Genomic DNA, 72089 nt, shown 5'->3' on the forward strand with positions numbered 1-72089 from the left:
ACGGGTGCTCTACACCAAAAGCAGGGTCAAGCTGAGTTGGAAAGAGATGCCTTAGAATAGAGTAAAGGTGCATTGTCAAGATCAGGCAGATGAAGATAGAATGGTGTTTTGTAACAGAGCCACAAAGATGGGGTCTAGTTTATTCGTCTTATTTATGAAGTGTTATTTCCGAAGTGAGGCCATTTTTGGGATGCAGATCACTGTCGGCCTCCTCAAACCTGGTAAGAAAAAACTTAGAAGCCTCTGGAGGATGTTGCTCGGCAGACGCTGTTTCTCGGATAGACGGCTGGATGGAGCAATTTTCGTCTTCCTTTGGTTGATTCACCTGAAGATATGGGTTGGTGCGAGAGGCCATAATCCTGGCTTTTTCGACATACTCAAAACCCCAGTTTTTCTTTCTGTGGTGGCAATACCACTCGCCGGGTGGTTTCTAGTTGATCGCAGGCCCTTCAAGCTGATAGTGGTTTTTCGGACTTGGGAGCAATTCTACTCACAAAGCAACACATGGCCAAGGGATGGGAAGTAATACCACCCTCATCGCGAGGTAATTCATGGTCCTTTTGGCTGGTGCGACATGTTCCATAGCCATTGGATCAAGCACGATGAATCTATGGTCAAGAATGAGTGAGATGTTGGTGGGTTCAGGGTGTTTATCGTGTGATAATTCTCTGTGCTTTTAGATATTGCGACTTTTTCCTCCACCCTTGGATCTGGCAAGGAGATTCAATCATCAAGGAAAAGTATGTAGGTTCGGGTGAGCGTTATCTTCCGTGCTTCTTGCACTGCATGGTGGGAATTGGTGGATTTCTGCGGGACTACATGGTCGAGGGTTATCCCCCCATTCAGACCCGAAATCCTTTTAGAATGGTCCCTATTTCCTCATCGGGTCCGATTCTAATTTTCATGTGGATGCATGTTCTCACCCCGATTTGAGCCTCATCCATCAGATCTCTGAGGGGGGATCGAACAGTCACGGGCTTTTGTTAGAAAATTATATAATATAGGGCAATGGAACACATAAAATATTGCAGAAATATAAACACAGACAACGCATAAAACAAGAGAGACACAGATATATGTGGTTCACCCAGTTTCGGCTACGTCCACAGAGAAACAACCAGTCCTTCCTTTTATATTATCCAGCAAACTGAAGAGATACAACCTATAGTAGATTCGCTGTAAGACATTCTTCGCTCTCAATCTCCTCTCTCTTCCTCACTCAGAATATAGATATATATAGATGCAATACAATTCCCTTATATATAGTGAGGGGTTTCCTTCTAGGGCAAGAAACCCTAAACTAAACGAAAATTCTAACGTCAGATCATCCGCCTAATGAACGACCCAGATTGACTAGAAATTACTAGACTTTTAGAAGGAAATTTTACATCTATTTTTAGCTTTAGGGGCACTGGCCCTTAGAGACCCCAGCTGGGGGGATCGGCCCCCCAAACTACCGTGGGGGGAACAAGTTCCCCCTCACACCCCCCCCGCGTGAATGGTGTACAATCTTCCTGGGGTATGCATCCAACTGAAACCTTTGAATATAGAAGATAATTACGTTGCACACGCAACAATCCGGGTGAGCGTTATCTTCCATGCTTGTTGCGCTGTATGGTGGGAATTGGTGGATTTTGGACGGACTACATGGTCGAGGGTTATCCCTCCATTCAGACTCGAAATCCTTTTCGAATGGTCCCTATTTCCTCATCGGTTCCGATTCTAATTTTAAAGTGGATGCATGTTCTCGCCCCGATTTGACCCTCATCTGTCTGATCTCTGAGGGGGGATCAAACGATCTTGGATTTTGTTTGTATTTCGAGGGTTTTGTAATTTTGGTTGGGGGTCCTTGGCTTGGATTTTAAGCCTTTAGCTCGATGACCTACGCTTTAAGCGGTTTGAAATTTCTTTGGCCTATAGTTCCTTTGGGACTGTTTTATTTTATGTAATATGTTTTCTGATTTAATGAAATAGAAGGTACGACTCTTGCTTTAGCAAAAAAAAGATTATATTTCGGTAGGGGATTTTGTTTACGCTGATATTGTTTTGTCTCTTTGGTTTCTATCAGGTAAAAATGCTTAATAATGAATGTGTTCTTCAGCAACAAACACACATCTTATTCTACTATCGACATGCATATCCATGGTTTTCAAGCATGGCAACAAAAACACAGATATCAATGTGATCTCCAAAGTCCGTGTTGGATGAATTTAATACTAGTGATGATTTTCATTCCTTGTCAGATAAAGAACGTCACAAGTCAAATTCTAATAAACAAAAGCAGCTCACGAATGAAGGTGAAGCTATTGCTTTCTTTCCAAGTCAATTTCTTTTATTTGTTGGTTGTGGTCATGTTTTGAGTGCGGACTTGTGAAATTCCAAATTGCATGTTGGTTTATGTAAAGGAGATATATATATATATATATATATATATATATATATATATATATATATATATATATATGTCGTTCATGGTTTTCGGAGATCGTGTTACATTTGCACATAAGTTTAGATATCATTCAAATATCTAAACACGAAACAAAAACAACATTGAGATTTTTATTTCCCTCAACCTATAACATGTTTCACCTATCTTCATCAATGTTCTTCTTCCTTATGCTATACACTTATGACATTTCCTTTGCAATATTTGGTGCATTTTACAGTTATGGGTCATTTATAGATTATAAATGTCTTCGGTGTTTCACTTCTAATTAAGTATTCAACTAAACATATTGATTCTCTTATACCTAATTAATTTTCCCTCCACCCACTTTTCGTAACTTCCATAACCATTAGGTAGGGACCTGTAGCTTCGATGTTTCTTTGTTTTTTTACTAAAATATTGCCAAGACATTATTTTATTGAAAGTTGTAGTATTTACAATTTATGAAGTTTCAAGGTCTAATTTTTTAAAGTATAATTCTTTAAACGTTGCTAGTTCAATGGAAGAGCACCTACTTTATAATTAGGAGGTTGGTGGTTTGATTCCATCATGCCCTGACATCCATATGGAATGACGTCGATCAATTTTTGGTGAAGGATTCTCTTTTGACAATCACCAATGATCTTTGGTGACATTTTTTGACCCTCGCCAAAATATGAAATTATGATTGTCAATGAACGCCACCATATATACGCATCAATAGTGATGACCCTCAAGGGTATGTAACCATAGACCATTGTTTTTTATATGAAATGGTGGTGGTCGTTGTCTGTCATTATAGTCACTGTTTGTGACAGACCTTGAATGTCACCACAACACCTATACTTCTGTCAATGTGGCTTTTGGTGATGGTCAACGAACATCACCATATATATGCGACAACAATGACAACCATGAAAGATCCATCACAATAAATCGTTATTGTTCATATGAAATGGTGACAGTCACTATTTGTCATTATAATCAATATTTGTGACAAACGTTGAATGTCACCATAACACCTATAATTTTTTCGAAGCCACCCTTGGTGACGTTTAATTTTTGGTGACGGAGGCTATGGTCTGTCACCATTTCTTATATGAAATGGTGACAGTCGCTATCAGTCATTGTAAATCATCATTGGTTACAGACTTTGAATGTCACTACAACAACTATACTTTTGGCGACGCCACCTTTGGTGATGTTCATTTTTTTTTTACGGAGGCTATGTTCTATCACCATTGCTCATATGAAAAGGTGATGGTCGCTATCCATCACCATAAATCATTATTGGTGATGGACTTTGAATGTCACTACAACACCTATACTTTTGGCAACGCCATCTTTGGTGACATTCTATTTTTGGTGATGAAGGCTCTTTTGACTATCACCAATGAGCTTATGGTGACATTTTTCACCCCTCAGTAATGTCCTTTTTTCTTGTAGTGGTGTGTCGAGGAGTGTCAATGATAGCTAGTTGTCATGCCAAGGAGGGAGTGACAAGGTATGCTAAGCATGGGTAAGGCATGTCAGGGCATATCAAGGAATGTCAAGAAGTGCTAGAGTGTGCTAGGTAGTTCCGGGGTGTGCTAAATAGTGCCAAGTCATGCCAGGTGCTAAGACATGTTAGGATGTGTATCCCAATATGCATCAAGGAGTTTGAAGGAAACAAAAGGAATAACCAAGCTAAAATTCAAGGAAATAAACACATTATAGGGTTAATAAGTTAGGACTTTATATTTTTCGAAAGGGGCATGCTAGGCACACTAATAATATGTTCCAATACATGCCAAGTGAAAATGTGTACCAAGTACAAATATGTTTCAAGTACAAAGATGTTCCAGGTACAAATATGTTACAAAGCATGCGAGCTGCCAAAGAATGTCAGTGTACTATTCCAAAGCATGTTAAGGTATGCCATGAGTGTTGAGGAGTGCTAGGTCTCTCTCACTAATAGAATTGACAGAGCTTGATTATGTATTAAATAATATAGTTCTTACACACACTAGTGGAACTTTATTTAAAGGAAATTTGCCAGATAATGAACCTAATAGAGATGAATCATGTGTTGACTCAATGGAAAACTATATTCTTATGAGTTGAGGGAAATGATACACACTAATTACTTCTTAACAAATTGACTGACTACTATAACCACTATGACCTTGGACACATAATGAAAAATACTCCACAACAATGGTCTTAAATCATTATATTTTAATAAAAAATATAGTAACGTGTACATAGAGTCATCATAAACTCATTGGAATGATCAATGATGATGAACATTTTTTGACCATCACCAACAGTAACCAGAAAGAGCATTGGTGAGGGTCAATAAAAGATCATCACTAGAAGTGTCACAAAAGAGAGAATTAGTGATAGGCCTTTAAACGACCCTCCCCAAAAGTGTCACCAAAGAGAGAATTAGTGACGGGCATTTAATGACCCTCACCAAAAGTGTCATTGAAAATGGATTTGGTGACAACCCTTAAAGGACCATCACTATATACACTTTCAACAATAGTTTTTTAAAGACTGTCACCATATGTGACATTGGTGATGAACCCTAAAGGTCTGTCATAGGCATGAAGCATCATAAAAAACTCATTGTAATGATCAATGATGATGAACATTTATTGACCATCACTAAAACTAACAAAAAATATCATTGGTGACGATCAATAAAAGATCGTTAGTAGAAGTGTCACCAAAGAGATAATTAGTGATGGGCCTTTAATGACCCTCACCGAAAGTGTCACCAAAGAGAGAATTAGTGATGGGCCCTTAACGACCCTCACCAAAAGTGTCATTAACAATGTAAACTTTGAAACGGGAACTATAAACTCAAAATGGGAACTCTGGCCAAAAAATGCCAAAAAATATCAAAAACAGTGCTAGAAATGAAAAGTGTGTATACTGGAACGATGGCTTTTTTTTTAGGGACAATTTTGAACATGTTTTAAAAATGGTAGTGGAAACAAAATTTTCGTGCAAAATACAATTTGAAAACAAAAAAGTGGTTATACTAGAATGATGATTTTTTTTTAGGGTCAATCTTCAAAATTTTAAAAAAATGCTAGTAAAATGATCCAACAACATAAAAATGACTCATAACTTCTCATTTAACACCATATGGAAATCAAAAATTTTATTTCAAGATACGATGCATAAATCAGTTAGATAAATTGTCTTAAACAATTATTCAAAATCACTCATATTTCTTGCACACCATCAGAATTCACATCTTCAGATGAGTGACTAGATGCTGACGAAGATGTTCCATATTGTTCTTTTTCATCAACTAGTGCCCCATCTGAGTCGACATGCATGCCCATCATTTCAGGTTTCAAAATTCTTCTAGATCTATGACTGGTTTCAGCAGACTCCCATCTCAACATTGTTCCTTCTGGTAACAACCTTTTCAGAATCTCTATCATCTTGAAGCAAAGAGTTCCTCTCCTTGTTAAATTGAAGTCATAAACAAGTATGTAAACATCCTCCAATTTTAATATGTCTGTGCAGCGACAATTTATATTCCTACGCATTCTTTTTCTCTTTTCGCCTTTTCTTTTTTCAACTACCATCTCTGGCTTATACACACCATTGAATGGGTGTGTATTTGTGGCATACCAATGTACTTCAACACTTGTAACATCCTCATTTTCCGTAAAGACCTTTATAACTTTAGCAACCTAGAATGGATAGCCATTGGGATCTCCATCTGCTAGCATTGCAATCATGCAAGCCTCCTTATTATCCTGTACTGAACCCTTGTAAAGGTCTTCCATGGCTTCACGTTGTGCACGAGATATTCTGGAACCAATATACATCTCTCTTTCCTCTGCCTATGAAGAATTAATAATACCTTGAGATTGTTGCTGTTCAAGAATGTTTATTTCCTCATGTGCATTCGACACATTTTGTGGCCAAATAAATGGATTTTTCAAAGGTATATCTTCATTTCTTGTTGTTGAAATGATATCACTTTGATTATTGAAAAATGACTCCCACCAAACTAAATCAACAATTGCAAAGTACTCATATGTATATATAATACATTTTTTAATTTCTTCTAGGCAATCAAAATAATTTATATCTCTATTTTGTCTGCGTGCATTATGAACTTCGCCAACTGATTGTAATAACAATATTTTTTATGAAAATATTGAATGATCTGGAATGAACTTTAAAAATTGCAAACCTGATGACGATGCCCATTCTGCAGTAGCTGAATACTTCTTACCCCGTATTAGTGCTTTCCCATCAATTTTTTTGATACAAAATTGATGTTGGAAGCTAATGTCATTAAGTTGTTCAATGCATTTCCCCTCAACATATGATCCCATAATAAACCTTCGCATGTCAACAGTTTCTTCCAACACATCAAAAGTAGGCTCTGGCATGTATGATTTCTTAATACATTCAATTAATGATGGCAAGCTCCCAACTTCCTTCCTCCTCAATGTGACTGGAAAATGACTAAACATCTGATCAATATGGTCATGAGTGTGCCCAACCAGAAGGAAACCAACCTTTACCTTCTGAAAAATTCTCAATTCAACAAGCATGTTTAGATATTCAAAACCAACCTAATTTTTCTTTTCATGGTAAGTGTTGTTCAATTGTTGATAAATCTAGTAAGGGTAGACAAGTTACTTTGGAGGATGATGAAGTTGAAACTGATAGTGAAGAAGATGTTGACGTTACTGAAGATGACATTGGAACTGAGAAGAGCCGTAAAAGACCAAAAGTGACAATTCCCAAGAATAAATATGTTGAGAATGTTATGATGAAGAAAATTAAAGTTGAAGATTTTGAAGTAGTCATTACCAACAGTCAAGAACCTAGTGAAACGTCAAAAGAAAGCAGAGAAATCATTACACCAGGAGCTAATTTAGAGGATGGCATTATCAAAAAAAAAAATGCCATTCGATAGAATTTGGCAAAGAGAAACTTAATTGATGGTGGTCCTACATTTCATCTTAATGTCAGACAAACCTATAAGGCAAGTGAAGGACAATGTCAATATCAAGTCAGAAAGCCTCACTATCTGCATGTTCACAACTTGAAGACATTGATGAGGTACAATCCATATGCTCATGTGGTCAATTATGTGCTTCTTCTTGATCCAATTCAAGTTCCCAACAAAGAATAATTTGATAAGTCAAAATGTTTTGAATACAATTATTATGTGCTTGGGGGGAACCATTCTGTAGAATCTCAAAGAAAATTGGTGGAGGAATATGCCAATAACCCACATTTTGAAACAATGAAATGTATCATCTATGTTGGTTTATCAGATACAGAAGCAATGTTTGTGGCATGGGATCATAACTCAAATAATGACTATAGGATGTCTATGACTTTCATCGAAAGGGTTAGATTTATTCATAGTGAATTTCAAGAAAAATGTGGTGGGGATAGGATAAATGTTACTGAAGATTTTTGAAGGGAATGTTGTATGGAAATAGGCTATCAAATTGAAGAGAAAAGAAATTATAAAGGTAGAAAAAGCAAAACTGTTAGTGATTTACTCAGAGGTGTTGATAACATTTTCCAATTGGAATTTAGAACTGGAGATGTTTGGAAGTTGATTGATGAGATTTTTAGCATATGGGAAAACATTGGCATTAAAAACTAGAAGGTCAAAAAGTCTAAGCCATTGATATGTAGCAACAGTAAATCAACTCCTGAAATGTAGCAGCTTCCAGAAGATATGACTATAACACCTTGGAGAGCAATGCAAGCAGTGAAAGTTGAAAAAAATTGTCAAAACAATATTATCTCGTGTGAGGTCAGGGGAATTATCATTGGAGAAAACATCTAAGGAATTTCAAAAGTAAGTTTGTTGAAATATTTTTATTTATTTCTAGATTATAACTTTCTTTTAAATAAAACATGTTTTTCTTGGTAGTATTTGTTATACATATCATTATGTTAACTTTTTGTTACTTTATCTATGCAGTCACAAAGTTTACATGAAAATTGAAGAACAAATGGTTAAATTGTTGAATGAAGATAGTTCGGATGATGTTGTATGCAACTATCCAGATTCAAGTTCTACATCAACAATTAAAGCTTTTTATCTTGCATTTAAAAACGTATCTTGATTTACACATTCATTTTTATTCATCTGTGTACTATTTTTAATTTATAACTTACACATATATTTGTTTATTTTATAAAATATGAAGAAGGATGATAATGGAGCACTAGATAGTGTCAGAACCTTTATTGAAAAAATAAAGATCGAAAGACTGAGGAAGCAATGTATTAAGAATGTTGAACTTGATCCAACTCTTACTCATTGCATTTGAAATGGTCTAGACACTATTAAATATCAACTAATACAAGGTGATTGTGAAGACATTGCTAAACCCATACCTAAAAGGGACTATGCCCTAGTTATTGCAGATATTCCCCATGGCTTCAATATTCCAAACATTGACTATGATAGTGACCCTTATACTTATCAAGTTGTTAGCAAAGTGGTTTCGGGATTTGTAGAATTCACGTCATCACCATTATGGAGATTTGTGACATTTCATTCAGACACACAATTGGCAATGATATTGTCAAGCGACAAGGTGAAAACAAATTCAAGGATGCAACTTACATGGTAAGACGTTTAAAATGTATATTTGATTAATGTTGAAAAATTCATTTATGACAAGTTGATTGAACTTTTATTATTTCATGTTACAAGAAAAAGTCAAATCTTTTTAATCGTGAAGATCAACTATTTATAAATGATTGTGAGTTCATTCATATCAATAGCTGGGCAAAAGATGACAACTATATGTCTATGATTTTTAATTTGGTAGACAGAAAGAGTCATAGCCAAATACTGAATTATGATGTTGTTGTAAGAAAACTAACATATGAAGACAAACAAGCAAAACGAGAGATAGTTAACATTTATCAAAAACCACAATTATTGATTAACTATCTTATAGAAATATGTTCAAATGAAGGAGATTGGGTTCTGGATTTATTTTCTGGCTCAAGTAAGGTTTATTATATGAAATTGAATTTCAATATGTTATTTTTTAATTAATATGGCATTCTACTAATTTACTTCATTATTTGTTTTGTGCTTCATAATTAGGTACAACACTAGCATGTTGCCTTCAAAAATGAAGAAATTGCATTGCAATTGAAAAAGATCCATTACAGTGCAATTTCATTCCGCAAAGAATTAATGCTCTTCAATTTCTTCTAGATGCAATGCAAGAAGTTGGGTTGAAGAAAGGGGACTTTAGTGAATCATGTGTGGCAAAAAAGGGAATGGAACCCCAACCACGATTACATGGGATGTTTGGAAAGACATACATGGGGAGATTTGCAGACATCAAAGATCCATTAGAAGATGAAAATGAGCAAAAGGAAGCAGAAAATATTGTGGAAGAAGACAATGATAAAACTCTAGAGGACAAAGAGTTTGGATTACATGACATTGTTGATTAAATTTAAGTTATGCTTGGCAATCAAGCTCAATTTTTGTAACTATTAAGTAGTTATACTTGTAATGTTTTTATTTTGACATTTTATGAGAAGAATATAGACCGAATTAAGGTTGTTATGCATTCAATATTTGTACTATGTGATTTTCACATTATTTTTTAGGTTAATCATTATTTTTTTGAAAAAAAGTGATTATTATTATTTTTTTATATGAAATTCATAAAAAATATATTATTTAACCATTTCTAATGAAAATTTTCATATAAAAATTGTGATTTTTGCATGTCAATTGTAGCAAAAAAAATTTCAAAACGTGTAGTTTTTTAGTTATATTTATGTTAAAAATGACTATTTTTATGTCCATTGTTAAAAAATATTGTTTTCTAGAAACAATTACTTCTTGTGGATTGAAAATTAATTAACGTTGTATAAATATGTAGAATATCGAAAATTCAAAATATCGACCTTCTTTTTTAAATATGCAAAATAATAAAAACCTCGCCACAAAAAAATTAAAATTAAAATTAAAACAAGAAAATATGAAGAGAAAGACCACTTCAAAAATGATTAAATTTACAAAATAATTATTTACATTTCATACATTAGAAAATTAAAAAAAAAAAAAAAAACCTTTTAAAAAAAGGGCCTGGTGTAGAACTAACACGTTTTTAAATCAGCATAAAAAACACTACCATTCTAAAATGCAATGTACATAAAAAAAAATTTAGTGCAAAAAACTATGCTCTAAAAAACACGTGTATTTTGCATCACCCCTTTTCGAAATCGGGTCACTTCTTTGCTATCTCTACAAAAGAGGTAACAATATGAGCTCCCGTTTCAAAGTTTACATTGTTCATTGAAAATGGCTTTGGTGACAAACCTTAAAGGACCATCACTATGTACACTTACACCAATACCTTTTTAAAGACAATCACCATATGCGACATTGCTCATGGACCTTAAAGGTCCGTCACAGCCATGACCCTCACCAATGACCTTTTTTCTTGTAGTGATCAAGAGAAAGCAAGAGGAAGCAGAGAGCCTTAGCCATTTTCTACCCTAGATGCACAAGGAGGCACCCTAGGAATGAATGTCGATTGAATTTGATTAAAGTCTACTCGATTTGCCAGGAAAACCACTCCACAGATAAGTATCAGGGAACTAAAGGGGTTACTAAACAGCTCTACTTTGACTAAAAGCTGTGTATCAGGGAACTGAAGGGGTTACTATACAACTCTACTACATTAATCAAAAGAGATCTCATGGGCTTCAGCCATACCAAAAGGGCATGCAAGCGTCATCCCATGCATATTACAACCCTAACCAAACAACATTCATTCCCTCTTAAGGCCCCCTACTCATCCCTCCTAGTCTACACCTCCTCCTTGGTCTTTTGCACCTCAGTACCATTCCCAACTGACCAGGTAGTCAATTCAGCCATATGCTCCACCCCAGCCTCACTAGAATGACCACCCCAAGGGTGGAGGCCCCCATATAACAATGTCATAGCTTTATTTCCTTCACCACCTACTCAACCACAACCTTTACACCCTGCTCCACCTAAACAACCTCAGATGCCTTCCCAGCCAAATCCAAAGCTGAACAACAAATAAGCACAACAAGTTTATAGTGGAGAGACATGCTATCCTGCTTATGCTGTGGAGATTCAGGAAATCAACTTGAGATCCAGGAGAGTACTCCTAGACAACCAACCTCCACCTCCACCCAGGGAGAGTGGTGAGGAAAGAGGGGAAAGCATTCCCAGAGTAAATCCACCACCCTTTCCTGAGAGATTAAGTCATCCAGTCTAGCCTACCCCAGAAGAGAATAAACTTCTGGGCGAATTGAAAAATTTATGGGTCAAAATTATACTTCTCCAAACCATAAAGGATGTACCTATTTACAACAAGTTGATTAAGGAGAAGTGCTTCAAATATCCAAGGAGACGAAAAAGAGACACCCCTATCATTAATGTCATTTGACAATTGTCTAATTTTATGCTGGGGCGGGTAATTTTCCCGAAATATTTTGACCCTGAAAGCCCTGTAATAGATGTGAACATCAATGGAACCATTGTCCCACACACTTTGATTGATCTTGGGGCTGTCATTAATGTAATGACTACAGACACCATGCTCAAGCTCAATCTCTAGTGTTCATTAAGAAAGACCACAACAGTCTTGCAACTTTCAAACCATTCCATAGTGACCCCTGAGGGGATTTTGGAGGATGTGATGGTCTCCATTGACTCTTGGGAGTACCCATCAGACTTCCTAGTTCTCCAGCCTAAGGTCAAGCTTACTAGTTATCCTCTTATCCTTGGGAGGCCCTGATTAGCCACTTCTAATGCTTACATCAACTGCAAGGATGGAAATATGACTATCAAAATGGGCACATGTCCAAGAAGTCAGTCTTGTACCCTCCTGCTCAGCCATCTCTAGAAGATGACTTACCATTACAGCTAGAAGAGGATGAAGAATATGAACTCTACTCAACCCAACTCTGTACCTTAGAAACAGCCATGGGAGGAGGACAACCAGATGAAGATGATTTGATTGAACACATACTCCAACGTATAACTCCCAACACCTTGTCCATAAAGAAACTAGTAAAGGAAACCCAGAACAACCATCGGATTGATCTATGCTTAGTAGATTCAAACCCTACTCGTGTCAAAACCATAGAATTCTGCCCCAAGAGAAGTTTGAAAATGAGCCCATCTCTTTCTATACACCAAGAATAAATGTTGTGCAACATGCTAAAATAACATCTCGATGCTTTTGCTTGGAGTTACAAGGAAATGAAGGGAGTGCAACCCTTGGTGTGTACTCACCACATTTGTATCAAAGAAGGTTGCAAACCAGCCTAACAACCCCAAAGGAGAATGAATCCAACTATCAAGGATATAGTCAAGTAAGAACTACAAAAGTTGTTAGATGCAGGATCCATTTACCGTATCTCGAATAGTGGGTGGGTCTCTACTTTGGTGATGGTTGCAAATAAAAATGGGAAGTGGAGGATTTGTGTCGATTAAAAAGAGTTAAAAAAAGCAACAAAGAAGGACCATTTACCTCTACCTTTCATTGACCAAGTGCTAGATGGCCTGGCAGGGAAAAAGTTTTTCTATTTACTAGATGGGTTCAGTCGGTACAATCAAATCCAGAACAACCCAGAATACTAGGATAAAACCACCTTCACTTTTCCTTGGGGTACGTTCACCTATATGGTCCTTCCTTTTAGCCTATGCAATGCCCCTTCCACTTTCTAGAGAGCAGTCCTAGGTATCTTTGTTGAGCTAGTCCATAATGCAGTAGAAATTTATATGGATAATTTTACACCCTATGGGTGTGATTTAGAGGAGGCTCTATCCAACTTAGGTAGGGTGCCGAACAAATGCATTGCAATGAACCTATCTCTTAGTGCTAAAAAATGTGAGTTCTTGATGACTGCACAGACTGTTCTAGGTCATTCAATATCCCAGAAAGGACTGCAGGTGGACCCAAATAGGATAGCCATCATCCAAAGGGTCCCACCTCCGCAAAACGAGAGAGATGTCAAAAGTTTTCTAGGTTTAGCTGGATACTATCGGAGGTTTATAAAAGACCTCAGAAACTTAGCTTCTCCATTGTTTGGGTAATTGGCCAAAGACTTTGAATTTTTATGGTCAAAAATATGTGAAGAGGCCTTGGACACCCTGAAGGACAAGTTGAATACTACACCTATTCTCGGAGGCCCAAATTGGGCCCTTCCTTTTTATATTCATGTTGATTCCTCTCACAAAGCCATAGGAGTAGCTCTAGGCCAGATAGAAGACAAGTTAACTTATGCCATTTACTTCATCAGTAAGAATTTGTCAAAGGCTGAAATTAACTATGCAGTAACTAAGAAGGAGCTCCTAGACGTTGTGGACTCATTGAACAAATTTAGGCTTTACATTACAGGTTACCAAACATTTGTACATACTGGCCATGCTGAAATTAAATATTTGATGAATAAACCTGATGTATATGCCCGGATTATTAGATAGTTACTTTTATTACAACATATTTATCTAACTATTATTGATAGGCCTGTCAAGGAGAATGTTGTTGCAGATTTTTTATCAAGATTAACTTTGTTGGCATGGCAAGAAGGAATCGTTGGTGATCAGTTACCAGATGAACACTTATTCGCCATTTCCGTTCACTCTCCATGATTTTCTGACATAGAAAACTACTTGGTTTCTGCACAGTTCCCACCGAATTTGTCCACCAAAGAGAAAAGAAAGTTTTTGAGGAAGAGTTTCCCATTCACTTGGATTGGGGGAAACCTCTTCAAACTAGGCCTGGATCAAATTCTGAGAAGATGTGTTAGGAAGGAGAAAGTCTTTGACCTCCTTCTGACTTGTCATGATGGGCCTTGTAGACGTCACTTTGCAGCCAAGAGGATAACATTCAAGGTGCTACAAGCTAGGTATTATTGGCCCACTCTTCATCAAGATGTAAGAAGGTATACTAGTCAATGTGATCAGTGCCAAAGGATGGGAAATCCTACTCCGAGGGATGAAATGCCTCTACACCTCAAGTGACTTTCGAGCCATTTGACAAGCGGGTCATGGATTTCATTGGACCTATTGAACCTCCATATAGGAAAAAGTAGTACATCATTGTGTGCACTGACTATTTGACGGACTGGGCTGAAACCAAGGTAATCAAGGCAACAACAGAGGAGAAGGTTATTGATTCCTTAAGGGAAAATGTATTTTATAAGTTTGGGTACCCTAGATAACTGGTCTTTAATCAAGGCAACCAGTTTATGTCACACATGATTAAAATGTTTTTAAGGCAATACAAGATCAAACATAGAAAATCCACTCCTTACCACCCACAAGCTAATGGGAAAGTGGAGGTGACCAACAGAGCATTGGAGGGTATTCCTACCAATGTGATTAGTAGCAACAAAAAATATTTGGCAAATATATTAATTGAGGCCACTTGGGCCTACAATACCATCTGGAAGACCAGCACTAGATTCACTCCCTATGAGGTGGCCTATGGGAAGAGGGCCCTATTGTGAATTGAATTTGTGTACAACACATTAAGAATGGCCGAAAAACTAGATCTAGATCTCACCAGTGCACAACAAGAGAGATTTCTCCAGGTGAATGGGTTAGATGAGTTTAGAATGCAGGCCCTTCTGCACACAGAGGTGACTCAAGTTCAAAGGAAGATCTGGCATGACAAGAACATAAAGGACAAACAATTTCAAGAAGGTTATTTGGGTTTGTTGTATGATTCCAAATAGAAATATTTTGAAGGAAAGTTAAGGACTAGGTGGTTAGGGCCTTAGGTCATAAAGAAATGTCATGATAATGGTTCAGTGTAGATAAGAACCATTGATGCAAATTCTATTCCTTTACTTGTCAATGTGCAAACATTGAAGGTTTAAAAGAAGCCCTTGTCAAAGAAAGAATTCATTGATGGCATCAACAAGACAGTGATGGTGGTGGAGCAAGTCTCAGCTTCCACCCCATCAAGTCACTGAAAAAGAGAAATAAAAAAAGAAAAAGGAAAAGAAAAAAAAATAAGGAGACTCGGGTGAAAAACTCCATAAGCCACCCGAGTCCCATTGTTGGGTTGAAAACCTCTTGAGGGGGCCCAATGGTGTCAGAACAAAGAAAAAAAGAGATAAAAAATATATTTGGGTGAAAAACCCCTTCTGAGGCACCAAGGGCAAGTAGCTAGGATGAAAACCTCTTGGAAGCAGACTAGTTGTTAAGAAAAAAAGAAGAGAGAGAAAATAAAACTTTCAAACTTCAACATTCCATCATTCCCTCCATTTTTTAACTAATCTAGCTCAGTCTGCAAGGGTTCTCCATTTTCTACAGGATTCCTAGTAAACCTACAAGATTCCCTTAAAACCTACATCATGATCCTATAGAAATTATAGTGGCTTCGGAATCCTAAGGAAAGTAACCCTAGAGAAAGGGGATGACCGGCTTATGTCAAAAAAATAATTTTCTAGTTCACCATGTCTCTCTCCACCATGATCACCCCTTCATTCATCCAATAAAGTCAGTTTCAAAAAAAAAAATTACAGTTGGCAGAGAAAATAAACAAACAAAAGAGGATAAAGATAGAGAACAAAGGGACAACACCTAAAGGATATAGCTCTCATTCACCAATCCATATACCCCTTCTATACACCTAAAAACCATCCTCGTGCTCTAGAAGTGAAGGAATGATAAAACAATTAAGGGAGAGGCAACTACAAGACATTCTATAAGAAATCTTGTAGGAGCTTATCCCACAAAACAAAAACTCATAGGTTGTAGTTAGCTTCAACATGGAGATCCAGAGGTCAAAAAAGCTCCTCTGGAGCTTAGCAGTAGTAGTAAGATCATCATCATCACCATCCAATACCTGCACATCAAAGAACGTCATCAAAGGAGGACAATAAAAAAAAGAAAGGAAAAACACATGTAGCAAATACATAGCAAGGAATTCACTCTCCAACAAGTGGCATCAAGGCATCACAGCACATGTATGTCTCTTGATTTAACTCTCTCGTTAAAATAATATGATCAAACATGTAAAGTTGTGAAAGAGATGGTTTTATAAGCAAAAGGTGGAAGTTAACATGGCCACCTTTGGTCAGTCAATGAGGAGAATACTGTTAGTTCATTACACATGTGGAAGCTGTCAAAGCAGGAGAAAGGAGAGATGAGGTCGAAAGTGGTTACGTTATGGATACCCGATGTGGGAGTTGATTACGAGGTAAGGATAATGATGATGTGGTAGTGGGACCAACAGTCCAAAACTGGATACTTGTACTTCAATTGACGACTCACCATCCCACTCAAATCACCCATATGAGGAAATAAAATGTTGATTCCCATCCATAGGAGGCATTTGCAATCTCGAGGCTACACCATAGAAAATTTTCTCTCAGTCCTTGAAGTAGTCTACAAGAAAGACAGTGAGCATTTTTTCTAGCGCAAGAGAACCTACAAGATCCTATATGAAAACCTACATGATACAAAATAGTCACCTAGAAGTTTTGCAAGGAGCATTTTCAAAGGGGAAATATGAAGGTTGGATTCATCAAGCAGTGACAAGGAGGTAGGAGATATAATTTCCCACATTTTCCTATGCTCTTACGAATGTTTGAAGGAATGAAGGGAGAGGAAGAAAGAAATTAGTGGGAGGAGATAGAGAGGAAGGCAGGATTCAATGCATAGGAAGAGGAAACTACAACAGAAGGATGGGATGTCAGGGAGGCCACTAGAAAAATGAAAGGCATGGATATAGATTGATTTTCTCAGAGGATGACAAACACTGTCAATAGGGGGGTGACGATGAGCCTCATCATTGGGTAACTATATGGACCTTCATACACCTCCTAGCTTATTCAAGTCAACTGTTCTCATAATTTCTTACATATTTTGACTATATTTTTATTAATGAGATGAGTAAAAGTGAGATATTATGCCTAGTGGAATAATGTGCATTGATTGTAGGTTTTTGAGAGAAAATCATGGAAATTTTGCCTAATTAAGGGCTAAAACTTGAATGAGACAAGGAGGATATGTTGAAGGAGATAGATCCTCCTCATTTACTCCTCACCCATTCGAATATTTCTCCATCAATCCCACTAGCTCGGAGTTACAAGTAGGAAAGTCATGAAGATCAAAAGGTAGTAGAGCCAGTGATAGTTAAAGAGCCAGTTCATCTTGAGTTTGGGAGCCGAGCCTCCCGAGATTTAAGGAAGTCATTTTAGACTTCAGTTGTATAAATAAGGAGGCCTAGAGCCTCATTAGGTTTTGAATTTTTGATGTAAAAACACTAGGCATTTTCGAGTTGAAGACTTGTGGAAGACATTGTTATGTAATTTTTTGATTTCACAATGAGAATGAGAATTTCCTTCATCCAACACTGAGTTGACCCAGAGGGATAAATATCTCAGGTTAGGGCTCAACCCTAGCAGCAAAGGCTCATCTTCTTGTATTTGTATGCTTAGTTGATTTTATAGTTTAATGGTTGAATTGTCTTTAACATCATTCCATTGCAAGTAGTCGTCGATTTGATTAGTTTGCTTCCATTTGTGCATTTCTTCAGAATTGGCTTAGGAATATAAAAGAATATCAAAAATACCTCCCTTCAAGGACCATGGTTTGAGGAACGAACTCCTATGCAGCCCCAAAAATAGAATTCTGATTTCTCATGGAATTTAAGATTTCCTTTTACTTAGGTCACCATTTTACTAGTCTTACATTAGACCTTATCAAGGTTTCATATTATTCTACATGTTTTCCCATGAATGAAATAGGCAGTTGGCTCATGAAATTATATTTTGCTTAGTTAATTGAAATCCTTCTTGTTTACATGATTTATGGATAAATGTCAATGATTTATGCAGTGCATGAGTTTCAGCAGTACAAAGAGATTTTATGATTAGGAACCCCATCCTAACCTCGTTCATCCATGGTTATCACTTTATTTCACTAAATCCCCCACTCAATTCATCATTCCATAATAATACTTCTCCAAGCTTGTTGATCAAATCAAACCATCTCACAACTCCGGTTTTGAGCTCTGAAGGAGTCTTAGGCACTCCCTTGCCTCATTTCACCCACCATTCACCTTCCCTAAGGCTTAAATCAACTTCCAAATCCCTCCTCTTGCTCTCAATTGTATCCTGTAGGAATACAAGGGATCCTGTAGGATCATTAGGATATCTTGTAGGACGCATTACGACATCCTGTAGGTTGACCTGTAGTGGCTTGTTTTGAGGCCGAATTGTGAGAAAATCATCTACAAAGCTAGAAAAGGATGCCTACTTGCCTCTCAAGCCATCTAACCATCCACCATCATCCCTAATCCACCTGCCACATCACCAATAGAAGTTAACATTCACACTTTCACACAAAAAAGACAAAAAGAAAAATATTATAGTAAAATGTTTGATGTTTCAATTTGCATGCCTAGGAAAGTAGGATTGCAGATATGATAACTTAGCATTCTCTTGAAGAAAAAATTCTTAGCAGTTAGATTAGATGAATGGTGTGTTTAATCATTTGAGTTCAGTATTTTCCTTACTACAGTAGAGAAGATTTCTGTTAGTGTAGATTTCCCTTTTCCTCATTGGTAATCAAGCTTCCTCTGAATCAATAGAAGTTTGGTTTGAAAATTATTACTGGTCTATTGCTAGCTTAGTAGTGACAAAGAGTGGACCCATCACATTTACTTGTGTATACAACACTGTCACCTCCAAGTTTGTACGAACCCCGAGTTGATAAAGTAAAGTTGGTAGCCCCAAGAGTTGCAGCATTCTTGCTACAATACTAGTGCTCATCATCAACAATGATTACCAATGGTCAACCATGTTTATTTTTGGGTTTATAACATTTATCTGATGTTTTATATTCCCTCTGTTTATAATATTAACATCTTGGGTTTAATATTATTCCATTGTATTTCTAATCGTTTGCAGTTTTAGTATTAATCCCTTGGGTTTATAATATCAATCCCATTGGTTTATTAATCTAAGGGTTCATATTCATAGGGCATAATATTATTCATAGCATTTATAATATGAATCATAGGATTTAAAATAAAGCCCTTGATTTTATAATCATGGTCAACCATGATCCAACATCGCATTGTGACAACATCGCATAGATTATCTCGATATGAAAATCACTCATTGTCAACCATGGTCCAACACCACTTTGTGAAAAATATTATTTCAATATTAAAATCAACCATGGTGAACCATCGTCAACCCTATTTATTTTACGATTTATAATATTTATCTTAGGGTTTATATAGCTTGGGTCTATAATATTATTTCTAGGGTTTAATATTATTACTTTGGGTGTATAATCCCTTGGGGTTTTAGCATTAATCTCTTGGTTTTATTATAGCCTTGGGTTTATAATATTGATCCCTTGGGTTTATTAATCTAAGGGTTCAATATTCATAGGGAATAATATTATTTATAGGAATTATAATATCAATCGTAGGGTTTAATATAAATCCCTCGGGTCTATACTGATGATCAACAATGGTTAAGTGTGGTCCAACATCACATTGTGGCAAAGATTTCCTGAATATGAAAATCACCCATGGTCAACCATTTTCAACCATCATCAACCATGGTCCAATGTCACATTGTGACAAATATTGTCTCAATATGAAAATCAATTATGGTCAAACATGGTCCAAAGTCGCATTCTGAGAAATATTGTGTCAATATACAAATCAATCATGGTCCAATTTGCAATGGGAAAAAATTCTACCAATATAAAAATCAACCCTCGAAAACCTTGCTTATTTTCAATTTTATAACATTTATCATAGGGTTTACATATATTGGTTTATAATATTGATGTTAGGGTTGACATTAGGGTCAATCATGGTTATCCACGGTTAACAATCGCCTAACATCACGTTGTGACATTGGACCATTAGTTAATCCTGGTCAACCATGGTCCAATGTTGCATTATGAGCAATATTATCTTGATATGAAAATAAACCATGCTCAACCATTTTCCTATGATTCATTATCACAAACTTGTCTTGATATGAAAATCAATCATGGTCAACCATTCTCTAACATTGTATTACGAAAAATATTTTCTCAATATGAAAATCAACCATGGTCAACCATGTTATTTTTAGTGTTTATAATATTTATGTTAGAGAATTTAGGCTTATGTGATCCATATCAATTTTGAGAAGAATCTTCGGCGAAAATCACATAGAAATATTTTTGTCAACGCGTTTCGAACCAGCCAGTGTGGTTCATCGTCAAGACAAGTTAAATGAGCAGATCTTGCTATGCATTATAAATAGATCGGGTAGAATGTCCAATGACCAAATTTCCAAATCAGGTAATGGTTAAAATGATAACAGCTAGATTGACCATGCAACGGCTTGTTAGACCATGAAGGGCATAGTTTATTTAATTAACAAAGTTCAATTATTAATTTCTAAATAAATGGACCATTTTTATAATTGCAAATATATGTTAGAATAAGCGAGTTAATATATTATAATTATAAAATAAATCAAGTCATAGAGAATAGTTGATTATATTTTAATTAAATATAAGTTAATTATATTTTATTTAAAATATAAGTTAAGGGACATTTAAATCTTAAATTAAGAAAATAAACGAATAAATTAATAAGTTATCCAAGATGTTTATAAATATTAGTTAGTTGAATAAGTTAAAAATAGAATAATCTAAAAATAGCTATTTCTATTTTAAAATAAAAGCTAAAGGACCTATATTTATGAATACATATTAAAATAAATAGATTAGTATCATATTTGAAGTCAAAGAGTATCCCTATAAGAATATTATAGAGATTACAATATAGATTATTAAGGGTAATAATAATAACAATAATAATAATAAAAATTAATTAATTAATTAATTAAAAAATAATAATTAATTAAAATCAAAATTATAATAATAATAATAATAAATAAAATCAAATAAATAAATCAAAACAAATCAAATCAAATAAAAATATTAATATTAGTTTAAAAGTCAAAGGGATTTAAAAATTAGAGAAATCAAGAATTCGAAGAAAAAAAAATTAATAATAATAATAATAATAAAGCGAGAAAGCGACTAGGAGGAGAGGGCTGGGACCCAACAACTATTGATCTTCCAGCCATCCTCTCTATTGAGATTGTTTGGCCTTTTTTCAATATACCTTAGGTTTATAATATTAATCCCTTGGGTTTGATATTAATCCCTTGCGTTTAAAATTATTCCCTTGTATTTATAATCCCTTGGGGTTTTAATATTCATCCCCTTAGTATATTATTCCCTTGGGTTTATAATCCCTTGGGTTTATAATCATGTTCAACCATGGTCCAACGTCACATGGTCCAAGATCACATTGTGACAACATCACATGGTCCGACGTCAAATTATTACAAATATTGTCTCGATATGAAAATCAATCATGGTCAAACATCATCAAACCTGGCCAAACATTGCATTGTGAAAAATATTGTTTCAATATGAAAATAAAACATGGTTAACCATGTTTATTTTAAGGTTTGTAATATTTACCTTAAGATTTATATACCTTTGGTTTATAATATTAATCCATTGGGTTTATTAATCCCTTGCTTTTGTAATATCAATCCCTTACGTTTATTAATCTAAGGGTTAATATTCCTAGGGTACAATATTATGCATAATGATCATAATATCAATATTAGGGTTTGATGTAAATCCCTTGGGTTTATAATCATGGTTAACCATGGTTTATCATAGTCAACCATGGTCAAATGTCACATTATTGCAAATATTGTCTCAAAATTAAAATAAACCATGGTCAACCATTGGTCTAGCATCACATTATGACAAAGATTGTCTCAATATGAAAATCGACCTTGGCAAACCATAGTCAACCCTGTTTATTTTAGATTTATAATATGTATCATAGGGTTTATGTACCTTGGGTTTGTAATATTAATCCCTTAGGTTTAATATTATTTGCTTGGGTCTATAATCCCTTAGGGTTTTTGTATTAATCCCTTGGGTTTATTATTCCCTTAGTTTTACAATATAAATCCATTGGGTTTATTATTCCCTTCGTTTTATAATATCAATCCCTTGAGTTTATAAACCTAAGGGTTCATATTCCTAGGGCATAATCTTATTCATAGGGTTTATAATATTAATTGTAGGGTTTAATATCCATTGGGTTTAAAATAATGGTGAATTTTGGGCAACCATGGTCAAGCATTTTCCACCAACTTCAGCCATGGTCAATCATGGTAAAAAATGGTTAACCGTGGTGTGTCAATTTGAAAATTAACCATGGTCAACCATGTTTATTTTAGGGTTTATAATATTTATATTAGGGTTTATATACCCTCGGTTTATAATATTAATCTCTTGTGTTTAATATTATTCCCTTAGGTTTATAATACCTTAGCTTTTTAGTATTAATCACTTGGGTTTATAATATCAATCGTTTGGGTTTATTAATCTAATGGTTCCTATAGGGTATAATCTTATTCACAAGTTTTAAAATGTTATTCCTTGGGTTTGGTATAAATCCCTTGGGTTTATAATTATGGTCAACCATTGTCACATCATGACAAAGATTTTCTCAATATGAAAATGACATGGTTCCACATTGCGTTTTGACAAAGATGATCTCGATATGAAATCATTCATGGTTAAACATGGTCCAACATCACATAGTGAAAAAGATTGTTTCAATATGAAAATCAACCATGATCAACAATGGTTGACCATGTTTATCTTAGTGCCTATCATATTTAATAATCACGATCATAATTAAAATATAATAATAATAATTTAATAATTATAAGTATAATAATAATACTAATATTTTTTTATAAAAAATATGTTTTTAGTATTATTGTTATTATTACTATATAATTATCAATATCAATATTAATACTAATATTAAATATGTATCAGTTTTTCAACTACATTTACTAATGTCATTGTGAATGTGATTAATATACGCTTATTAACATTTATCATCACATTTATTAATATAATTATGCTAATTTTATTTATATGCCTATTAAATTACCATAAATTCAAAATGACGAAATCATATAACCATTTCAACTCTGTGTTCAATATATTTTTTTTGTGCTTCTTTGTTAATTATTTTCACTCAAATATATTGCAACCATGAAGCCATTATCCAACTTTAATTTTCCAACGCTTTTGACATATTCTAATCGTCTAGGTAAGATATGTAATACAATCCATATTATAGACTATATAATGATACTTAAGGTAATAATAGACTCATGATAAAGAATCAGATAAAATTTTGTTTAAATTGCAATGATTAACTCATTATCCAATTTTAATTTTCCATTGCTTTAGGCATATTCTAATGGTCTAGGTAAGATATGTAATACAATCCATATTATAGAATATATTGATACGTAAGGTAATAATAGACTTATGATAAAGAATCATATAAAATTTTGTTTAAATAATTAATAAATAGTGATGTAAAATATTTACTAATTTATATCATGCATTTTATATTGATATTTATCCCATTTCGAATTTTTTTGACGTATTCCAATGTTTTAAATTATATCAAATTTCAGCTTTCTTATCTTATTTGAAGAGATGGGTTACAATCCACATCGTGTTGTTAAAGTAATAAAAAACCTCAAAATAAGGATTTATATTAAGTTTTATCTAAATAATTAATAAACAGTGATGTAGAAGATTTACCCTTTAAATCATGTATTTTATATTAATATTTATGCTATTTCGATTTTCCAATACTTTAAATAATTATCCAAATTGACTTTTGTTATTTTATTTGAAGAGATGTAATACAATCGATATCCTATTGTTAAAGTAATAAAAAAACTCAAGATAACGGATTATATTAAATTTTATTTAAATAATTAATAAATGATGTAAATAACTTAAGCAACTAGAGAAAAAATAGAAATATTATGCTTACTTTATAAAATTAATTATTCTATGTTAAAGTGATTGAAAAGTAGTCACTATGTTTCACCATTTTTATAAAAATTCTAATGACTATGTTATAGTATTTTTTATAGGATGACAAAGAAAAAATTGCAAATATTATAGTAGTAATTTCGGGTACATGTATTTCGTGCATCATGATATTAAAGCCTATAGATTACGTATAGTGAATTTTTTAAAAGACTTGGGGAGTCTCTATTGTGATCTATTATTGTTAAGTGAGGGGTTTTGTTTAGTTAGAAGAAAATATTGGTTGGCACTTTCATGTTAACGCATGACTTCCTTTAATTTATATGATAATAATAAACGTATTATTAAAATTTAGATTTATATCGATTGAATGCATGAGTATACAAAACATTATATTTATCTAAAGCAGTTTGGTTCCTGTAAGGGAAGTTGGAAAATATATGATAAATAGTACAAATTTAATATGACTTAGTATACAAGTGAACATAATATAATATGATTAAATATAATATTTTTTTTTTTCATTTATATAGGCCAGGAAAAATAATTGGTTATTTATTTTTGGTAATTTGAAGAAAATATGATTGATAATGGATATTATTTTGAACATTTATATATAGTGTATTGTATCATTGTAATCAATATATATGAACTTTGTTAAATTGTAGCAATAAAATACTTCATTTGAATTCGATTTTAGTCAAATGGAGAAATTCGAATTTCTACATTAGCATGATAACTTGACTCGCAGTTGGCAGGAGTGGCATGACAATGTCACTTAGTTCAGTTAGTCAGTTTGTGTTTGTGGGAAAGAAGTAGAGTTTTGAATGTGTTTATTGCTATGATCTATCAATCTAGTGGAATTATAGTTAGTGAAACTCTGTTGTCTGACCTCTAGTCATGAATAGAGTTACTAAGACTTCAGTTGAGTAGTTGTAACTTTTATTAGCTCACTCATCTCTTAGTTAACTAGTTGATTTACTAAAATAGCCTTAGTAATGCATGCAATTCAAATTCCCTAGTTGAGTGGAAGAAAAATACATCATTGTAATTATCAATGTATATTATTGAATGTATAGAACTTTCATTGGAGCAAGTGAGTGATTTCTCTTCGATTTTCACAAGGAAATAGGAGACTTCCCTATCTTTTAGGAACTATTTTCCTCAATAACTGTGCAAGGAAATAGGAGGAATTTGGAGGACTATTTGGCTAAGTGTTGGTCAGAGAAGGAATTATAGGGGATCAGTATTGTAGTGCACGTTGAGCTTCAAGCATTAAAGTTGTCATTATAATTGATCATTTTTTGATCTGATATCATATAAAAAAAAGCAGGGGTTTTTCCTAGTTGGGTTCCCTAGGAAAAATACTATGTTGATTTGTATGAATGATTCCATTTGTTTTTATTGTATGTTTTCCTTTCCACAGATTGAGTAGAAGAAATATGTGTCTATTGTTTTCAATCTGAATTCATTAGTTGATACAAAGTTTGATATATTTCTACATGTTATTAGAGCTATTGAAGACTACATAGAAACTAGTTTCAATATCTTCTCTCAAAAAAATTTTCGAATAGCAGAGTTTTTAGTGCATATTTTATTATGTGCGTGAACAACATATTTCAATGGATTGAGGCTTGAGTATGCATTAGAGGGCACCTCAAACTTTTTCTTCTTGGAAATAGATGATGGAATTTGTCCTCGATTACAATGTCATACTAGAGTGCACCAAAACAGATATTCCAAAACCACTAGATTCTTATGCACAACAACTTTCTCAATGGAAAAAAGCCATAGAAAAATGCAGGAGGATTACTTTGGAGGGTGTCATAGATCGCTTGGTTTTGAATTTGCATGGCATGGAGATTTTTTTTTTCAAAGTGGAAAACACATAGATTTATTCCAAACAAGAAGTGATGATAAGAAATTGACAATGAGAGATAATATTAGTTACATTTAAATTGGAAAAAATAAATTTTTTATTCAATACCTATCTAGATTCACTCAGGTTAGAGATGAACTTTGAGTACGAGAAAATGTACCATCATCTACACTTGTGAGATTATCACTCCTTGGCCTTCTCAAGTCCTAGTACAACTATCAAGATTCAATTAATGGAAGAAACAAGCTCCAAGATTGGGAGAGACTTTGATATAACTTGGTGGAGGAGGAAATGAGAAGAAACATTAGAGATGGTGTCACATCGAGAATTGATGAGGAAGAAAACCTTTACTTAATAGAAAAAGGAAAGAAGGCTACGGGAAATAAGGGTCGAGAAAATGTAGAATCTAGCCATAACCATGGCAAGAAGAAAGACCTTAGTAAAATCAGGTGTTTTAACTACCTTGAATATGGAATCTATGTGACTAAGTATTCACATAAGAAATCCACTCAGAAGCCTAGAGGAGCAGTAGGAGGACATGCTCTCACATCAAAAATTGAGCTGGATTTCACCATCATTGCATGCATGGAAAGTACAGTATGAGGCAGTGTATGGTAATTAGATTCTGGTGCTTCATTTCGTATGAAAATAAGTACGGAGCTCTTGAAGATGCTAGAGGGGAAGGACCTACAATTACACATAGAACTTGGAGATGATGGGATGTATAATACTAAAGGGATTGCAACTGTCAACTTTAAGACAAATTCAGGCTCCCATATTCACCTAAAAACTGTAATGTATGTATCTGATTTGAAGAAATATTTAATTTTTTGTAGTTGTACTTGAATACCATGGATATGATGTGGTGTTTAGTAAGGGTAAAGCTCATGTAAATCACGTTTCTATTAGAGTAAAACAAAGTGGTGTTCATGTTAAAAATATATGCAAGCTAGAGGTGGATGCATCCACTGCATTGAGAAATAAGGAAAAAAATGTCTAGGGATGATATGTCTGAGAGTTGTGGCATTGGTGCATGGGACACCTACACCATGGAGCTTTGAAAATAATGCAACATATCACCACTAGACTTCCAAGATCCTCCCTTCATCAACATGATGTGTGCATGGGATGCACTCTTGGAAAATATGTTAAATCCTCCTTGTAGGGCCAAGATAGTAGAGTTGAAGCCAACTTGGAGTGATTTTTCTCAGATGTGTGTGAACCATTCTCTACCGTCTCAGTTGCAAAGCACATGTATTATGTGATCTCTCTAGATGATTTTTTCCATAAATTTTGGATCTTTTCCATGAGGAATAAAGATGATGTTTATTCAAAGTTTGTTGAATATAAAGCCTTAGTTAAAAATGAGACTAGAAAGAAAATTAAATCCCTGAGAAGTGATGATAGAGGGGAGTATGTGTCTAATTCCTTCAAATAATTATGTGCCAAGGGGTGCATTAGAAGAGAGTTAACTGCACCCCATCACCCACAACAAAATGGGGCTCTAGAGAGTAATAATATAACCATTGTAGGAGTTGCTAGAGAAATGTTGCATAACCAAGCATTACCACTATACATGTGGGAATACACATGCAATACAACTATTCATTTGTAGAATAAGAGCCCTCACAAAATTCTCGTAATGATCACACATGAAGAGGATTTCTCTCGGAGGAAGCCATATGTCTCCCACTTTAACATTTTTGGATCCATGGTCTATTGTGATGTCTCCAAAGAAAATACAAAAAATTTGGAGCCTATCGCAGAGAGGGGTATATTTTTCGGATATAAAAAGATACCTACGAATGACCAGGTGTACATGCCCTCACTCGCTAATTATTGTTATGAGGAGGTATGAGATATTTTATGAGGAGAAAGCCATAAGGAGGTGTATAAAGTGAGGGTTATTCATACCACCAGAGGAGGAGCTTCTAGCTCTAAAGGAGCATCTTTAGTCCAATTCAAAATATTTTTTTGAGAATCCACATGTGGAGGAGCAAAGGAGGGAAAATTTTAAGCATGGGAAATTATCTTGAAGTTTAAAAACACCGACGAATATCACTAGTCCCTAATATGTAAAATATTAAATGTTTATTGATATATTTGTAAAATTATTCAAATTTATAATGATTTTATAAATAATCTCTATTTAGTGTTGGCGATTTTTAAGGTAAAATAATTTTATATTCTGAAATTTGGGCGAATCATTTTTAGGAAAAAAGGAAATTCGTGAATCTCTTTTTTGGAAAAATCATGGAAAATTAGCCCACCTGTGAATATTAACCCCTAAAATTTTCCATGGAGCGGAGAGGAGGTAGATTGGAGGCACCCAGTCACCCATAGCCTTCTAATTATGGGAGGAAGAGAACTAGGGTGGAAAACATATTGGTGCAAGAAGCTCAGGAGCAGGTTAGAGCCCCTAGCTCCTTCCCAAACAAACGATATCACTAGAAAAATACATCAGATATATGGTAGTTATATCAGAATTGATAGATTTTGAGCCATTTTCTATTGAAGAGGAAACTTCCCAGCATGTGTTGGTAGATAGCATGGTGGAGGAGTATGACTCCATCATGAAGAATGATGCTTGGAATTTTGTGCCTAGACTTGAGGAAAGATCAATTATCGGTTCCAGGTAGGTGTATAAGGTGAAACATGCAGCTAATAACATTGTTGAGAAGTACAAGGCCATATATGTGGCCAAAGGGTTCTCAGAGGTTGAGGGGATTGATTATGAGGATACATTTTCTCCTATGGAAATATACTTATCTATCACAACCATAATTACATTGGCTAGACAGATGCGGTGGAATATCCAACAAATGGATGCGAAGAGTGCCTTCCTTAATGGGGTGGTTAAGGAAGAGATCTAGATTGAGGAGCCTTAGGGGTTTGAGACATTTGACAGGGATACACATGTGTGTAGGATCAGCAGATCCCTCTATGGTCTCAAGAAGGCACCTCATGCTTGGTACACTAATCTAAATTGTTATTTGAGTGGATTGGACTTCAATAAGAGTGAAGAAGATGTTAATCTCTAATAAATTATGGTAGATGTTTTCTGCTCATCTTAGTCCTTTATGTATATTATTTGATCCTCATAGGAGAAGATAAATTGATCAAATCTTGCGCAGAGGACCTTGCAAGAGAGTTCGAGATGAAGGATATGGATTCGATGCGCTACTTCCTTTGTTTGGAGGTGTGGTAGGTAGACGGAGGGATATTTTTTGGTCAGTGGAAGTACACCTTTAAAATCCTTCAGAGATTCCATATGCAAGGTGGCAAGCCCATGGACACTGCTTTAGCTACTAACTAGAGGAGAGAGGATGTTTCGGCAGGAGGGGAAGTAGATGTCACTATCTATAGATAATTAGTGGGGTCCTTGATGTACTTGGTGAACACAAGGCTGATATTTTTTTTATGGTTAATCAACATAGATAGTTTATAGTGGAGCCTATTAAGCTTCAATGGAAAGCAAAAAAGCATGATTTTAAATATCTCAAAGGCACACCAAATTTTGATTGATGGTACAAGAAGAATGATGGAGTGAACTTCCAAGGCTTCATATATACAAATCGGGTAGAGAGTCCCTTAGATAGGAATAGCACATCAAGAGTAGTGTCGAGTGTTGGATGGAGTAATAATATCTTGGTATATTCAGAAAGAGATATTTGTAGTACTCAACTCATCAAAGGCTGATTATATGGCTTCTATTCAAGCATCATACAAGGGTATTTGGATAAGGAAGACCTTAGCTGGTCTCCTCAGTCAGGCGATGGATCCTACATTGATCCACTATGAAAATCAGAGTTCTATAAAACTCTCTAAAAATATAGTGTTTCCTGATATGTCCGAGCATATAGACATAAGGTACCATCACCTTAGAGATTGTGTGAAGAGGAGGATTGTTATGTTATAGTACATTCCTATAAGGGAGAACGATGTAAAGAGCTTGACAAAGGATTTCTCAAGAGGCAAGATTGAGTTCCATAGGAGCAGGATTGGGTTTGTTCAAAACCCTTTTCTTGCTAAGAGGGAGTGTTAAATTGTAACAAGAAAAGGCTTCATTTGACTTATGCTTCAATCAATTGGAGAAATTCAAGTTTCCACGTCAAAAAGGTGACTTGAGTTGCAATTAGTTGGAGTGAAATGGTCAAGTCACCTATTTAACATAGTCAATTCGAGTTTGTGGGAAATAAGTAAAGTTGTGCATGGGTTGATTACTAAGAACTAGCAATCTAGTGGATTTATAGTTAGTGATACTCAGTTATGTGATCTCTAGTCATGAATAGAGTCACTAGGAGTTCAATTGAGTAGTTGTAATTGTTTTTAACTCACCAATCTCTCAGTTAACTAGTTGATTTACTAAACTAACCCTAGGCATGCATGCAATTTGAATCGCCTAGTTGAGTGGAGGAAAAAGGCATCATTGTAATTATCAATGTATACTATTGAGTGTATAGGTTTTGGATTGAAGCACGTGAGAAATGTCTCTTGGATTTGCACAAGGAAATGGGAAATTTCCCTATCTTTTAGGAGCTAATTTCCTCAGGAATTGTGCAAGGAAACAAGAGGAAGTTGGAAGCCAATTTTTCCTAAGTCTTGGTCAGAGAAGGTATTGTAGGGGATCAATATTGTAGTGGAGGTTGAGCTTCAAGGATTGAAGCTTCCATCATAATTTATCATTGTCTCATATGATATAATACTAAACAGAAGAGGGGTTTTTCCGAGTTGAATTCCAAAAGAAAAATATTGCATTCATTTTGTTTGAATAATTTCATGTGTTTTTATTGCATGTTTTATTTTTTCAAAATTGAATAGAAAAAATTTATATCTATTGTTTTCAGTGTGAATTCATTAACCGTTGCAATGTTCGATCTATTTCTATAAACTTTTTTTAATTATGTTAATAAATATGTGAGAAAACATTATTTTCTATACTTAAAAGATAAAAAATTATTACTTTAATTATGAAAAACAAATATAAATATTAATAATTAATAATCCTTATATCAATAAATTAATTAACTATTAATTAATTAATTATAATATAATTCACTGATTTTATACAAAATGTTAATATCTATTTAATATAATCTATATAAAAACATATTTATTATTTTCATATTTAATAATAAATAAAATGAAAGTTTACTTATTTTAAACAACTTTACATATCTAATAAAAATTGTACATAACCATCTTAACATAGCACACTTTCTTATTTAACAAAAATTTGTACGTAACCATCTTAATATAGCATCTTTTATTAACCATCTTAACAGAGCATATGTTATTATTTAACAAAAAAATTTACGTAATCATCTTAATATTATCTCTTACTATTTATTATTATTTAGCAGATTTATTCTTAATGGAAAATCTCACACATATATGGAGATGAATGTTATATGAAATGAAGTGTTTGCTTCTTTGATGTTGAAGTCTTATAGGTTTAATTTATCAGTGGTTATTTTAGATCTATATCACCTAAGAAAATTTCAATCAGTAATTAATCCAATGGTATGCAATATTATAATGGTATGCAATATTATAAGTTTATATACGATTTATGTATTTAAGATAAGATAATATATGAATTGAGAAATATTAATATAATTTTTTATTTACTATAAGAAAATATCCCATAGGCATCCGAGTTCATTTTAATGATATTCTGTGCTATAGTATGTTATCCATCCATAATAATCCTACCATAGCCAAATATTTATATAGATTTGTGAAATTGAAACGATTACGCTTTGATGAAGTTTAAAATTGAATATAGATTTCAAACATTTAATGATGTTTTTATTAATCTCAAAAGATAATTACAGAGAGGTTATTTATCCATATATATGTGTATTGTTACAAATTTGCAATATAAAATTATAGGTGATAATTGCTCATAAATTCCTTTGTTCAACATTAATAGGTCTTTTTGACTATATTCTTAGATCTACAATTAAATTTTCCTTTGAATATTTTTTTTTACTTATCACTCTTTTACTTTTTCCTTGCATCTCCCTGGTTATCTCTTAATCCAAATTTAGAAAAAGAATTATATATGTATATAAATATAAATAAAAACTTGACTGAGGTTAATGGATGAAAAGTGTTGTTAATGTATATTTGTTGAATAAAAACAAATTAGTATAAATGGTGGTAGCTAATATGTGAGAAGAGATGTGATGATTACTTTTTGTCACTAATTTGTCTTTAAATAAGGCTCAGAGGCATTTTTATCATAAAGAAGTAATGAGAAACAGTAAACATCGAAAAACTTAACCCTAGGAGAGGAAGCACTAAAGGCTTGTGGGTCCCTATGAAGAAAGTTGGTGTATCAACTTTCTAGGGTTTTAAATTTGGGATACAATATTCATTTGGCATGCACGATAGCCCATTGAAAAGGTTTATTTGAAAAGTATATTTTCTAACTCGCAGTAATAGCCTACTAGCCTGTGTCCCTAAACAAATGTCTTTTAGAGACTCAAAATAGTTATGGAACTTCAAAACCTAAAAATTGTTGAAAAAACTATCGAAAAAAAAGCCATGTTGTAAGATAATGGAATATATTAGTTCCCATTTCCCACCAATATCCACCTACAGCATCTCTCTAATTCATAATTCATTTATTTTAATGAGATACCTCCCGAAAATATAATGATTCATATCCACATCCAACTTTCCCCAAAAAAAAAATTAAAATAAAAAAATAATTACATACATACTAAAAAAATAATATAAGATAAAACATCCACATCCTTATTCCAAATTTTCGTGAGGATATAATATCCACCACTGCTCTTCATATACAGAATTTTTGTCTAATAATATCCACCACTCCTCTTCACTAATAAGAAGATAGAAACACATGGCCTCCATTTCCCTCTCCATATTCATCATTCAATTATTGATGAAGGTTGATTGTTTCTCACGTATGTTACATTGTTTTGTTGCTACAGGAGTTACTCCTTGCCCTTGATGTTTTTTGGAAAATTATTCCTCGTCACCCTTGGACAAAGCGATATTCATTTTCTCTCTTACACAAAGTAGCTTCACTATCTCATATGTATGGCTTACCAAATATTATTTCAAATGCATCTATGAGTGCAAATTCACATTCTTATTTTCTAGCATAGCTACGATTAATTCTAAATTTATTTTACAATGCTAAGTCATTCTCATAATACTATTAGCATGTTTTTAGACCAAGTTTATCAAATGACTATTTAGAAACTAGAGTACATTTAGATTAATTATCAAATAGGGCATATACCTTCTATTTCTTTACTTAAACATTAATTTCAAACAATACACGTTTATCTCCACCCACCTTTGCCTACTAAATTAATATGGTGCAATATATGTCTTTAGCTAGATTAGAGTTACTTTTTATGATTTCTTCTTTCATTGGAATATTTTCGTTTACATTTGACTTCAAATTTAATACCTTTGCATAAAATTATGGAAGAAGATTCCATCATTTCTCTCGCATGTGCAAATCCACGTCATAATATTTGCAATTCCTTTGATGATTAATCCCTTCTCAGCCTTTAGACACCATCTTCTTATCTCTTCTCTCATTTCTTTCTTCTTGAATCACATGTTGGTAACCCCTTCTTAGAGTTAGCCTCAATAGAGAGATTTTTTGTTCACCTCACTTGTTATTCTCATATTAATAAGTTGTAGTGGTCTTTTCATATGACTAAAAATTCCTCTAGGGTACTTTACCTTCACTTCTACATTTTTTCAGTAAGAGGCACGCAGCTAAATGTCCCACATCCTAAACTCATTAGTGTATTCTTACATATATTATCCCTATTCTTTTTTAAAGCACCACCACTTCATTAGATGCCCCTCTTTGTATCGTATGGGATAAAATTTTGACTTCAATAACAATTTGATATATTCTCATTTCGTAATCATAGAATCACTTACCATCCTCAATACATTTACATATCTCTACCCCACAGTAGTGCATGTCCAATAATTTTCAATTGTGCCAAAAAAAATAATATGTTACTAGAACTCGATAAAGACCCAAGTAAGATTCCATATATTTCATTAACAACTCAATAATTCAATATTAAATTATATATTAGACATGGATATTTCAAGTTTTACTTCAATTTTGAAAGGAATATGAGAAAATGGACGGAAATAATGGTTTTACTAGAATCATCACAAGTAGGCACTTCTCCATGTGCCTTTTTTGTTCATGAATAAAATTTTTTATTTTTTCTTCCTTATTTTTATTCACTAACAATTACATTAGCATTCACCAACAACTACATTAGCATTTATTTTAATATAGAAATCTTACACTAGGCAAGAAAATTTGACTTTTAGGTATTCCTAGTCATTTTCTTGATGATGAATCTCACTATTAGTGTTTCTTTAATTCTTTGTAAGACTAGCAATAATGCTCTCCCGCTACTTTTTTATCATTTATGTGTGTTTACCATGCAAGTTTTCTCAACTCTTTAGAACCTTCTCTTATTCTAGATGATCGATAAAATATGGGCCAATGGCCTTCCTATTCATTAAACATAGAAATCTAATATGAAATAAATTTAATTGTTTGCGTAAGGCTTAGCTCCAAAACAGAAACATAAATTTGGATGCAATCACAAATCTAGTTTGAAGTACATTATAGAAACCAGGATAATGTAAAATTTTCAAATTGAAATTTTATCCCACTCTTAGTAGTTAGAATGGTGTTTGATCATGAATTTCTTGTAAGTCTTTTTTTTAATTCGTTTTTGATGGTGAGAATAGGTTTCCAAAAGATACTTAAGGAACTACCAATGGAACAAATTGATGTATGGTTGATCCCTTTACCAAAGCATGAATATCACTAAATATATGACAAATTGACAAATATAATCTATGTCATGTGTGTGGTGGGTGGTAGAAGTTGCAATATCTCTATCCTTCCTAAATCACATATGACAATTTTGTTGTGGGATGAATGTTATAGTTTGTTGAATACTTTCAGCGTAAATTATTATGTATAAGACAAAGGGGAGTGTTTTAGTTGAATGATAAAAGATGTAGAATAAGCAAACATCCTCAAATATCTATCTATGTGATGATGAAAAGTGTGTGGTGCGAACGTTGTAGGACATATAATACTTAGGACCCCTAAAGTTTCTTATCGAATATGTACAACCAACATAAATTGAGTGACGATTAATTAAGGGCCAGTCATATTATAGACTTTAGTATGTATCATGTGTTCACTCCACAATAAACTCTAAATTGATAAAACTTAATATAAAATTGATTTAAAATGGAAGAGAAGCCCATAAAAGTTACAAATTGATTTAATGATTTTTTTGTGTTATATCATTTGAATCAATCATTTATTAAAATCACAATAGAAATAGATATCTATATAGGGACATATAATTGAAATAATTATATAGATTAGATATTTGAATAGCACATTCATAAAAATCACACTAAAACTATATATCAATATAGGGACATATAATCGAAATAATTATATAGATTTCAATATCTAATTGAAATTTTATTTGGCTCGGGATATAATTTTAAAAGGGATAGCTTGCTAGTTATATATTGTTAAATGAAGTTGTAGGTGGAAATGGCTAACAGAAATTTTCATTTACAACACTGCTTAATTCCCTTCTCCACCAATATTCAGGTAGGTTTCCTTCCTTAATTCCCATTTCTAATACTTGCCCTCAACTTCTATTTTTATGACCCTTATTAGTCCTTGCTTTCAGCAGTACAGGGACTATAGCGTTCAATCATCGTTGACCAAACATTAAATTATTTTGGCTAAACAATGTATTAGATGCTTTAAGCAATGTTTAAGCAAAAATATTAGATTAATTTTTTTTATCCAAAGTTTTAGTTTCCACCTCTTATTTCCGAGGAAATTTTATGATTTTATTAAACATAGGATAATTTGTTTCACTTTCAATTTGATGTTGGTTTAATGCTAAGCTACAGTTAGCATTACTTGGAAAACATTCAGTGCTTTGCACTCTCCACTACAAAGTTATCCAAATATGTATAGAAAGCAACCACTCAAACCCATCGCATTATACTTTGTGGCATGTTGAATTCTTTCTATGTTTTCATTTGATTACTGTGATGTTCACAGCCATTGTCTCAGGTGGCAGAAGCCTCTCATAACTGGTGGGAACGTTGATTTCTAGCAATGACCAGAGATGGGAGCCAAGTAGCTAGAATGTCAACTCGTAGGGCCCTCACTCACAACCATGAATATTAGAGGACAAGACTAATCGCATGCTAGTCAATCTCGTCATCCATCATGAGACTTTAGCAGTCCAATTTCACAAGATTTTGCTCATGAAAAACAAAAAATATTTCCTGACCATGAAAATATATACTTTTCAAGAATTTTCCCACATAAAATTTCAAGAATTTTCCCACAGAATTTGCCACAAAAGTCTAGCTGATAGACAAATTCCAATTCTTATGACTGCATCAAATTCCATAAAAGAGGGAAAAAATTGACTGGTAAGTTCGTGCTTTATTATTCAATACTAATTATATATTTTCTCTGTAAATTTCCGAATGTAAATTTTTTAATGTTTATGTGAGATTGAATATTTCTGTGCATTTTATCGCTCATATAACATTCGATCAGTTTTGACCAAACATTAAACTGTTTTGACTAAACAATGTATTAGATGTTTTAACCAATATTTGAGCAGAGATACTACATTAAACAATTTTTTATCCTAAGTTTTAGTTTCCACCTTTTATTGCCAAGGAAAGTGTATGATTTTATTGAGAATAGGATAATTTGTTTCACTTCCAATTCAATGTTGGTTTAATTCTAAGCTACAGTTAGCATTACTTTGAAAATATTTAATTCTTTGCACTCTCCACTGCAAAGTTATCCTAATATGTATAGAAAGCAACTGCCCAAACCCACCGCATTATACTTCGTGGCATGTCACATGCTTTCTATGTTTTCATTTGGTTATAGTGATGTTTTCTGCCATTGTGTTAGGCACCAAGAGATTCTCGTAACTGGTGAGAACGCTGACTTCTAGCAACGACCAGAGATGAGAGATGAATAGCTAGAATGCCGACACATAGGGCCCTCATTCACAGCGATGAATATCAGAGGATGACACTGCTCGGATGCTAGTCGATCTTGTCATCCATCATGGGACTCTGTGTTATAGACATATTTGGACACATCAACCCCAAGGTTATATGTTGATATGTCGATAGTCATCTCATTACATCATTCCCCAAAAGTTCCACCTGAGAAACCATCCAGAAATGGCCTAAACTGAACCATACTGACTACTCCACTGCCAGGGTATGATGCATACAGATTAGGTCTTCTATAGGGTGTGATAGGCAAGGATGGACAAATGTCCGAGACAGTTTGCTAGGTGGTTGCTCATGGAATCTTCTAGAAACTTTTCCTATGCCACTTGCCTCTCTGAATTCGCCCAAGGATGAGTAAGAGATCCAATAAATCTCCAAGTGGAACCAATTGTAACACGTGGAGTGACATTAATCAAAACCCCAGAGGTGACTCACACCCTTGCAAACATCTCTAAATGAATCCCTCATCTAAGAGATCTAGAGGTTGGAATGTTGTGAATTGCAAGGAAGTGCTGATAGTTTGTAATTGAGGAAAGAGCATTGTATTGTTGGTGTGATCTTGCTATTTCATGAGGTGAAGAGGGATTGATCCTCGATCAGACAAATGGGTTGTAATTCTCCCTTCTATTAATGAAGCTCTTCAAGTTTTCTTCCATATGATTGTGCAATTGTGAATGTTATCATTTGTGAATGCTATCATTTGTTCATTATATACCTTATTCTGTAATGGTTATGTTGTAATAGATTAGGATGCTTTGACGGTTCTTTGTTACTGTGTTTCTGCAGGTACTCTCCAAGCGGGTTAAGTATGGGGAGGAGTTGCAAGCTCTGTCAAGGGGGAGAGAGATGAAGGATGGGATTAAGCAGAAGTTCCAGGATGGTTCCATTATCTTTCTCTTATCTATTACACATAGAAGAAATCGTTGAATTGCTTTAAACCGTTGTTTCTAGGGTAGCTACCAAACCTAGAGGGCTAGTCGTTCAACAAGCCACTAGTTTCCCCATAAATAAATTGGTGACTCCTCTGGGGAATGAATAGATGTTTATTTGTTGTTATTGTTTATTTTATAAACTATAGACAGAGCCTGAAGTTATCCAGGTAGCCTTCAAACTGATCTTGCTCTGCAATTGCATAGTAGATGAATGTTGCTTCAGTCAATCTCTGGTTTAGTTTATGAATTAAACATTTGACTTACAAGCACATCTAGATGCACTTTTTGTAGCTCAGTAACCTTTCGAGACATTCCTTAATTCTTTGCTCTTTACTTTCCATCAAAACTCATCTTAACCCATTGAAAACAGCTGCACATCTGAGCCAAAACCCACTTCAGTTGCGCTCCCTGGCCCATCGCACTGTCTGTCACTATAACCCACTACGCATCACACCTCCTGAGTGTGTAAAGTGTGATGCATCCCTGTTTCTATGAATCCCTGCTGCGATGAATGACTCACCCTTTTTCCATTCTAGAAATTGAGGGTTTTGACCTTGTTTTCAGTTTTTTTTAGTTATTTTGCTGCTTATGAACACTGCCTCCTTACTGAAGCCTACTTGCATCACATAGATCAGCCTCCATTGGATTAGGATTAGTGAATGTTGTTTGTATTTGTTCATCATTTACAATCCTCTATCGAAAAGTTGATTAAATCGATCTGTCGCTTTGGTACAAAAAGTTTCATAACTGTCGTTTTGCGTTGAAATGAGAAGTGTCGTGGATTCTTCCTTCCCTGGATAGTGGATTGAACTTTTCGTCATGTGTATGGTTTGATTTTTTCATTTTCGAAGTGTGAAGAGCATTTTTTTATTCAAAATTGAAAAGTGTTGTTTAGTATTTCTTTCTCTTTTGAAGAAGAAATTGTCGAAAATGTCATTTTGAAAGAAACATTTCAGATCTTTACTGCATTTAGTTTTCCTTTTTGGCATTTTTCACATCAAGGAGAATGAAAACAAATACATGCATTTGCATTTAGTATTTTGTAGTTTGTGTGTGAAGAATGATTTAGGAAAATGCACTAGTGTGTGCTCTTTGCTCTTTGTTTGAAAGAATTGTAATCTTGTTTCCCTAGTAGCTAGGATTTTCATTGCTCAAAATAAACAAAGATTGTTTATCATTGTAGATTGAATTTTAGGAATTTCAAATAAACATCACATGGTGAACCATTGAAAGGAAAATTTTAAACAAGATCAACTCTAAAATAAATTTCAATGAACCTAAAAACGCTTTGGAACTTAACGTAACACATGTAGAGGTCTAGCCTAGAGACATGTTCCGGCGTCGTAAAAACTAGTAACTATCGTTTTCATTGAAGGTTGGGTGATTCCTCCTCCTTGATACGACAAGTTCCAAAACAGACTTGTGCTCCCCGTACCATCACGTATATATTGGGAGACCACAATAGGCTTATATCCTTTATCCATAGGAAGCCGCATTTGCTGCGTTATTGGTCGTAGTGCACTGAACATAGCATTCAGGAAGATTGACTTCTGTACATAAGTCTTTGGTAATTTATCTTTAATTTATCACCAAGGTGTATATTGCAGTTTTGTGATTGGTCTGGTAATCCCTCTATCTAGATTTTCCAGAGTAGTCACTTTCATTCCTTTTTTACTCTTTAAAATAAAAGGTCCATCTGAGCACTTATCACTTCAAGCTCATTAAAAATCTAAGACTACAGTCATCTTTAGATTTTTCTCCACACGTAAAAACTGAAAAGGAAAAGTTGTGTCAAAGTGTCATTAAAATGAATTGAATTCGGAATAACATCATTTTTCCCCTTTATTTTGAGTCGATCAAGTAATCTGCAATAGTGGAAGAAATTCAATCAAAACCCCGTCATTCGTGGAGACTAGCGAGTCAACCATCCTTGACTCCAGAAGAAAAGCCAATTTGGGCAAAACGATCTAGCTTAACTAAGTCCAATTCATCTGGTTTATTTGAAACTTTTGTTTCAACATTGTCAGAGACTACAGTTACTCCGATCATTTCTGATACATATTCCTTCAGAGAAGAAGTTCTGTAGTTACAAGAGGACATTAGAACTGATCCAAGTGTAATAGTAGACACTTCTATACCTGAAACAACTCCATCTAGATTTTATCTAGAACCCATCTCGGTTCAAACCGAGGTTACATTCGAACCAGTAGTTGTTCAAGAACCTCCCTTTGAGACTGAAGTTCACTTACCTGAACATCTGGAAGTTGATTTTCAAAATTCAGAAGGTGTCACCCCTACAATATCTATTGCTACAGAAGGTACACCTTCTTCGACTCCAAAAATATTTTATGGACCTAACGCTCAACCTCTTACACCTGGTCCGATTGCTATAGAGGAGATAGTAGAGGATCCTCCATCTATTACCCCATTACATTTTGGAACTGGGATTCATTTGTATCCTTCTACTCCTGAGTTTGGTTCTTTTAATCCTTCATCACAAGTTCCTGTCGAATCGCTAGGAAATATTTTGGATAGACTAAACATGTCTGAGCAACCATCAACATCTAGGAATGTGTCATTTGATGCAGCTACGACAGAACTTCCTGCTGCCATTCCTACAATGTTTGCTGATATACCATCTATTCCGGCTAGTTATCAATCACTAGCTGGAGTCCACTCAGGGGTTGATTCGGAAACATGGTCTGCTCCTATTTATTCATCCAGAGTCCCATCTGGTATTTCATATGTTGAAACTAAGCAATGTTATCCTGCATTCGAGTATCAATTTGGGCAAACGAGTCTTCAAAGACCGATATATCCTTTAAACACTGGATTGCCGCCATATGGACGGAAATATTCCTTTTCATTATTCCCTCCTGGGGAATAGCCATGTGAGAGTTTCCAACAAAATTCAGGTCAAAATGGAATTTCATCCAGCGGTTGGGTACCAATACTGCCACAACAATAACGACTTGTATATTCAATGCAACCAATCCAACCTATGTCGAATATTCCCACTACACCTGCTATTATGACTGTTTCGCAAGTACAGGCACTACCTATTGTGTGTCAACCTCAAGTCTCTCAGATTGCGATACAACAACCACTTGTCTCTACGGCTCAATCACAACCCCATGTTAGTGCTTCCTTATCTGGAACGACTCAGGCACAAACTGGTATTGTCAATCCGCATCTTTATCAATCTTCCAATGTTGGGCAACACCGAATGGTCCAACAACCATGCCTGGTACAATACCAACAACTACAATTCCAGCAAACCCAACCTCAGTTTGGGCTTGGTTTACAAACTCAAACTGGATTTGGTCAATATGAAGCCTACCGAGGACCTGAGCAACAAGGCTTTGCAGGTAATGGACAACCGCATTTTCAAAATGGTTATCAACAACCAAACTATACTGGTTATGTCCAACAACCATATCAAGTTACCAACATCAGATACATTATGCTGGTATGCAAAGACCTACTACTCAGGCAATTCCATCTTATCCTGGGTATGCTTCACCAAGCCTGAATCAATAGTTGCCTTTTGTAGCAACTCTAGAATTACCAAATTTGAACTAGCTGACGAATGATCCAATTGCATATGCCCCTTGGTGGCCAGTAATTCCTCATAAACTTCCCTCCAATATTCCTAAATTCAATGGAAATCTAGGTGAGGATCCATCGAATCACGTAATGACTTTTCATTTGTGGTGTTCATCTAACACCCTCAATGATGATTTGATTAGGCTTCGCCTTTTTCAGAGAACACTCATTGGTCCAACAGTGAAATGGTATATTGAATTACCTAGAGCTTCCTTTCATAACTTTAGCATCCTTGCCATTACTTTTCTAACCCACTTACAGTTACCCATCAGGTATGAAATAGGAACAGAACTACTTACCAATTTTAAACAAACCACAAACACTCACATGTGGAATGGTAAAGATGTATGTTCCTGATTAGCTTTTAGCTGAGTGGTTTATTAAGTCCTTATTGCCATCTATCACTGAGGACGTGGCGAAAGGAGGAGTTTTCATTGAAGAGAAAGTCATTGCTCATTCCCAATATTTAGGCTTGATCTATACTCAGTCTGGCATGCTCTACGACAAAATTCTTGACGCCCTTAAACCAAAATTTTCCATTCCACCTCCTCCTAAATTGAATAGGGACTCTCATGCAGGTGGCGGTGTGATCGATGCGTCAAGCACACAAACCGCAAGGGCTCCATCTAGTAAAGCTCTTGCTGTTTCTAGTCAGAATGCAAATGACAAACCTCCTAGCTTGGAGATTAATGCCATGTCATCTGACAAGGGTAAGAATCCAAAGCAACCAGGGGGCAAGAAGAAAGGGAAATATAATAAGAAGAAACATGAGAATTCAACTCCTAAAAAATCATCTGAGAACCCTACTGGGCCAAAGAAACCTCCTCATTTTCCATGTTTGATATGAAACGAGGATCATTATACGAAAGAATTTTCACATCGAGCTGAGGTTGCAGAATTTTGGAAGGCTTCAAATACCTCAACAGTGTTGACTGATCCATTTTTTAACCCTGAAACTAATCTGGTTGCTATCGATCATGTTTCCACATCCGAAGTGGTCATGCTATCCATCACATAAAAGAAAAATGATGTTTTGATATCAACAAGGAATAAAGGTTATGGGAATCCATCATCGTCGAACAACCAAGCTACAGATCAACCTAACAGTTCGACAACGACTTTGCCAGAAGTTGTTCCAGCCACAGTTCTTGAATTAACTATAAAGTTGTCAAAGGGAGCTGTACATAAATTGACATTTAATCCTCGTGCTCGAGCTACCTAGAATTATAATATAGTGGAGGATCTGGCTCAATCACCATTCACTATGTTGACACTTGAGGTATTACAAAATTGTCCCTCCCAAAAGCAGGCTGTGTTATCAGCAATAGGTGGGATTGATCTAACGGATTCCAATCTTGTGGCCTTTAATCATAAAGGATATACACCTCAGTTACCAGCCCAACTTGCTTTCCTTATACAGGTAAAAGCCCTTAATAAAAATGTTCGTCAAACCATAATTTAAGAGGGGGTATCTACCTGTATTATGTCAATGAATTGCTGGAAAACTCTTGGTTCACCACCCTTGTCATGATCATCAACAACATTAAAAGCATTTGATGGAAGAACGTATACTCCGTATGGGATTTTAAGTAACTTGCAAGTTGAACTGGGGGGCAAGACAGTAGAGATTGAAGTCGAGGTCATCGATGGAATCCTTGATTACAATATCTTACTGGGAAGGCCCTAGATTTATGCTATGGATGCTGTTGTGTCTACATATTTTAGAAAGATTTCATTTCCCTTCCAAGGTGGAATCACAATTGTTGACCAACTAGCCTTTTTTCCTAATAGTTCACAAGCTACTTGAAGCATTCCATTGATCCATGGAAGTTCACAATCGCTTCAAAATGTCGGAGTAGGTCTCCTAAAAGATATTTCCATAATGGGAACTTTTGCCCTCCCGTCTCCATCTAGTTTCACAGAAGTGGCCACAGTGGAAACCTGTCAAATGATCTCTTCTACATCATATGAGTTTAAGAAGAGTTCCAACCATTTTGATAGTAAGGATCATCAAGAGGCACTGCCACCAAGCCCCATCGAATCTTTGTAGCAAATCAATCTTCTGGGCTTGGGTGGCCAACCCGAATCAACACTCAACGAGTGTTTGGGTAGATAGGTCTTTAAAATATGGTACCTCTTCTGATCCTTGGTCTCATATACGTTCTACAGATGAAGGAATCATCCAATCAATGATGATAGGGCAGACCCCGTGGGAAGATTACCACCATCATTCCCACCTTCGAGATGACAATGAAGATTATTCAAACAACCTTAATCATCCTTCAATTTTTTATTTTTTATTAAATAGTGTAAATACAGTGGATTCCGAGTGAAATCTGTCCAACATTGAAGAAACTATCGCCATTAATATTTTTACCAAAGCTAATGTTGTAGAGAATATTCACATTGGAAAATCTTGTTCTCCATCAGAACTAGAGATTTACTGCACTCTCTTTCGCGAATTCAGAGATGTCTTTTCATGGTCATATGAAGAAATGCCAAGCATTGACAACGACTTCGACTTTCGCGAAATCAAAATGTATCCATATGTCAAACCAGTATGACAACGACTTCGACTGTCCATCCGAAGAAAGCCACTGCCATTAAAGCAGAAGTTGAAAAAAAATTTCATGATAGCTTCATTTACCTTGTTCCTCTCACTGATTGGGTATCGAATATTGTTCTTGTTATGAAAAACAAGGAACGATTAGAGTGTGCGTTGATTATAGGGATATAATTTAAGTGTGTCCTAAGGACAACTGTCCTACACCCTTTATCGACCAGATTATTGATGAATGTTCCAAATGCGAAATATTTTCATTCATGGATGGATTTTCCGTATACAATAAAATTAATATTCACCCACAGGACCAGACAAAAACTGCATTTATATGTCCATGGGGCACATTCGCATATCGTAAATTACCATTCGGTTTGAAAAACGCAGGGGAAACTTTTCAGAGGGAAATAAATTATGCCTTCCATGACATCAGACACATCGTTCAACAATATCTTGATGATCTGCTGGCTCATTCGCGAAAATAGACTAATCACCTACAACATTTGAGATCCATATTTCTACGTTGCCGACACTACAGAATACGACTCAATCTGCACAAGTGTGTGTTTTGTGTTGGTTCTGGTCGATTACTTGGTTTTTTAGTTTCTCGGGACAGAATTCGACTTGACCCTTTTAAGGTTTAGGCAATCCTTGACATGCCTCCACCTTCAAATTTGCTTCAGATTCAGGGACTCCAAGGGAAAGCTAACTTTCTGAGGAGGTTCATTCCACATTATGCTGAACTCACTAAAGGTTATACACGTCTTTTGAAAAAAGGAGTACCGTTCCATTGGGATCAGGTTGCACAAGCTTCCTTTGATGCTTTAAAAGATTCCTTAATAAAAGCATCATTAATGTACGCTCCTAACTATCAAAAGAACTTCAACCTATATCTCGTCGCTGCAGATACAATCATCGCCATGGTTTTAGTGCAAGAAGATAATGGAATAGAACATCCTATATGTTACTTAAGTCACAATCTTAATGATACAGAAAGCAAGTACTCTTATGTTGAAAATTTGGTTTTGGTAGCCATTCAAGCAGTACAGAGATTTCGACACTATGTTCTCTTTCACAAAACTACCATTGTGTGAGATTTCAATCCTACGACCTACATTCTATCGCGTCAATTACTGGGGGGGGAATATTCCAAATGGATAGCTATTTTGCAGGAGTTTGATATGGAATTCACAAAATCCAAATCAAAGAAGTCTCTCATCTTCGTGGAGTTACTTTGTGACCTTCCCTCGTCTTCCAACGATTTAACATCCAAAGCATCAATCGTGTCTAAGAATCTATTTCTGATATTGTCAAGCGATCCGTGGTATAGGGATATATTGATCTATCTCCGAACGCAAACTTTTAGGCCTAACACCTCTTGCCTTGAATGGCGGCATACTCGATACCAAGCCAAAGATTATCTGATCATTAGTGATACACTTTACCATCGTGGTGTCGATACGGTTCTATGAAGGTGCCTCATGCATGAGGAGGCCGAAAAAGTTTTGAATGATTGTCATTCAGGTGCTTGTGGGGGGAATCTATCTAGTTATGCTACAACATAAAAGATATTACGAGCTAGTTACTTCTGGCCCACCATATTCAAATATTGCATAATTGCAATCAAAAGTTGCCATGCTTGTCAGATTTTTGATCACAAAACCAGATTACCACCTGCACCACTGCATCCAGTAGTTGTTGTTAGGCCATTTGCTAAATGGGGCATTGATTTCATGACATGTAACCCCACCTCGTCCGGGGGGCATGGGTATATTATAATCATTTTTGACTATTTTACAAAATGGGCCGACGCGATGCCTACATTAAAAAAGAGTGGCAAAACGGTTGCTCTTTTCTTTTTCAATCATGTAGTTTCTAGATTTGGTGTACCACAGGCTATAGTCATAGATCATGGGTTGCATTTTCACAATCACATGATGATCAAATTGACTGCCAAATTAGGACTGTCCCATTATAGTTCTACTCCATATTATCCGCAGGCTAACGGACAAGTTGAGGAAATCAACAAAGTTCTTAAGCGCATGCCGTAGAGAATGATTGGAGTCCACAAATGGAATTGGCATTTAATCCTGTACTCAGCTTTGTGGGCATATAGGACTTTGGTGAGAAATACGATCGAATTTATGCCCTTTCAGTTGGTGTATGGCCTAGAAGTAGTCTTACCAATTCAGTGTGAAATCTCATCCCTCAAGCTCACAATTGATCTACTTCCTGAAATTTCTGAAGAAGAGGCTCACTTCTTGTAACTAATCCATCTAGATGAAACCCTTCATGATGCCGTGTTGGCTAACGAAGCGCATAAGAAACGCGTCAAGATGCAATATGAAAAAAATGTTAAGCCCCATGTCTTCTCAGAAGGTGACCCGGACTTGCTTTACAATCAAGACTCTCACAAACTGGGAGAAGGTAAATTCAAACCATTATGGATGGGCCCCTACATTGTTAAATGAGTATTAACAAAAGGAGCCTACGAGCTAGTCAATTATGATGGGATTCCACTATCGCAGCCCCGAGACGGGTTGTATCTTAAACATTACTACGCTTGATTAAGTGTAGTAAACTCATTGTATATATGTTTTTATTGCATCTTTTTTTTAGTGTGTTTTCTTTTAGAGTTGTCATTTTGGTTAGGTAATCCACTTCGCATTCGTTGCAGATGTCAGACTTTTTGGAACCATTTGTTGGGTATGCCGAAAGAGCTAGTCAAAGTATGCAGAACCTATCTTCTACAGCCTGGGCCATTTTCACTCCAAGAGGCGAGTTAGTGATTTTTATGGGGATATGTATTGGTCGATTGACAAACAACATTGTTGAGTATAGCGCATTGATTGAACTTCTCTCTGATGCCATTTCACATGGCGTATGCCGACTCATTGTCAGGCTAGATTCACAACTCTTCATTCTACAACTTACTAGCATTTATTCCGTTCGGAACCCAACAATTTGTCGCATGCTCCTAAGAGTCAGGATTTTGGAAAGACATTTTGATTCCATTCAATATCAACACATTTCCAGAAACTTAAACACATTGACTGATTCATTGGAAAACTATGTGTTAAATAGACATTTGTAGCATTTGTAAGGAAAGCATTTCACATCAACATTTGCGTCAATATTTCATCACTTAGCCAAAATAAAACTCCAAAAATCAAAAGTATATAGTTGTTTATAGTTTTTGGAAAATGTTTTGTGTCCAAGACAAAATCGGTCATCTAACCAAGAAACTTAAAATGAGTGTAGAAAAACATCCTAGACTAGTGATGTTGGTGATAACATGTCACCGCCTACACTATCTTGCGCAGGAGCCTTGTCTGATGACTTGGTATACCAGTAGTATGGCGTTGTAACCTCAAAGGTAACTCATCGGTCCTAACATCTTGAATGCCAAGAGTGAGGCCCTTGGTTTGATCCTGCAACACTGCCAGGGTCTCCTGTATGTCCAGATCCCAAATGACGACCCTCCCTATAGCCTCTCCTGCTGGAGCATCATCTGCTGCCTTTGGGCGTTCCACTGGTCGCACTGGTCCAACATATGCACACACATAAGTTTGATTATTCTTGGTAACATCAAAAACACAAAAACATTATAAAACTAAAAAACAAAGATATGGTTGAATCATTTTACCTATAGCACTCCACTGCTCGCTAGCTGGTAATGCCAAATTCGGGTCGCCTCAGAAATCCATCCCGACGTATGGATACTCCACAAATACCATCTCATGGCAGTTGAACCACTCGAAAAAGGCATCAAAGAAGGAAATCTGTAACTGGTCGGCATGTTTGGCCATAAGATCAACCCATCTCTGCATCTGTGGTTCCCTTAGTGATGGCAATCCCAGTGAAATGTTCTGAGGCTGCATCAATGGAATCCTCTCCAAAGAAAATGCAGTCAATATGGATCCGTAGCCAAAATTCTTGGTTCTTCCATTCCTTACTTTCGAGAGTTTTTCTTTTATGACAGGAAGTATCACATCACACTAATTGAACACCTTCGGTTCTAGGCATTCCAGGGCATACTGCATGTAATATCTATTCACCAAATGTAATGCCACGCTGCCAGCCAATCTAGCAAAGGTAAATAAAATGGTCCCCAAGGGCCAGTCAGTGACATCCTGGATATCAATCTCACCATCTCTACCAGGCTAAGATCCATCCCTACAGAACTGACGAATGTAATCTTTCACGGATTCCCCCCCACGAGTGAATCCTGATAATGAAAGAGGGGAACCATGCCTCGACAATCCTGTCAGAAAGTAAATGTCCTCGACTGGTAATGGAATAGATTTACCTCTAATCTAGAATACCTGCTCAATCGGATACCAAGCATCGAGAAAATACTGTAACAAACTGATCTGTTGCCTCATGCTAGATATGCGGAAGAACTTTAGCAAGCTGCAGTTTCTTAATGCGTAGACTGTGCCCTGGTCATGTAAAGCAATCATACCCTCCTCTTCATGTTCTCGCTCATGCCATCTGACAACCATATTGATCCAACAAATATCTGAAATATAGACAAAAGATAAGTTAGGATCCAAATTTGACCAAAAACATGCAAAAATTTGACGAAAAACACTATGTAAAGCTGCCATTCTACACCCATCGCACCCTGCCTTTGAGCAAGCTGAGATGCATATTGACTGGCCAGTGTACAGCTCAGTATGCATTGCACCTTTCAATATAGGGTAGGTGTGATGATTGGGGAGCGAAATGTTCAAACCCTAGCGGCCCAGAAAAGTGGAAAAACTAGGTAAGAATCAAGAAAAGATGGAATGAAAATGAAGAGCTCAGGGTTAGCTCCTACCTAGTCCTCACGGCATGGAAAGTGGTCCACAGGATCTCCCGAAATCTACTGGTGAAATTTGAGGGGGAAAACCACTCTAGAGCTCCAAAATCCCAAATTTGAAATGAAATGATATTTGCTATTCACGTACTTCAATTAAAAGGTTAGTTTTAGTTCATTTTTCATCCATATAGATGTATTTCTAAACAATTTGATGGAGTTTTGAGCAGGTTGAATGACTGACGAAATAATATGATATGCTAAACAGTGAATTGAACATCTTTGACCACTTATTCAAGCATAATTTTTTCATTTCAAGCTTGTGTGAAAATGAAACTGACTCCAAGAATAGTTTGTTCATTTCAAGCTTGTAAAAACATGAAACTTAGTCCAAGCTTAGTTCCCCCATGGCTCAAGCTTGTCAAAAAATGAACCCAACTTCAGTAATTAACCTTTGTGATTACCATACTATCAGCCTTTTGAGCCTTGGTTGTGTAACTCTCATCACCTCCATACTTTTGGCCGATCATACACTTCCACTTGGTTGTTTACCCTTTTTGAGGAGCAAATGCGATGAGTGGCCTTATTAGCCAACCTCTTCACAAAAATCACCATGTTTTGAGAAGTTCTTAATTCACTAGGAACCAGTTGCTACCCTAGACACCACTCGTTCCTCAAAATTGAGTCTCCTTTAAACCCTTTTCAGACTCATTAAATATGAAAATATTGTCCAGCAATTGGCCTTTCTAGCTTGTTAAAGTGATTGGAAATGTCATCCCTCTTCTATATTTTAATATTTTTCGTACCTGAGGGTTTATCTCACAAAACAATTCGAGCGCTTGTCTTTTTTGGCTTGTTAAAGTGATCAGAAAAGTCATCCCTTTGGTATTATTTTATCCTTTTTCGGACCTAAGGGATTATTTTACAAAAAAGAACTTCAGGAGTTTTCTTTTCATTCCTTTTCAAACTCTCTAAACATGAAAAGGACCGAGTTATCCTTGTCATTAAGCTCGTTAAAACAATAGCGACAAACTTGTCCATTCTAGACGAGCTCGAGTTTCATTGTCACTAGACTCGTTAAAACATAGCGACAAGTTTGCATGAAGGGAAAATTATATAAAAAGCATATGTTATCCTCCTTAAGCTTGACAAGGATAAAGAGGTATTGATCAGTAATGTCTGGGGAAAAAGGGAAAAAACTTGAAGAACTTATGGTAGCAGGTCGCTCTTGAACATTACCACTGTCACTCCATCACCATTATTGAATCGGGTAGGGTTATTCCGTTCACCGGTCATCTCACCATTGGTCTTTCACATCATCCATCATTTGGGGTTAACACTACCAATCCATCTCATTGTCACTGAGATGTTCAAGAGAAGTCATTCAGTTGAGAAGCCACAATCTAGTTAATGCCTCATCCACTACAATACCTTCAACCCTCATTTTTCATGACCGCCATTCATGAACCTTGTGTCGTCAGATCATTTTCACCTCCAGAAATCATTTGCTTTGTTTCGTGTTGTAGATGTAGGATACGTTAAGGCCCTCCTATGATGAGTCACTTCCTGTCAACATTAGCTCATTATCCAAGAAGTTGACTTAGAAACACCCCTTTCAGTGGTTTGAAGCTTGCATGCCTCAATGGCAAGTTTCTCGCTTCTAGCGACAGGTTGACATCAATGGCTTTCGGCTGAAATATTTTGCGTGGTGTTCGACATCAGATCATATATTCACACCATATAAATTGTACTGTAGTACCTTGAGGGTTATTATCATTATCAGTGATTCTTCTCACATCTGTTAACAACTCACATTATTGGCTGGTAATCAGGCAATGTCTTTCCATGTTCAACTTCACAACATCTCTTCACATGGATTGACTTGTACATCGGGGGAAGATTGAATGAGTTTGAAGACCCAGAATCTAGTTTCATCCATCAAAGCTGCGATATATTCAGGGATATAGAAAAATCAAATGTACAAAGACGTGGCACAGACGGTCATCCGAACCATGGATGATGACTCTAAATCTAAAGAATCACTAGTCTACATCTACAGAAAACTATGTAATATATGTACATGGAATGAATTTATAAAGCTGAGCATGGGAATGCCTACCTCATCTAGATCATGAAAATTATGTTATGATGATGTATTGTATTGTAACTTATGTAGGTCACCTTCCAATTTGAAACCTCAGATCCTCATGATAAAGCATTTCACCCGACATCAATATGTACGACTTCATGCTTTAGGGGGAAACTGTTATAGACATATTTGGGCACATCAACCGCAAGATTATATGTCAATAAAATAGGGCTCATCAACCCCTGAAAGAGTTGCTTCATACGCTAAAAGTACATAGTCATTTGATTACATCATTCCCCAGAAGTTCCACCTGAGAAACCATCCAAAAATGGCATAAACTGAACCATACTAACTGCTCCATTGCCAGGGTGCGATGCATACTGAGTGGTACACTGTCTAGATGCGATGCATACTGATTAGGCTTTTTATAGGGTGCGATGGGCGAGGATGGACAAATGTCCGAGACAGTTTGGTAGGTGGTTGCTCATGGAATCTTGTAGAAACTTCTCCTATGCCACTTTCCTCTCTAAATTCACCTAGGGATGAGTAAGAGATCCAAGAAATCTCTAAGTGGAACCAATTGTAACAAGTGGAATGACACTAATCAAAACCCCAGAGATGACTCACACCCTCGCACACATATATAAATGGATCCCTCATCTAAGAGATCTAGAGGTTGGAATGTTGTGAAATGTGAGGAAGTGCTGATAGTTTGTAATTAAGGAAAGAGCATTGTATTGTTGGTGTCATATTGCTATTTCATGAGGTGAAGAGGGATTGATGCTTGGAGGATGATGCTGGATCAGACTACTGAGTTGTAGTTCTCCCTTCTATTAATAAAGTTCTTCAAGTTTTCTTCCATATGATTGTGCAATTGTGAATGTTATCATTTGTGAATATAACCATTTGCTGATTGTATATCTGATTATGTAACGTTTATGTTGTAATAGATCAAGATGCTTTGACAGTTCTTTGTTACTATGTTTCTGCAAGTACTCTCCAAGTGGGTTAAGTGCGGGGAGGAGTTGCAAGCTCTGTCAAGGGGAAGAGAGATCAAGCAATGAATTAAGCGGAAGTTCCAGGTTTGTTCCATTATCTTTCTCTTATCTGTTACACATAGAAGAAATCGTTGAATTTCTTTAAACTGTTGTTTCTAGGGTAGCTGCCAAACCTAGAGGCCTAGTCGTTCGACAAGACACTAGCTTCCCCACCTGACCATGAAAATACGTACTTTTCAATAATTTTCCGAGAAAAATTGCCACAAAAGTCTAGCTCATAGACAAATTCCAATTCCTTTTACTCCATCCAATTTCATAAAAGAGGAAAAAAATTGACTAGTAAGCTCGTTCTTTATTATTCAATACCATTTATACATTTTATCAATACTAATTATACATTTTCTTTGTAAATTTCTAAATGTAAATTTTTGAGTGTTTCTGTGAGATTGAATATTTCTGTGCATTTTCTCCTTCAAGTTCTAAAATTTTTTATCTTTCTTACATTGGGTGGAGAGACCCTAAATATTCTCTGAATTGTCAGAAAAGTCTCATTGAAATAACTGAAATCCTAATGGGGTTTCCCCTAAATTAAGAGAAATTATCAATTGTTTAGAGACTTACAAACATAATCAACTTTAAGTTATTACTTTCTTTTATCCACACCTACAATGGCCCCTCCATCTTAAATGGAAAAAGCCACACCTCAGCCACCAAACTAGGAGTCTCGTCTCCTTTTCCATTGAATATTGAAACGTGCATACCATTCCTCTGAATAATAAAATGTGCATACCACTCTAGCGAGGTGAAACAACTCAATCTAGCCTTTTGGTGCATGAGATTCAGTGTATCTCCATGCTATTTCTTTTGCACTAGCCACACCCTCACACAATATTTCAGTTAGCTTTTGGGTGACAGGTTACTTCTAATCTATCAATGTCTAGGTCAGGTTTACGGGCTACTAAGTCTTAACTAAATTTTTAGTCTTAACTAAATTTTGTAACTCGATCTATTGCTCCTATTATAGTTGGTGCTAGCTCTGTTATCACATCTATTTTATCTATTTCAAAGTAGATCGGTGACCATCTCACAGGCTCGGGGCTAGGTACGAGGATATGTAAATTCCCTGCAAAAGAAAGGGTATGGCATGACAAAATTAGAGTTGTTGTAGTTCCATATGAAGCTAATGAGATTGCTCAAAAACCTTTTTGGCTAATTATGCTGCAAAAGAAACTATAGAGGGGCTAATTCTACTGCAAAAACACTTTTGTAAAAGTGGTGTGTGGGCTTCATGCAAGCACTGGGCATGCTTACCCAACACGTTTTTGTTATTTGGGATTCCATTTGTTTGTTTCTTCATTTCTTTGATTTACCATAGCTATGTTGTCTTATACACATGTTTGAAGTTGATTGATGCCACATGTTTATCTAATGTTATTTTCATATTATTTAATTTAAATTCAAACCATTATCTAAATTTTAAAAGGTATACCCAAAGCAGATCTCTACTCTGCCATGTTGGTTCCTACAATCTCTCTAAATATTTTTAGGAATTTCATTGTCAGCCCCAAGCATCCTTGGCTTTTCATCCTCCTCTGGTAACAATAGGTTCAACAGAAGCAACGGTGGTTATTGTAGTTTCAGTAGTAGATCCATATGCAATGGTTGATCCACCTACCTTATCTAAGCAGTTTTCCGAGCATACCTTCCATTTAGATAGCCATCAGTTGCTATGGTTTTCCTGCTCGATGGATTCCTAGTGGTCTTGATTTCATTCTTTCAAAAATTGAGGTTCGCAATAGAAAATGATTACGCTCGGTTCACCCTATCTATTTGGTTTAAGCTTGTTCTTTAGCACAAACAAATGAATATATGCTTGTTGGCTTTTCCTTTAGCAGAGAGCTTTGAACCGAATTAGTGGAACAAAACTAAAATCCCCATTTCCATTATAGAGTACCACAAAATCTTTTAATCCTCGTACTGCCATTCCGCTCTTATTTCTTTTAGCAAAAAGCCTTGAAACTAGTTAGTTTCTCATTTAAATCTAACAGATCAAAAGATCACCGAAAACCAACCTCCGGCTCTAGACCATTTAATTTTAATTATATCACAGTCATGTTTTCATTGTCTTTGACTTATTCTGGATTTAAATTTATAATAACTCAAATTTCTGAATTTACACAAATTACGTTACATTGCTTGAATTGTTTAATTTACACACAATACTTATAAAATGTCTGGATCAATGATATCTAATTTTTTAAATTTAATATAAAAGATATAAATTAAAAAATATACATTATATTGAAAATTTAAAATTAGAAGAATATATATTTTTCCCCAATTTGGAAAAATAACCATCACTCTAACATGTTATTTTTTATTAAGTGTAACATGTTCATCTTTTTATTTTTTTATTCTTGGTTACTAACTATACTAGTTAGGTTTGGTAAGATTTGGTAATATAACACACTCAACCTTAGTACAAGGCTCAAGATTAGTAAGAATAATGCAAACCAATACTGGTAATTTTACGACTTACCTTTATGCGCTAATAAGTCAATTTAATACTAGAACTGTGTTTGGAATCATAAGGCAAGCTTACACCAAGTTTCTGGTAAAAGACCACAAATTTTTTAAGTTTCATAAACATGACGTGAATCTAATATTAGTCGCTATATACTAAGTAATTCCTTGTTTCTTTATGGAATATGCATGTAATACGAGTTGATATCTAGAGAGTATCAAATCTACGTGTTGTTCCATTCCATTATAACTCTCTATCTCTATTCATTAGTCAGGTATTTGGGGCCTTCAATTTATGAAATAATTCACTGACTACAACATGTTTTTTTAATGTAATTATTGCATGTGTTTTTATGAAATTCACTGGTCTGGTGCTGAGTATTCGCTTATGACATTCTCCTTGCGTGATGCCCAATTTCTCATTTGAGCTGGCTGGCAGGGTTTCAACTTTGACATGGCCGGCACGGGCTACCGCTGCTTCAGCACTTGTTAATATATCTTCACTACAACCTTATCTCTTATTAATGTGTTTCTTTTGGAAGCGAAACCATCGATATTATTCATATACACTTAGAATTCTATGGAAAAAAATTAAATAAAGAAAAACAATGGCCTGCATGTTATAGAGTATAAGGGGCTAAATACCCAAATACATATTAGAAATTTTAGCGATCATGCCATTTAAATAATCTAGAAATCTTACAAAGCTACCCCAAGTATAATAACATGAATTATGAATTTATCTAACCAAACCTTGAAATGGTAGTTGTGAATAGTTATAAGATAATAACATAGGGTATTAGTTGTGAATATTTATAAGATAATAACTAGTGATTACTACCATGTTAAGTGTAATATTTGAAAATAACTAAGGGGTGATGTAATGAATATGAGTTGTAATTTATTTAAATAGTGAATTATAGAGGTATTCATTGGAAATTGCAAAAAGATATAACTAGTACAACCATATAAATTTAATGTTTGATATGTATTTATAAGAGTCAATATTTGATAGGTATTAAAATACTTGCACTATAATCATAAAAATAACCTAAATTATATTTTTGTTTTAAACTTGTTATTATTAACTATAAATATAATTAATATATGAGTTAAAAAGATATACTTTTTTGAAAAATACATATCAATGTTTTTAACTATTTCAATAAGGTTTATCCTTGGTGGTCTTAAGAAATGGATGATATCCTCTCTAAGGAGGTTAAATTCTTGCTAGTGACAAGATGAACTTTCGTTTGTACATATTACATAATCTTAGATAAGTTATTTAAAAGAGCATAACTAACTTGGAGATAAATTATAACGCTTAAATATTTTGGAGTGTCAATGACATTAATAAATTTGGGAAAGAGAAGTTGGAGAATATGTTCTTTGCATCTTTCGAAACCTTAGCAACCATAAAAAAATATTGTGTGTCACATGAGACATTGCAAGGTCCCTAGTTGTCAGCGAACATTCTTTTGCATGTGTAGTGAGCTATTGAAAGTTTTATTCACTGTGTTTTTTTGTGTGAGGCCCCTCTGCTTTGTTTCGTTATGTTCTCTACAATTTGTAGAGAAACCCTTTACGCCACCAAAATCTCACTTGTAGGTGTCTGAGGTATTGAAGCTTTGGTTCCCTGTTTGTAACTGGTGTTGGTGTGGGACCCATGACTCTACTTCGTTGCATTCTCTGCACTTTGAAGAGTGGCCTTCCAGTCCATGGCATCTGTTATCATGTTTAGATGTCAGCAATGTTCAAGCACAATGTATGCCCCAAATAAATATGTAAAGAAGGCCTAATCAAACCCTTCTTTAATTTTGGGGATTACCTGCTCGGCAAAAAAATTGTTGTGCTCTTAAAGGAAAAATGGTTAATAGAAATTTCGAGTGGTCTGTGGCTAGTTATGATGTTGTTGAAACTTGGTTCTTTGATAATTTGGAAAATCATGAACCCCATAACATTTTCTCTGTAGGAAATGGGTATTATGCATTTATTTTTGAAAATGAGGAAGATAGAGACTAGATCTATAAGTCAAGTTGCTACTTCATGGGCACCAAAGCTTCATTTCTGAGTCGATGGTCTCTGAAATTTAATCCAGTGATGGAAATATCATTTGCACACATGTGGATCAGATTTTGTTTTCTCCCTCTCGTTTATTCGGGTAAAGTCATTTTTAAGGAAATTTGAGATAAAATGGGCATATTTATATCAAGTGATATGGATGATGGAAAATAGTATTCATGTCCCTAAATCTAGGTTGAAATGGATTTCTCAAAAGACATTTGAGGCTATTAATCTAAATCTAGATGGTTGGTCTCATCTCAAGGATATCAACTATGAACAAGTTCCTTTTAAATGCAATATGTGCCATGCGCATGAACACTTCGTGAAAAGTTGTCCAAAAGCTTTAGCGGTTCAAATCTCTCCAAAGACTCCTCATAATAATGACCAGGGAGAATCTACACAAGGATTCATTCTCATTAAAAGGAAACATAATAAGCATGGAAGTAAACAATAACAAGCATGGAAAGATTAATCTAAGTATCAACCCATTTTAACAAATATATTTGAAATCCCAAATGTTTTAGAGGAAGAAGGTGAGAATTTTGATGCCCAAGTGGATCAGCCAAATCTAGTTCCATAGCCTCCTCACGATTCAACGTATGAAGAAGATCCAAATCATGTCCCTCCAAGGAAAACTTCAGAGATGGCGAAGCTTCAGCCAAATGGCTCTCCTGCTTTAAAAGATGATGAAACTAGTAAGGTGGCCAAGAAGAATTCGTCCTCTTCTTCCCCATCCTATTGAGACGTGCTTAAAAGAATTTGTTCCTCCCAACTCATAACAAGAAGCAAGAAAGATCATAGAAGAAAGAACTTTGGTGTCGAATGACACCGGGAAGGTGATGGGGCATCTTCTACCTAGTAATTTATAGAAAGGTTCTAACTTTTGTTTTTGAATTTTTTTTGTGCAAACAAATTGTTAATATATACTCTTACTCTAAAGAAGAGAAAAGGTCAATTTCTTAGTTTTTTGGGATAAAATGAAAAAAAACATATTGTAACTCATTTTCCCTAACTAATGTTGGCAGATTTTAATATAAATTTTAGTCATTTCTCTTATAGAAAAACAAAAAAAACTATAATTATAATAAAATTCTAAAAAGAAAACTAAATATTTCAGGTAAAATAACTATGATTAGTTAAAATGTTCATTCAGTGGGCTCTCTGATCTAAACGAAATTAGAGTATATGACCAAGCGCTCAGAATGATTATGCATATAGAATTTTATATTCCTGCTAAACTTTTGTAGAACGAATATATAATGAGTTAGTTGTTAACAATAATCGACAATTATAATCTCAAAATGGAAACAAGGAGTTGAGACTTGAACATATCAGGGAAAAGCTTATTGTGCAATTTCTTTTCCCACAAGATCGACCACTGTGTAGCATATTTTCCTTGTTTGGGTAGTTTTTTTTTAAGAAAGAAAAGGCTGTATATTGATTATATTTCTAATAGTAGAATACAAATATGGAAATTGACCATATTCTGGCCAGATAGGAAAAGATGAAACTGTACATCAAAAACCATTTCATACTGTTCAGGCTCATTGTCCATATATGTGATGATTGTTCAAAAAAGATTACTGTAAGTAAAACTTATGATTCTATGCATAGGGGAGAAAAAGTCAAAATCTTCTACCTGTTCATCTGATAGAAAAAGTAAAAATCTTTCCGTGTTTGGTTAGTTATTAAATTAGTTGCTACGTCCCTCCAGTAATATTCGGAGTAAAGGGACTCAGTCTTTGTGCGTTAAGGATGTTAAGGATGACAAATACCTGTAAATAAAATGAGTAACCCCGTGGAATGCATCCATTTAAATGCTTTCTCTATCAGTTAAGAATGCGGCCATCAAATGCATAGAACAGAAATGATAAAATATGAACCAACCATTTTAGATACTTGAAATGTGCCTGAATGGTCACAAGCGGAATTCCCAACTACGATGTGGGTCGCTCTTTAATTTTTAAATGATGTGAACGGTATAATGTTTTAATTAACGCGAACAATATAGTGTTCTGTACTAAATTTAATTTCTCTGTCGTTTATTCGAATATTTAACCTGTCGATCCTCAGTTATCAATGGCGGGCCTTTGTGTTATTGTTCTGGAGGCTGAAACTGACCATTAAAGCATTCTAAAGTAACCATGAAATCACTCATACAATCTCTCAGGATCGCGGCTCCATATAGATTCGTGTTGTTCGATCTTGATGAGTCCTTTAGATTTCAATCCTGTAGAAACCAAAACAAAGAGTCAGGCTGGCTAAATTCAAGTTAAACTATAACTAACCCCACTGGCACAGCTTTTCAAGGCAGCAGGCTGAAAACGTACGAAGGACGCGGAGAATAGAGAGAGAAAAATGCCTGGCAAATAATATGTTCTCTCACATTCGAGCATATCAATTTATGCGATGAACAGTTGCGTTTAGTTATTATATTAAGTTAAAAAAAAAATAAAAAATTTAAAGAGAGATGCCCCAGACCCCACAGAATACTTCGGCCTTTCTTTATCCTCTCCATAAAAAGTGCGTGTGGGCTATCAGAGCCTGTGGGCTATCAGAAAAGCATTTGCTTTTATGCTATCTATATGTACGCCTATACATAGACAAATGCTCATCAAGTATGATAGATGCCTGGAAAGAATTGAGGAGTTAGCCTGGCAATTAAAGTTCGTCTGTTATCATGGGAAACGACGGTGGAAGTAATGGTGTAGACTCAGTATGGAAATCGCCAGTTCCATATTTGTTGGGTGGAGTTTTTTCCATCATACTATTAGTGGTGGTTGCTATGATCATTCTGGCTATGTCCTATTGGAAGAAATCGGACGTTGCCCATACACACAGCTTCAGCGAATCGATTGCGTATGGAGAGAAGAACGGAGCGATAACTTTGTCGTGCTCTGATGACGGTGAAATGGATGTTAAAGTGGCTGTCATCATGGCGACGAGGTGCCAACATTCTTGGCTACGCCAATGATGTTGTCAGAGACTGCTAGTGGGGACACTTCAGTGACAATCGCCTAGTGTAGCAATGGGATTTTGGGTTGAGAGGGATAAAAAGTTGCAGTCTAGGATGGGATGGTCGAGTAATTAACCTTCTGCTGTTGATGTTTTTGGGCGGAATTTGTTTTAAATCCTATGAGAAAGTAAATTTTAATGATATTTGCTTTAAACACGTATCCTTAAGGTTTTGTGAGATTGATTTATAATATTTGTCGGACATTATTTAGGGTTCCCATGTTTATATCGTAGATCATGATAACGGAGATCAAAGATTGTGGATTTTGGTTCAACCACAATCATGATTCCGAGAATATTTTAAACAGTTAAAAACTTCGATTTTTATCAATTTATAGACGAACAAAATTAACATGCTTCTAAACCAGCTAATGATGAAAAGAAGTGTAATAAAAACGCCACATATAAAGTTGATGTGGTATAAATAAGTGATGGTACACTTCTCCCCCTTACTATGTCCGTGTAGATGATGAAGAATCTCTTATAATTTAAAAATACTTATTTATGAAAAAATAATGGAATGGTGACAAATCTCTTATGATTTAAAAATGACTATTTACGGAAAAAAAAATATTGGATTTTCATAAAAATGACTATTTATCGAAAAAAAACTAATGGAATGCAAATCTATGTGCCCCATGCTTTTTTATTAATGTCTTTTTTATCAATTAGAATAAGAGTTATGTAAGGTAAAATTACTGTAGTTTTGGAAGTGTGTAGGTATGTGTGTTTTATTGGTATGAAGTGGTGGTATGTGGAGTTTAGTTTATTGGTATCGGAGCTATAGGGCTTTTGAATCTAGTTTTCTTTTGTTTTCTTTTGGAATGTGGGCAAATGCTTTAGATCCAAATGCTCTTAAATATTTTATTACAGGCTTAAATCTATATAATGCTTCTTAAGGAGTTTTAAACTCAAGACTCTTTGTAGGACTCCTATTTCTCAAATAAACTGCAATATTCAATTCTTCAGTCCAAAAACCATTTGAAAGATCCTTACCTTTCAACATGCTCCTAGCACATTCCACCAATGTTTTGTTCTTCTTTCCGTTACTGCATTATAATGAGGAGTATGGGGTACTATGAATTGCTGTAATATCCTATGGTTTTACAATACTTGATAAGTTCATCCATATTGTATTCTTCCCCTTGATCAGAGCAAAGAATTTTTTTGTGCTTCCGTGTTTGATTTTCAATCGTTTTTCTGAACCGCTTAAACTATTCAAATGTGTGTCTTTTCTTACTCAAAAAATATACCCAAGAAAACTTTGTGCAGTCATCAACAAACAACAAAAATACAGTGGACCTCCTAATGACTTTGTTTGCATGGGTCCACAATGATCTGTGTGCACTAATTCAAGTATGTCTCTCTATTTCCTTTCTACTCAAACACGGAATTCTTCTCTGTGCATCTTTCCTAATGTACAGGGGTCACAATCATTATGCACTTGTTTTAATATAGGAAGACCTCTTACCATTTCCTTTTTCTGAAGTAACAACAAATTATTGTAGTTGATATGACCTAATCTATGATGCCACAACTCTTTTGTAGTCAAACTTGTTGCTGTCAAAGCTCGAACTAGTGCTAGTCTCACATCCAATTTTTACAAACCTCTTGCTCTAATTTATGAAGCAATAGTCTTCATGCCATCCAACAGATCTTTAATATAACAGTTAGATTTAAAAAATTGATATCTTGATATGTAATCATGGATACAGACATCAAATTCTTTGTCACACCAAGCACAGACATAACATTATGAATATGTCTTATAGTACCATTAGGTAAAATGATGGAAATTTTCCCACACCCTTTGATCTGATGACTTGTATCATGATCAAGGTAGATTTGTGCTCCGTCGTTGATTTATTTAAAATCTTCTAACCATTGTTTGTTTCCCGTGATATGTGTGGATGCTCCTGAATCTACATACCAGATGTTTGCATCAACATTCTCATCAAAGTCTGCCATGAACAATCTGAAGTTCTGCACATGATTATCATTTTCGAGATGACCTGCATGTCTTTTTTTCCTCTGTTGTTGTTCATGATATTTCTTCTTCATGCACTCCTTAGCCATATGACCAAGTTTTCCGCGATCAAAAAAATTAATTTCAGAGTTGTTTCTATTCGGATGCATAACTTGAGTTTGATTTGGTTTTTTTCTATGAGTTTTCACCATTTTGTTGTTGCAGATTTCCTTTTCATTTGAAGAAGTTGTTCTTTGCCATCAATGCAAGATCTGCACTCTGGGGCTTTAGAGTTGATCTTCTTTCTTCTTCTTGCATTAATATTCCTCACTGTTCTTCAAACTTTGGGATTTTCTCTCTCGCATTTATCCCAATGATAAATATTTTGTAATCATTAGTCACACCATTCATGGTAATTGTTACTAAAACTGTATTTGCAACTGTATCACCAATGTCTGCCAATTTGTTCTTCAGATCTTTGATCATCGCTATGAAGGAAGCTACTCTTTCATTTTCCTCCATCTCCAGGGATAAAATCTTGCTCTTTAGGAAAATGAGACGATTTGTATTTTTGATCTCATACAAATCCTTCAATATTCCCCATATTTCGCTTGCTAATTTACATTGTCGATATGTGGTATGATGCAGTGTTTAACACATCTTCAATAGTCTCCTTGCTTTACCTTCTCTCTTCTCCCAATCTCGGATCGATGATGATCCAGCTGTGGGCTTCGACTCATCCCCATTTGCAATCGGAATTTCCAATTCGCATGATTGGAGCCATCAAATTTGTTATGCTCTTTCAAGTATGCTTCGATTATTTGATTATTCATCTTGAAAATTCAAAAAATAAAAAATTTGATTAGGAAAAAAATGTTGGATCTACCCATGTCTTTATCAAACACAGTTTTTGTGGTACCAATATCAATCAGGTACGCGGCCAACCATAGTAGCAGGGTTCCTCCAACTTTCATGCGGCCTCCTGCATGTCTCCACGAATCTCACGTAATTCTCACCCTTTTCATCTATCGCAGCCTACATCAGCAGTCCTTTTCACGAGGCCGCACCAACCTTGGCCACCTGCACGTTAAAACATCAATCGGAAAAAAAAGACAATGTAGTGGCCTCCTCCACGACCACGCTGACCAGCGGACAGGAAAATCATTGTTTTCTCCACCCGACCTCCACCACATAGAATAGAACACGCAGCCATTGTTCTCCTCCACACAGCGCGGGCCCAGATTTTTGTTTCTGCTGCGTTGTTTCCACGTTGTCTCCACGCTGGCCTTAACGCCTCCTCCTCGTGGCCTGAATGCCTCCACGCTGTCGTTGCGTTTCTCTCAACCCATCGCGGGGAGTAACAGATCTCCACGCACAACGTGAATCCTCCTCGGCAGTCCAAGCGGTAAGTGCCAAGTAAAACATGCAGCGAGCAAAAAAAAACCGCAGTGTTCTTCAGCTTAACTGGGTCGGCGCAATTTTCCAATGCGGACTCGCGTCGTTCCACCAAACACTCGCACCGCTGTGGCCATGAAAAAACGCGTAAGGCTACTACTGAGATCTGCGCGATTTTCTTGTTGATATACACGCTTGGACGCGATTTGTTCGCCAAACTACGGTTTGTTTTCTACTCATGTGCGTCGGCCTCTTTCGAGCCAGCGAACATGTTTCTCATCCCTATAGCTATCATATCATGTTAAAATGAGTTGCTGTATTGATAAATAAAACACCCAATCGTCAGTTTTACAGAAGAGAGTCTGAACCAACAGAGTGTGGTTCTGCAGAACGCTCTATATTCTCAATGTACATTACACATTATATAGTTTATATAGTTTTCGGGTTGTTAACACTATAATCTTAGAAATAGAAACTAATTCCTATGGTGAGGTATCATGAACCAACTCACACTATTTTAAGATTCTTCATTATCTTCAACAAAATGATTATCATTTTTATGATTTGAAAATCTTTAAATGATATCAATAGAGTCATGAGATTTCTAGTCCCAAGTGTTAGCTCAACTAGTCTAGAACCACAATTGAAGTTTTTTTGATATTGTGGTTATTTGTTGTTGATCATGAATTAGAAGTCTCTTCTATTCTCTTAGAGTAAGACCCAATAATGAGGACCGAGAAATGAAAAAAAAATGATAATTCAATTTTCTTTAAAATTTATATATTTTAATTAAAAGCTAATGGAACGTTTAAGGAGTTTCTATCATTTCAATTTTTTTTAATAATTAAGTTCTTTTATTAAAAAAAATTATGTTTAAACTAAAAACGTTGTTAAATAAACACACTTTTTTTTGCATGTAAGGTTATAAAATAGACAGATACTTTTCTTTGCATGTTAAATAACGAAGTTAAAACATACAAATTACCAAATAAATGTGTAAGTTTTCTTAATGATATGAAACGAGGATAGAGCTTATAAAATATTAACGATGAGGACAAAGAATGAACCAGGAGGGAAAAAGTGTGACGAGATTCAATGTGTGCAATCACACATTTTATTTGAATACGTGGTAATGGAGCCACCGAATACATGAAAGGAAGTGATAGATGAAGCATTTAAGGCATTGAAGGGATCACTTTTCAATTTTTAAATAATGAATAAGTTGTAAAGTTTTGTATTGTACTTGTTCTAGCATTGGTTAGAACCATGTACTTAGAAACCAATTATATAACGAATAGATCATTCCACTTCCATCTTAACGTGGGAGAAGCTACATGTCATTGGTCCTTAGGTTCAATGGGCTAGCTAAAAATTCCAAAAGCGGGCATGAAATCATTCATAAAAGTTGTGTGGACCGTGCTTCTATCTATATTCCCGTCTTGGCCCTTGATCACCCTTCTAGCGTTACCCTTAGCCGAAGAAAACAAGGAAGGAAGCTCGGGTTTCCTTAGTTGGACCAGAACTATCATGAATGCGCACTGGCATAGGGTTTCAAGGCAGTGGGAGGCGTAGAATAGACAAGGAAAAATGGCAGAGGATAATACTCTTTCCCAGTGAGCATATTCATTCATGGGATCAATATTTGCCTAAGTTAGTAAATTCGATTTTAAAAACCATGAAAAAGTTGCAGAGAGACAACATCGTCTATAGAACATTTGGAAGAAAATGTAGAGTATAAAAGAGAGTAATGTGCAGGCATCATAAAATTAGATTTCCAGAACAGAACAGAGCGTACAAAAAGCTGTTGCTACTTTCACCCACTCTAAAATCAAGATTTACACACCTTTAACTTGACAGCAAAAACATTGATTTACATACACAGTGAAACTTCTAGACACACTCAGAAATAAACAAAAGTTATATCTAAACATATATTTTAACCCTTTTATATATCTCGACAAGACAGGACAACAAACTATTTAATATAGAGTTCTGCGTTTCACACACAACGCAAACTCATAATAAACTATTTAATATAGAGTTTTGCTTTTCACACACAATGCAACTTCATATTAGGCCGTACAACTTTCACACACCATGCAAATTCGTATTAGGCCGCACAACTTTACATTGCGCATTAACATTTCTTATGGTTTAAGTTTACAGACGATATCTTGTAGGAGAAGGAAAATAGAGCACTAGTCAAAAAGTTATTTCCCTTAAAAGAAAAATCTGAAACATGATTTTTCTTTGTATTCCAAAACTGACGTGTATTAACATTAAATAAATTTTTCTTTCGCTGATAATGTCTGCAAATTGTTCTTCAAAACTTGCAATGTTCCCAGAAAAATTTGTATTATTGATAAGCTCTCTATGAAATGATACCTTGTGTTAATGTGTTCACTTATTTTGTGAAAAATTGAATTTTTGGATAGTGTAATTGTAAAATTCTTACTACAATTTTTTTTGTTGTTTCATCTCGTTCATGTCTTAAATATTTCAAAATTCTTTTCATCTAAGTTGCATGGCATGTTGATAAACAAGTGGTTTTTTGTAAAAGTCCATGAAATGACTCTTGAACCCAAATGAAAAACATAACCTCATGTTTTTTTCTATCATCTACACTCTACAAAATCACTATTAGTATATCCAACCAACCTAGATTAATATTTTGTAGTGTATCAAATTCCATATTCCTTCATTCCATTAACATACCTCATAATTATTTTAGTTGTTAATCAATGTCATTCCTTTGGTGTCTCCATGAATCTAGAAACCAAACTCACTTCATACATTAAATCATGTCTAGTGGCAATTACATACATCAAACTTGCAATCGTGCTTTTTTATAGTGTTGGATTTCAATTATTGCTACACTTTTCTTTACTCAATTTCAAACCCATAGTTGTTGGTGTTGGTGAAGACTCACTTTTTTGCATTTTGAACCTCTTCGAAATGTCTATTGAATACTTTTTTTTGACAAATAATAATTTCATCTTCCATTTAATTCACTTCTATGCTTAGAAAATACCTTAACGAACCCATATCTATCCAGCTCACTTTTATGAATTCTTTGAAATCAACAATAAGAAAATATTCACTCCATGTGAAAATTACATCATTAACGTATAAACCCATAATTAAAAGCTTACCATCTCTTTCTTTGACATAGAGGGCAGGCGCAACATCACTTTTGCTAAATTCATTGTTCAACAAGTATGAGTTTATTCCACTATACCATGGGAATTATGATTTCATCAACCCATAGAGAGCTATATTTAGTGCATACACTTTCTCTTCTTGGCCTTGAACTTCATAAACAAGTGACTACTCCACATACACTTCCTCTTTCAAAACTCCATTCAATAAGGTTTATTTCGATCCATTTGATATACCTTCGATTTATCTTGGGATGTTATTGCCAAAATTGTCCTCACAGTTTCCATTCATCCAAATGGTGGAATTTTTTCAACACAATCGCATTCAAGCTATTGTTTGTATCCCATAACAACCAACATTTCTTTATATCTTTCTATCCTTCATTTTTCATTGGTTTTGGTACTCTAGACCTTGTTTACACCTGTGACTTATTTTTTTGTGGAAGATTCACTAATTCCAGTGTATCATTCTTTTCCATTGCATCAAATTCTCCATCCTTTTTTTTTTAACAAAGAGGAACCTAGCAGCCCGCGTGACATGTCACTACTAGTAAACCTCTAGGGTGCTACGATATGTCCTTTTCCTTGTAGCCCAAGTCATAATGGGGGGATGTAAACCTCGATCTTTCGAGTTTCAACAATGACACATTTATCAGATTAACCAATTGAGTTTCCCCCTTGGGACATCAATTGCTCGATCCAATATTGCTACCCATTTTTCTCATTAATTACATATTCAAAATTCATTGATCATCTACATGTAAAAATCAAGCTAAAAGAGAATTCAAACCTCTGATTATTTCCCTTGATTTTCCTCATAGATATCTTTCAAACATTTAAATTTTTGTCTTCGCAAGCTTGCCAAAGTTGAATTTGATGTGTCACTTTAAATAGAACTTGTAAAACATGGATTTGATGTCTCTACATAAAAAATTATTACCAGTGATGTTCTTTGTTGGCCACGTGGAGGAGTATCTACTTGAATATGTGACTATCCTATTGCTTGTTGAAGGTGCCACTTCAGGGCTACTTTGTTGATCTTGAATAGATGTATGAGGAGTCACAATTGAAGAAGTACCTACTATTGCTAATTCCTCTTTGTCTTATAGTGGTAGACATGCTACTACATTAATTGTCTTCTCCGAACTCCATCCCATGCTTCCTCTTCTATGAATTGTACATCTTTGTTGATTATGAAATTTTTTGTTATTGGATTATATAGCTTCTATGCATTGGATTCATCACTATAACCCAAAAATATGCATTTCTCCCCGTTTCTATCTAATTTCTTGCTTAATTCATCTCAGACATGTTGCACATCCAAATCTCTCACGTGAGCAACACTATGTTTTCTTCCACTCGATGTTTCTTCGGAAATCATGCTACTTAAACTTTTTGTTGGACATATATTTTCACATGATATAACTTTAGCGTGATAATCATTTGGAACATGTTTTTCTTATAATATAGTTCTTTCTATTTCCATAATTGTTCTATGTTCCCTTTCAGTGACACCATTTTATTGAAGTGTTTAATATGTTCTGAATTATAGGCTCCCTACTCCCTGCAAAAATGTAAGAAGTTATTTGAAATTTATTCACCACCTCTATCTATTCTCAAAGCTTTGATGTAGTTCCCACATTATCTTTCAGCAAGAGCCCTGAATTGAAAAAATTTCCCAAACACTTCATTTTCCTATATTAGAAAGCAAACCAATGGTTTTCTTGTTTAGTCATCTATGAATGTGAAGAATTAATGGCTCCCACTAATTGAGTGTGTATGCATTGGTCCACATAAATATGAATGCATGATCTCCAAATGTGTCCTTGGTCTTATTAACATTCCTGCTGGAAATGATTCTTTATGATGTTTTCCTAAGACGCATTCATAATATAATATCTTTGGCTTTTCTATAAATGGCAAACCATTTACCATGTATTTCCAATCTATTAATTTTATACCTCCAAAGTTAATATGTCTAAATATTAGATTGCATAGCTAATTTTCATGTTTTATTTCTGCTTGAAAGGTTGTTTGTGTGACTGCTGCAATTTTCCTTCTTCTTTTGGATTCTTTGAGAGTTCTATTTGAAAAATATTTGCCTTAAAGTTTTACACTATCCTTAGGAGAAACATTCAATTTCTTGCCATTTTTACTTTTGCAATAAGTTGTTTACTTGGAAATTTATCTAGAATTGTACATTCTCCATTTTTGGAAAATACTTGCATAAATTATCCCATACTTATTAAATTGTGTTTTAACCCTAAAACTAAGTACACATATGAAATATAATTCCCCCTTATTGGTTAGAATACTTAATATAGCTTACTTGTTCTTTAATAAGCATGCTTTGATAATCTCATTCGGACTGCTCGAATACCACATGAAAGAACATAAAGATGATAAAGCAAAGTAAAATAAAGTAATGGGGAGAATAAAAATATATCAAAAATAGAGTAATGTGTAGCCACAATAAAAAAAAATATATGTCCAGAACAAGAAAAATAATAATATATGTTTTAATTTTTTAATTTTAAAGGCACAAACACATTTACAAAATAAATGGACATTGTTGCTCCTTTCACCAACTTTAAAATCAATATTTTCAGTTTCTTGTTCCGACTCTGTTTCATACCCACTAAAAATATTATGTTACGACCACAGTGAAAAATTCTAGACATGCTTTAGAAAAAACATGATTTATATTTAAACATTGTTTTTAACCATTTTATATATGATGACAAGAGAACACGATGAACTATTTAATAGATAATTGCACATTTCACACTTTAATTACCCACAATGTAAATTCATAATGCTCAATACAACCTTACATTAAATGACCATTCCAGACACCAATTAATAATTCTCAAGGTTCTAGTTTAAGGTGGTCAACTGCATGTTATTGACATCTTCCAGGAGAAAGAAAACATAAAAGATCATTTACTTTCAGGTTGCTTGAGCCTCAAGAAAAAATATGAAATGTGATTTTTGTTTATACTCGAGAAATGGTACTTTTTATAAACATTAAATGGTATAGTTGAGATTATTTCTAACCATATTTAAATTTTCTTAATATCCTCTCTCTCGGTACCACATTAAAAATGCAATAGCATTTTTCTGCCTAATTCCACATGTATACCTTGAGAAACATTGCCTCATCATCAATTCCTCATGAATTAGATTGAGAAATAGAGTATAGCTGTAATCATGGGAAACAATGATAATGATAATTAGGGTTCAAATTCAATCCTCGAAAGCAACAATGAAAGTGACGTCGTAGGGTTAGTATGGAAATTTCCTGTTTTCAAGTTTTACAATATTGTGAGATTTTGAAATATTTGATGTATATTTGTTTATGAACCATTTCAATCTTGAGATACGTTTAATACCACTTTGATGATTTTTTTACTTTTATTTTTTTTTAATCACATTGACGGTGAGTATGAAATATAATTTAAATTATATCATATTAAATTTAAGTGATTTAGTTTATGATTTTAATCATATTTCCTGTTAAGTTATAATGGATTCCATGCTCCTTTCTTTGTTTTGTAGCTAGTGGTTCCTTCGTTTTGGGTAAGGATGCCTCAGTCTATTCTCGGTTTTATTGGGACTCAAATTTGTGATAGATTGGTGTAGTGAATCTTGGTGGATATAAGAGATAATATATCACTTAAACTTAAAAATTATAAAATACATTTATAACATAAACAACACAAGGATATGTAGACATACATTTAAGGTAGTGTAACACCACCAACTACTCATGAAGAAAGAACTTGCTCCACAAAGTATGCTTGCTACAATAAAAATAATCCAACAAATATTAGTGTATTGATATTGATTTCTATTTATACTCTATCATGACTATTGTTATTTGTCTATGTCCATTACACCTTATGATTATACGATTTCATCTTAAATACCTAGTGGTGCCATGTTTTACCCATTAACCAGTAAGTTTGGTTATGGGTCATTCTTATGGCCAACTTACCTTCATTATCCCCTCGATTCAAACTATATATTTGATATTTTCCTCCCCAATCTTGATCCTTATTTTTCCTTGTACTCCATGTCTTTTTTGTGCCATTATGATATCCCCATGCACTCATTTTAGTTCTCCATTTGCCTCCACATTTATTTCCTTCCTTATTCCATGGTAAATCATATATTTGTGAGAAGAATGCCCTCTATTTGATGAATATTGTTTATCTACGTGGTATGTATGGAAATATAAAATAACTTGGATATCAGTTTCTCTTAGTTTAGCTCTTCAACAATCGATTATTTAACTTTGTTTATCTTCTTTTCCTCTTCTTTCCTTGTGTCAATTCTAAGGATTTTCATCATGTGATTCTATATGATATTCATCTTATTGAATCTCAAACTCTTCATCTAATGTGTCATTAGGTAGTGAAATTAATTACCTTATGAGCACTTATTTAGGTGCCCACCGTGGATGTTCTCTATTTAGTAATAGAGAAAATACAAAAAATAAATTTATTTTTTTCTTATATCAAAACTACAAATTTTATTGTGGTGTTAAAACTAAGAATAGAAACTAATTTCATCAAGGGTTATCCTAGAAAATGTCTATGTCACCCACTAAGAATTCAATAAATAATTAATTCAACCATATAAAATACAATAAAAATATATATAGCTTATGTATTTGAGACTAGATAAAATATGAATTGAGCAATATTAATATAAATTTTTATTTACTATAGAAGAAAATAAGGGTTGTAGACCAATTTAATCATATTGTGTTCTATAGCATGTGACACATCCATATAAATCACACCATGACTAAATATTTATATAGATTCATGAAATTGATATAATTACACTTTGATGAAGTTCATAATTGACACATAGATTTGAAAATTTAATGGGGTTTTTAAAAATGTTAAAAGATCATTACAAAGAGGTAATATATCCGTACTTTTTTGTATTGTTACTAACTGACAATAAAAAATTGTAGATGGTGATATCCCAGTGACAACTAGGTCCATCATGGATAGGTCCCTTGATTCCATCCATACATGTCAAATTAGTGTTTCCTTTTTGTGCTCTTATTTTTTCTACTACGCTTGTATTTTATCCTTGCATGTTTCTTGTTGATATATTCCCTTCAAGATTCGTTTCTCTTAAAGGGATACATTTAGAAACTTCACCATCAGAATGCTTTATTTCTACTTCCAACTCTTCCAGAAGAGGAAAAAATAAAAAGGAAAATAAAAAAATAAATATATGAATAATATTGACATACTTATTACAAAATTAAGAAGAGGTAAAACAACCAAAGTCATATTACAAAATTTGCTATGAATTTAATATCCATGATGCCTCGCCATTTGTAGGATTTTTTCCCAGAAGAGCTACACCATTAAGAAGATAGAAGAACATGGTTTCCATTTCCCTCTCTATATTCACCATTCCATTAGTGATAAGGGATACTTATTTTCAATTTTTTTGTTACCAAAGGAGTTACTCCTAGTATCCCTTGATGTGCTTTGACAAAGTATGCCTTACCAACCTTGAAGAAGAAGTATTTGTTTATCTCCTATAGAAGGTAGCATCAGTATCCCACATG

Source organism: Pinus tabuliformis, chromosome X (genome assembly GCF_031772625.1).
Source record: "Pinus tabuliformis cultivar Carrire ecotype Pingquan chromosome X, CPIR1, whole genome shotgun sequence".
Lineage (NCBI taxonomy): Eukaryota > Viridiplantae > Streptophyta > Pinopsida > Pinales > Pinaceae > Pinus > Pinus tabuliformis.